Source organism: Salmo salar, chromosome 15 (genome assembly GCF_965601325.2).
Source record: "Salmo salar chromosome 15, fSalSal1, whole genome shotgun sequence".
NCBI lineage: Eukaryota > Metazoa > Chordata > Actinopteri > Salmoniformes > Salmonidae > Salmo > Salmo salar.
In genome coordinates, this window is record NC_138305.1 from 95,764,861 (window position 1) to 95,836,949 (window position 72,089).

Below are 72,089 nucleotides of genomic sequence, written 5' to 3' on the forward strand. Positions count from 1 at the left end.
GTGAGCAAATGAGGTGAGATAAGGGAGGTAAAGGCAAAAAAAGTCCATGGTGGCAAAGTAAATACAATATAGCAAGTAAAACACTGTAATGGTAGATTTGTAGTAGAAGAAAGTGCAAAGTAAAAATTGAGTTAATGGGGTGCAAAGGAGCAAAATAAAATAAATAAATACAGTAGGGGAAGGGGTAGTTGTTTGGGCTAAATTATAGATGGGCTATGTACAGGTGCAGTGATCTGTGAGCTGATCTGACAGCTGGTGCTTAAAGCTAGTGAGGAAGATAAGTGTTTCCAGTTTCAGAGATTTTTGTAGTTCGTTCCAGTCATTGGCAGCAGAGAACTGGAAAGAGAGACGGCCAAAGGAGGAATTGGCTTTGGGGGTGACCAGAGAGATATACCTGCTGGAGCGCGTGCTACAGGTGGGTGCTGCTATGGTGACCAGTGAGCGGAGATAAGGGGGGACTTTACCTAGCAGGGTCTTGTAGATGACCTGGAGCCAGTGGGTTTGGCGACGATTATGAAGCGAAGGCCAGCCAACGAGAGCGTACAGGTCGCAGTGGTGGGTAGTATATGGGGCTTTGGTAACAAAATGGATGGCACTGTGATAGACTGCATCCAGTTTGTTGAGTAGGGTATTGGAGGCTATTTTGTAAATGACATCGCCGAAGTCGAGGATCGGTAGGATGGTCAGTTTTACGAGGGTATGTTTGGCAGCATGAGTGAAGGATGCTTTGTTGCGAAATAGGAAGCCAATTCTTGATTTAACTTTGGATTGGAGATGTTTGATGTGAGTCTGGAAGGAGAGTTTACAGTCTAACCAGACACCTAGGTATTTGTAGTTGTCCACATATTCTAAGTCAGAACCGTCCAGAGTAGTGATGCAGGATGGGCGGGCAGGTGCAGGCAGCGATCGGTTGAAGAGCATGCATTTAGTTTTACTTGTATTTAGGAGCAGTTGGAAGCCACGGAAGGAGAGTTGTATGGCATTGAAGCTCGTCTGGAGGGTTGTTAACACAGTGTCCAAAGAAGGGCCAGAAGTATACAGAATGGTGTCGTCTGATGTGCGTTTGTCTCATTTGTGTGCAGAGTTTAATTTTGAGCAGGGAGTACATGATTTTGATTGCTGTGTTGCATTTTGCAAGATGTCTGTGGGGTTTGGGGAAATTGTTTAACTGTTTTATGTTTTGTGTTCAAAGATTTGAGAACTTGAGATGTAGTTTCAGAAAATGTGTAGTTTCAGCAAACGTGTGTTAACAATTGGTGAAAAACTGTAATGCCCATGATTTTGGAATGAGATGTTTGACGAGCAGGTGTCCACATACTTTAGGTCATGAAGTGTATATGTGTATTGAGTACCAGTCAAACATTTTTCTTAAATTATACTATTTTCGACATTGTAGAATAATAGTGAAGACATAAAACTATGAAATAACACATGGAATCATGTAATAAGCAAAAAAGTGTTAAACAAATGTAAATATATTTTATATTTGAGATTCTTCAAAGTAGCCATCCTTTGCCTTGATAACAGCTTTGCACACTCTTGGCATTCTCTCAACCAGCTTCACCTGGAATGCTTTTCCAACAGTTTTGAAGGAGTTCCCACAAATGCTGAGCACGTGTTGGCTGCTTCTCCTTCACTCTGCGGTCCAATTCATCCCAAACCATCTTAATTGGATTGAGGTCGGGTGATTGTGGAGGCCAGGTCATCTGATGCAGCACTCTATCACTCTCCTTGGTCAAATAGCCCTTACACAAAAACAAATGAGAGTCCCACTAAGTGCAAACCAGATGGGATGGTGTATAGCTGCAGAATGCTGTGGTAGCCATGCTGGTTAAGTGTGCCTTGAATTCTAAATAAATCACAGACAGTGTCACCAGCAAAGCACCACCACACCATCACACACCTCCTCCTCCATGCTTCACGGTGGGAACACAAATTTGGACTCATTAGACCAAAGGACAGATTTCCACCAGTCTAATGTCCATTGCCTGTGTATCTTGGCCCAAGCAAGTCTCTTCTCATTTGTGTCATTTGGTAGTGGTTTCTTTACAGCAATTTGACCATGAAGGCCTGATTCACGCCATCTCCTCTGAACAGTTGATGTTGAGGTGTGTCTTTTACTTGAACTCTGTGAAGCATTAATTTGGGCTGCAATCTGAGGTGCAGTTAATTGCCGATTTCTGAGGCTGGTAACTCTAATTAACTTATCCTCTGCAGCAGAGGTAACTCTGGGTCTTCTTTTTCTGTGGCAGTACTCATGAGAGCCAGTTTCATCATAGCACTTGATGGTTTTTGCGAGGATGCTCTGGGATGCTGTCCTTCTAGGCAGTGTTCCTCTGTGCAGTGTATTTTTTTGTCCATCTTAATCTTTTATTTTTATTGGTCAGACTGAGATATGGCTTTTTCTTTGCAACTCTGTCTAGAAGGCCAGCATCCTGGAGTCGCCTCTTCACTGTTGACGTTGAGACTGGTGTTTTGCGGGTATTATTTAATGAAGCTGCCAGTTGAGGACTTGTGAGGAGTCTGTTTCTCAAACTAGACACTCTAATGTACTTGTCCTCTTGCTCAGTTGTGCACCGGGGTCTCCCACTCCTCTTTCTATTCTGGTTAGAGAACGTTTGCGCTGTTCTGTGAAGGGAGTAGTACACAGCGTTGTACGAGGTGTCATGACGTTGGCCTCTTTGAGTACAGGGAGGACAGTTGACCCCCTCCCCCTTGCACCATCCCGCAACCTACCTCCCCCCACCCAGGCCCTGTGTGAAGGGGTGATAAAATTCCAGGAGAATCTCTTGCCACATGGCCCATAGAGAGACAAAGGAAATTCTTCCAACTCACAGAATTGGGGAGCCAAGCGACATTTGTGTTCTGGAGAAGGTATGGAAGACTGGTGAAGAATCCAGCTACGAACTGGTCCGCTTGGTACAATTTTGTGATACTCAGAAGAGACAATATAGCCATATTACCATAAAACTGTTTATATAATAGCCTCAGCGATGGGACTTGCATCCACATGGTTGTATAAAATGTATTAATAAGGATAAAGCTATTTGTAATACATTGAGATGCTATGTACTGATGTTAATGTGATAGAATTGTATTTCTGTACCAAGCTTAACTCAGTCATCGGCACGCCCCCAGGGACACAGACAGGACCAGGCGTCATGTGACAAGCCTGTTCTATGTTCACTATAAAACCATACCCTGATTTACTTTCTAATAGACCAGGCCTCCACTCCATTGCGAGTTAGCCAATAGGTTTGACCATCCAATCCATCTACTGAAAGTGAACTATACCACGTGGTTAACTTTTAGACTATTGATATCGACAGAATAAGAACAAGTCTTTGATATTAATTAATAGTCTGCAGCTAGAAATTATATCATTGAACGCGAAGACCGACGAAACATCCATTCGATAACGACATTAATGAATGTCGCTTTGAAAGATCCATTCTAACCGAGAGAGAGAGAGAGAGAGAGAGAACGCGGACAAAACTCTCCAACAGAACGACGCTCCAACAAGGATCCCGACGACACACTGAGCGTAAATATATATTGATTGCAATTGTTCCCGAATGAGTGAGCGTTCATGTGCAAAGGTTTAGCATATCAATTGTTAATATTAATGAACTTTGTGTGTCTCCTCAGCTGAACTTTTTATGACCCATTGTTCTACAAGACACCAGCCAGGCCTGTTTAGACCACTAGGGCACATTACTCTACCAATTCTTTGTGATGATAATTACTGTTTGTATGCTTTCTGTGAATTACTTAGTTTAGTAAATAAATTATTTTAAGACAATTGATGTATGGATGACTCTTAGTAAAGACTGGGTTCGTGAAGATACAACAATTTACGGCGTTTGGAATGAGACTGGACGCGAGGTAAAATACACCATTTAAACCAGAAGATAATCGGCCTATACTATAATAGAATATAATATATAATGTTATAATATAGGAAAGTTATATTAGGAAAATTATAACTTTGTAATCTGAATATTTTCCTTGGTGCCCCGATCTCCTAGTTAATTACAATTAAACGATTAATCAGTTTAATCGCGTGATAATAATTACAGGGAGTTAATTGATAAACATGTCTTCAGTTTAATGGTACCCCAAAGACACGACAGAGGTCTTCAGTTTCTTGGCAATTTCTCACATGGAATAGCCTTCATTTGTCAGAACAAGAATAGACTCATGAGTTTTTGAAGAAAGGTCTTTGTTTCTGGCCATTTTGAGCCAGTAATCGAACCCACAAATGCTGATGCTCCAGATACTCAACTAGTCTAAAGAAGGCCAGTTTTATTGCTTCTTAATCAGAACAACAGTTTTCATCTGTGCTCACATAATTGCAAAAGGGTTTTATAATGATCAAATAGCCTTTCAAAATTATAAACTTGGATTCGCTAACACAACTTACCATTGGAACACAGGAGTGATGGTTGCTGATAATGGGCCTCCGTACGGATATATATGATAGTCCATAAAAAATCAGCCATTTACAGCTACAATAGTCATTTACAACAATAACAATGTCTACAGTGTATTTCTGATCAATTTGATGTTATTTTAACAGACAAAAAAATGTGCTTTTCTTTCAAAAACAAGGAAGTGACCCCAAACTTTTGAACGGTAGTGTATACAGGTGAAGTCCGAAGTTTACATACACCTTAGCCAAATACATTTAAACTCAGTTTTTCACAATTCCTGACATTTTATCCTAGTAAAAATTCCCTGTCTTAGGTCAGTTAGGATCACCACTTTATTCTAAGAATGTGAAACGTCAGAATAATAGTAGAGAGGATGATTTATTTCAGCTTTTATTTCTTTCATCACATTCCCAGTTGGTCAGAAGTGAACATACACTCAATTAGTATTTGGTAGCACTGCCTTTAAATTGTTTAACTTGGGTCAAACGTTTCAGGTAGCCTTCCACAAGCTTCCCACAATAAGTTGGGTGAATTTTGGCCCATTCCTCCTGACAGAGCTGGTGTAACTGAGTCAGGTTTGTAGGCCTCCTTGCTCGCACACGCTTTTTCAGTTCTGCCCACAAATTTTCTATGGGTTTGAGGTCAGGGCTTTGTGATGGCCACTCCAATACCTTGACTTTGTTGTCCTTAAGCCATTTTGCCACAACTTTGGAAGAATGCTTGGGGTCATTGTCCATTTGGAAGATCTATTTGCAACCAAGCTTTAACTTCCTGACTGATGTCTTGAGATGTTGCTTCAATATATCCACATAATTGTCCTCCCTCATGATGCCATCTATTTTGTGAAGTGCACCAGTCCCTCCTGCAGCAAAGCACCCCCCACAACATGATTGCTGCCACCCCCGTGCCTCACGGTTGGGATGGTATTCTTCAGCTTGCAAGCATCCCCCTTTTTCCTTCAAACTTAATGATGGTCATTATGGCCAAACAGTTCTATTTTGTTTCATCAGACCAGAGGACATTTCTCCAAAAAGTATGATCTTTGTCCCCATGTGCAGTTGCAAACCGTAGTCTCTCTTTTTTATGGTGGTTTTGGAGCAGTGGCTTCTTCCTGGCTGAGTGGCCTTTCAGGTTATGTCGATATAGGACTCATTTTACTGTGGATATAGATACTTTTGTACCGGTTTCCTCCAGCATCTTCACAAGGTCATTTGCTGTTGTTCTGGGATTGATTTTCACTTTTTGCACCAAAGTACGTTCATCTCTAGGAGACAATGTGTCTCCTTCCTGAGCAGTATGACGGCTGCGTGGTCCCAAGGTGTTTATACTTGCATACTATTGTTTGTACAGATGAACGTGGTACTTTCAGGCATTTGTAAATTGCTCCCAAGGATGAACCAGACTTGTGGAGGTCTGCAATAATTTTTCTGAGGTCTTGGCTAAATTTCTTTTGGTTTTCCCATGATGTCAAGAAAAGAGGCACTGAGTTTGAAGGTTGGCCTTGAAATACATCCACAGGTACACCTCCAATTGACTCAAATTATGTCAAGTAGCCTATCAGAAGCTTCTAACCCCATGACATAATTTTCTGGAATTTTCCAAGCTGTTTAAAGGCACAGTCAACTTAGTGTATGTAAACTTCTGACCCACTGGAATTGTGATACAGTGAATTATATTTGAAATAATCTGTCTGTAAACAATTGTTGGAAGAAATACTTGTGTCATGCACAATGTAGATGTCCTAACCGACTTGCCAAAACTATAGTTTGTTAACAAGAAATTTGTGGAGTGGTTGAAAAATGAGTTTTAATGACTCCAACCTAAGTGTATTTAAACTTCCGACTTCAACTGTATATACAAACAAAACAAAAAGCCTACAGTGGTGCAGAACAGTCTAGTATCCATCTCATACACTGTGACAATTTGCTTGATGGGATAAGTACAGTGAAAGGACACCAGGGGACTGAAAGCCAGTTGTGGTGTTTAATTGATATGCTACTGTTAGAAATCTGCACCACCACAATCCCCTGTGTCTGAGCCTGACAGAACACTTCAGGGAGCACTTCCCTATTTCCCTTTAATTATTGAGTTTACTATTTTGGATGGATCTTTTCTAGAATTGAGACATTGCATTTTGAAGGAATCAAAGCACAGTGGTCTTCACTTTCACTTTTAACAAAAAGTTGCATGTCAGTGACAAAAAAAGGATAAGGTGAATGCTATGTGTCGCTTGTAATAGAGACACAGAGACACCTTCTGGAGAGTTTCTGCAGTTACAATGTAAATCAATAGGGCTCAGTCATTGCAGTGAACAAGCCCAAATTACATGAATCATGACCAATAAAATGAATACAACAAATTGATTTTGTGGACAACTCTGACTAACTCTAGCATCAATTGTAGTCTTTCATAGTGAGGGGAATATGGTAATTAAGTACCAGTAGTTGTTATTCAACTATTGTTGAAACAACTAATAGCCTAAAAATGTGCCATGGGCTTCATGTCATTTAATTTCACCACATGGTTGAATGGAAGTCATATCATTGATGTAAAATTGGCTCACTGCCTGAACACAGCTCAGTGAGTGTTATGAAGATATGCATGGGAATACGTCCCCACTTTACACAGCTAATTATTAAAAGTGCAGAGATGGGGGTAAAGAGAGAGAGTGAGAACGAGGAGAAAGAGTGAGAGACCGAGAAAGAGAGAGAATACACACACAAGGCCGTCTGGGAAATAAGTCCAGTCATTTCCGATTTCCATGTGAGCCAGGGTTTAACAAGCTGTGCATAAAGCCAAGAATGTGTGTGTGTGCGTGTGTGTGTCTGTGTGTTTCTGTTTCTGTGTGTGTGGGCGGTTGTCCTCATAATCTTACCGGTGAATGCCTGAGCAGGAAGCCCGGGGGGGTAGAGGAACTTGTTAATTGAGATCTCGATCCTCCAGAGGTGTCTGCCACAACTTCAAAACACAACTTCAAAACCTACATTTACTTGATTTAGTGATATTTTATTAGCTAAAGCAGGGCACACTTTAATGAGGTCTTTAATGAGGGCACACTTTAATGATGTCTGTGCATTATGTTTTTGCATTATGTATTGGGCTGCAGTACATGGTTTGGATGCATTTCAGAGCTTAGTTTATTCAGACACAACATCAAAATCTGTAGTTTCTGGAAGGATTTCACCTGACTTCACCACTCTGTCCAATTCTGTTTCTGTTAGGAGGATTTTTAAGAACTGTAATTTTACATTTTACACCAAAGGGTTTTGCTTGTGAAGATTCCACCAGATCAGAGATTATATGAGTAGAACAAAACGTAATATTTAAGGCTGAATATTAGAGGGAGCGAGGGAAACACAGACTGTGACACAAAGCGTTCTCCTGGTGCCTCCTTCAGTGGGGTTCATGTAACTACAGTTCCAGCACTGTCACATCCTGTATCTGTCTGACATCCATTATTTACCCATTGTGATATGCACCAGATAATATATACAGTGTTTTTATACTACTTGTGAACCTGCTAAGAGTATAAGTAATGCTTTTACCAGCACTACTGAAGTATGGTGGCTTTGATCTAATCACTGTTTGGTCCATTTTAACTGCCATGATATTCTGGAAATATGAAATGGGGTACATTATAAATTCTGCATTAATAATGATCAGGAAATATCAAGAGTATGAGTTGTCAGATAATTGTGGGAAAATGCTAATACGTGTGGGTAAATAAGAGCTGTATAGAGTGCCTTGCCAAAGTATTCACCCCCTTGGCGTTTTCTATTTTGTTGCATTACAACCTGTAATTTAAATGGATTTTTATTTGGATTTCATGTAATGGATATACACAAAATAGTCCAAATTGGTGAAGTGAAATTAAAAAAATAACTTGTTTCAACAACAAAAAAATTAAAACAAAAACAGAAAAGTTGTGCATGCATATGTATTCACCCCCTTTGCTATGAAGTCCCTAAATAAGATCTGGTGCAACCAATTACCTTCAGAAGTCACATAATTAGTTAAATAAAGTCCACCTGTGTGCAGTCTAGCTGTCACATGATCTGTCACATGATCTCAGTATATATACACCTATTCTGAAAGGCCCCAGAGTCTGCAACACCACTAAGCAAGGGGCACCACCAAGCAAGCGGCACTATGAAGACCAAGGAGCTCTCCAAACAGGTCAGGGACAAAGTTGTGGAGAAGTATAGATCAAGGTTGGGTTATAAGAAAATATCAGAAACTTTGAACATCCCACGGAGCACCATTAAATCCATTATTACAAAATTTGAAGAATATGGCACCACAACAAACAAAGCAAGAGAGGGCCGCCCACCAAAACTCACGGACCAGGCAAAGAGGGCATTAATCAGAGAGGCACCAAAGAGACCAAAGATAACCCCGAAGGAGCTGCAAAGCTCCACAGCGGAGATAGGAGTTTCTGTCCATAGGATCACTTTAAGCTGTACACTCCACAGAGCTGGGCTTTACGGAAGAGTGGCCAGAAAAAAATAAGCAAATGTGTTTGGTGTTCGCCAAAAGGCATGTGGGAGACTCCCCAAACATATGGAAGAAGGTACTCTGGTCAGATGAGACTAAAATTGAACTTTTTGCCCATCAAGGAAAACGCTATGTCTGGCTCAAACACAACACCTCTCATCACCCCGAGAACACCACCCCCACAGTGAAGCATGGTGGTGGCAGCATCATGCTGTGGGGATATTTTTAATCGGCAGGTACTGGGAAACTGGTCAGAATTGAAAGAATGATGGATGGTGCTAAATACAGGGAAATTCTTGAGGGAAACCTGTTTCAGTCTTCCAGAGATTTGAGACTGGGACAGAGGTCATTGTCCCAGATTTGAGATTGGGACAATGACCCTAAGCATACTGCTAAAGCAATACTCGAGTGGTTTAAGGGGAAACATTTAAATGTCTTGGAATGGCCTAGTCAAAGCCCAGACCTCAATCCAATTGAGAATCTGTGGTATGACTTAAATATTGCTGTACATCAGCGGAACCCATCCAACTTGAAGGAGCTGGAGCAGTTTTGCCTTGAAGAAAGGGGCAAAACTCCCAGTGGCTAGATGTGCCAAGCTTATAGAGACATACCCCAAGAGACTTGCAGCTGTAACTGCTGCAAAAGGTGGCTCTACTAAGTATTGAGTTTGGGGGGTGAATAGTTATGCACGCTCAAGTTGACTGTTTTTTTGTTTTATTTCTTGTTCGTTTTACAATAAAAAATATATTGCATCTTCATAGTGGTAGGCATGTTGTGTAAATCAAATGATACAAACCCCCCAAAATAAATGTTAATTCCAGGTTGTAAGGCAACAAAATAGGAAAAATGCCAAGGGGTGAATACTTTCGCAAGCCACTGTAAGTGTCGTAACATAGAAAAGTGTTATTGTGGCCACAGGTTTTCATATTTTATTTCCTTACTTGTATTCTGCCATGAGTAATCTAAAATGCTAATGTTTCCCAAGTCATTAGAAATTGCAGACAGTGTTCCTCATATTTTTCTAGCTCAAAAACACTGCATTATAGATCATAATAGTATTTGCTCATCTTTATATTATTCATGGTTGTGATGTGCTTTGGTTCCATCCTGCAGGATTATCTAACCCATTGTTGATTCTGAGATACTGTTATTATTAACCAGAAAAAACAAGTTCATGTGTAGGTGCATGATTTTAGCTGGTAGCTCCTTTGTTTAAATATTAACATTAAACTATCAAAATAAAGTCACACACTCCAGCAATTTAATGGGTATTTATCAACATTTCGGCATCATTGTGCCTTCCTCAGGGTGACCCCGATGCCGAAACGTTGGTAAATACCCATTAAATTGCTGGGAGTTAATACATGGAGTGTGCGACTTTATTTTGATAGTTTATTCGCTGTTAATATTAACATTGTCAGACACATTGATCTGTTCATCACACATGCTTAATTATTAGAGCTATGTGATACATTCGAGTTATACCAAAAGTGGCAGAGTAAATTTTGTAAAATAACTAAATAATTGCTAATTGATTTCATCAATCCAAAAGCATGTATATTATTTTACAATCAGCAGGATGCCTTTCTATTTCAATCAATTTTGAAACTAACAATCAATCAAAAAAATAACAAAATTCCCACACCTTGTGCAGCAGAATTGTAAGAACTTTCTTTATAGGTTGTCCACACTGGCGAAAAACAAAAACAAACACACAAATAAACCTGGTTCTATTTAAGATGATCAGTGCACCAAAAAAAAAAACTCGTTTTTTTCAGTCCTGCTAGGTATTTTTGACCAGAAATTAAACTACAGATTGCACCTTTAAGATACACTTTGGGATATACACACACAGTAACCTACATGTTTTGGTCTTAAATCAGTTGAATCTGAATACAATAGTATTCATTTCTGTTCCATAACCAAATCGTAAACATAAAAAAAAAAGTTACCCTCTTTACTTTATGAAGACTGGTTTAAGTGGCTTTAATTGTTTAGTACTTGCACAGGGATTCAGTAATATAGGCCCGTGGACTGATTTTTCTCATTATGGTAAAAGGACATGTAGCGGTTCCTGTCAGCAGCATACTTGCTCCCCTGAACTGTTTCACTCCCTGTACCAGTGACATTGGCTGCCTCTGCTCACTTATTTTCTTCAACCACATTAAAGTCCACAGTTTCTCCAAGCACTGCAAAGGTAAAACCTTAGGTTGTTTTCTTTATGGCCATCTGGTGTATAAAGATATCTTCTGTGTCAGTCCATAGGGCCATATATTACTGAGACCCAGTGCAAGTACATAAAAACTAAAAATAACTAAAAAAACAAGTGGTACATTCACTGACATTCATACAAGACTGTACAAAATAATACCATAAATAAGACCATGCACCATTGAAAAAAAATGTGTTGATGCTGAGAAGAAGACAAACATGTTGATTTGGCAAGCATCCTGTCAGCGCTGTGTGGATCAGATAATATGCGAGCTGCTTGAAAACTCCATATGTAAAGATAGTTGCCCACTTAGCCTGATCCCAGATCTGTTTGTGGCATATTATCAATAACTATAATCATTGATTAATTGTCATACTAAGCAGCACAAACAGATCTAGGACCGGGCTAAGCACTCAGCTTTCATCTGCTTCCAGGTTGATGTTGTTCCCAAACTTGGCATAGAGCTGGACCTTCAGATCACCCAACACCTGTTGTATCTTTGACACCTTCCCTTCTAGGTCTTTAATCTCCTGCTGCAGTAGTTCCTGTAGCCACAAACAATGCACGTTAATAGATCTATTTATACTAAGGTTTGACATAGTAATAAATCAGAATTGTTCAAATGATTTAAGTTGCATTCTTAGTAATAGGGTCAAACATAATACCTTGACATCTTGGCCTTCGGGTTCATTATGAAACATTAATTTAAATTTGTTAAATAACCCATCCATGTTTGCCTTAGGAACAGGCATCCTGGTTTCTGAGGTTGCCCCATACCCCTAACTTCTACATGAGTCATATCATAGTAACCAATACCTTTGCAGCTTCCAACATCTCTTGGGTCTCTTCCTGGGTGTGACTGATGAAGACGTCTCCAATCTGATATGGGACGAGCAGAGTGTCATCCTCAGCCATCATCAGGTCATCACTGGCATCCTGCAGATTCTGTAGAGATTTCTGAGAAGAGAAGAAAGCAGATTGCTGGTAGGGCTGGGCGATATGGCCTAAAACTCATATCTCGATTTGCTCAAACTTATGGCCGATTCACAATATGTATTATGAATTAAATTATTTTATCAAAATAGTTGTACCTGCTTTTTTTGTTGTTGCAATAATCACTGATCTAGCTTTCAGGTCTGTCTATAAAAATGCCCTTATTGATACAAATTTAACCAGAACCATGCATAATGCACATTCACGAATTATGTAGCAGGCATTATAGAAAATGAACACCGGTCTCATAAACAATCTCTCAAGCACAAGCCAACATGCTAGTGAGTAGCAAGCTAATATCTATATTTCAAGTTTAGCCAATTTGGATCTAGGCATAATTTCACAAGCTCTGATTTCAGCTAACACCGCAAAACAGTTAAATTGTTATGAACACAACTTTCTGTCTGTCTCAACTGTTTGAACAGCATGCTAGCCTGTCCACTTTGTTCAGATGTTGAACTCAAGTGGCCTACCTTATTTCTCAGAATGAGAACGAGTTGACAATTCCTTATATAATTGTTTTATGCTTATTGCTCATTTATACAACAGACTAAACAGCTAGTATAGAAATCTTTATTTGACTAAAACGCTGCAAGCGATACGTGGTACAGTAATGCACGCGCGAAAAACTGAGCATAACATTTCCAGAATGAATGTTCATTGGTAACGTTACATCCATCGGTTTTAGTAGTGTCTGCTCTGCTCGAAATTTGAGGAGTTATAACATGAACTGGGTATGTTTCGAAATGTTAACTTCTCTATTGAAGTTAAATAATGTCTCCATATGACCGATTCTGTTGGACCAAAATAGCGAGTTGAAACCGTTTGTCAGAAAGGAAGTGATCTCTCATCTTTGTTGTCGTGAGTGGCTTTCAGAAAGAGGCGAAGCGAGAGATTCCACTCTCGCCAAAATAATCCCAAAGCGTTTATGAACGCTTATTTTGAACGTAAACTTGTCACGTGCCTTCCCACCTTTGGGACAACGACTCCCATTGTTTAGGGCGGAGACATGAGCATCTCGTCATTATATACAAATCTCTGGTGTAAATGGGAAGGCGCACAGAAGGTGCGAACGAGACGAGACCAAAGATACAACATGACAAGCGGACATAAATGCTCATGAAAACTAAAAATACAACAACAAAAAATTATTCTGCGATACAGGCATTTGGAATATCGCGCAAAAACAAATTAAAATACATAAGATATATTGTTCAGACCTAATTTATGGTTATAGTTAGACTACTGTATATAATATACCGGTAGTGACATGATGCACTAGAATAAGAAACACGTCTAAAGAAAATCGAATTATTCTGATTTTCATGATCATTACACTAGATTGACCACTTACCTTTTTTGCTTCTATTTCATCTTTAAATTCTGTCATTCGATTTGTGTTTCTGGCAAATGTATTAATCTTCTTCTGGTCTTCAAATGTGACATTGACGTCTTCAACTGCCTGTGAATGAGAAGAAAATACAGCTTGTAGACAATTAGCCTAGCTATATTGATATCTATAGGTAAAGAACAGAACACAATTAATCTTGTTAGATAGCAAATAGGGATAAGAAAAGTGAACAACTAGCAGGATACCTTAAGGGAGGGGATGTAGCTAGCAAGCTAGGCAACATATAGCTGCATAGGATAAACTAGCTGAGCGTTTTTATCCATATGGTACCATCATTAAACTAAAAACCATAACTAAATAAATCAGTGAGTAACCTAAGAAATTGTGGATAGATTGGTCGTTTGTAGATAACCATCTTAGCTAGCTAGTAAAGTAACCTAACGTAAACTGGCAACCGAATCGTTAATGTTACTACTGCTGCTAGCTGTGATCCCAACGCACGAGGAGAGCACGAATATCAATATAGTTTGACAATTATATATATAACCATTATTTAACTAGGCAAATCAGTTAAGAACAAATGTGTATTTACTAGAACGGAACAGTGGGTTAACTGCCTTGTTCAGGGGCAGATCTAGCAACATTTCAGTTACTGGCCCGACGCTCTAAACACTAGGCTACCTGAATTGATTTGTTTACAATCTAAATTGTTTTAGATAATTACTGAACAAATGATATGGGTGATTCATTCAAACAAGTTTCAGCTTACAACTGTCTTCTTCACGGTAGCCGCCATCTTGCTTTTGCTTCAGGAAAAAGTCGACTTCTTTACATACGATACGGTTAGTGACGATTAGTACCAAAGACCCATATCGCCACCTAGTGGATATTCTTCTTCTTTTATGGTATATTGGTGATCGCACAATTTAATGTGCATTCCGCCACCTACTGTGCGGGATGGAAACATGATTCCCAAAAAAGGAACAAGATACCAAAACAACTACCAAACTACCAAAAACTAAATAAAATAAACTAAATCAAACAACTTTTATCTAAAAAAAAATGTATACAACAGATCTCATTCCTACACAGACTCAAGGGGAACCTGGGTCTTCCGGCGCGAGTACCCCTTTCAAGTCTTCAGATGTAAAATCCTTAAGTCCCAAAAACCTTTCTGCCGCAGCCACAATAATGACCAGTTTCTTAAATGTCTTTGAGACTTGTGCCATATAGTTTATAACTGTGGCAATGAATGCCACAAAATCCACCTTTTTAACACACAGGATATCTTTTGCCTTGCAGCAAACATTTACTACAGGCTGTGGTGCGTCCACTACCATATCTTCATTAGCATCACTAGTTTTCTCAATTATTTTAATCACCTCCTCATAGGAGATTCGATTGACTGCTCTAACTTTTGCCACCTCAATCTCCTTCACCCTTACAGGGCACTCCAGGAACTCAGGATAATGATCCCGACAACAATTGCAATACCGTCGTCCTTCTACACACCGTTCTTCAATAAATCAAATCAAATCAAATTGTATTGGTCACATACACATGGTTAGCAGATGTTAATGCGAGTGCAGCGAAATGTGCTTCTAATTCTGACCATGCCGTAATATCTAACAAGTAATCTAACAATTTCACAACAACTACCTTATACACACAAGTGTAAAGGAATGAATAAGAATATGTACATATAAATATATGGATCAGCGATGGCCGAACGGCATAGGCAAGATGAAGTAGATGGTATAGAGTACAGTATATTCATATGAGATGAGTAATGTAGGGTATGTAAACATTATATAAAGTGGCATTGTTTAAAGTGACTAGTGATACATATATTACATCCAATTTTAAATTATTAAGTGGCTAGAGATTTGAGTCAGTATGTTGGCACCAGCCACTCAATGTTAGTGATGGCTGTTTAACAGGCTGATAGCCTTGAGATAGAAGCTGTTTTTCATTCTCTCAGTCCCAGATTTGATGCACCTGTATGGACCTCGACTTCTGGATGATAGCGGGGTGAACAGGCAGTGGTTCGGGTGGTTGTTGTCCTTGATGATCTTTTTGGCCTTCCTGTGACATTGGGTGGTGTAGGTGTCCTGGAGGGCAGGTATACTCTGTTCTCAATATACTCTGTCCGTCTGCACACACTTGAAACATGGCCAAATCCTTTACAATTCTTACACTGCAATGGTTTGGGGACGAAATCTCTTACAGCGTATCTTACATTACCAAGATCCACATGCGTAGGTATTTGCTCTTTATCAAAAAAAACCAGGACTGACAAACATTCTTCTTTTTCTCCATTCACCCAGCGGGTCAGATGCCGGGCACCAATCACACCAGGAATTCTCTTCCGGGATTCAACCTGAACATTTGTCGTCACCCCTGAAATGACTCCTTAGACTGGTGCTCTACTTCGAAGTTTGAAACACAACATTTCTGTTGTCAAGATTCTTTTGAGGCTCACTGCAATCTTCCTCTGTTCTTCAGAAATACAATGCATCAAAATAAGACCACTCTTGGTCACTCTGACAGACTCCACTTTTCCCAGCGCATACTTCACCCTTTTTGACACCTCAAAGGGGGCTCCCACATATGCATCCTTACTCAACAAACACATCCCAACAAGAAGTGATTCATTATCATTCCTACAAGTATCCTCCAGTCCAATTTTAGACAATTTCCTTTTTGTTCAATTTTTTTATAGGACTTTTGTCCATTCAGAACATTCATCTTCACCAACTGCTCGGCGTGCTGATTGATTCAAACTTCTTATCCACTTCCGCTATCTTTCCTCAATTGACACAGTCCCACCATTCTCATGTGCCCATCCACCTGGAGGATCTTGCATGAAATTAGTCATTAAGTCTTTTTTGCAGGCCAAATTGATCATCTAATTTCATGGCCTTGTTTTAAAACCACAAAATGTATTGATAACTGTATTGTCCTGCAAATGATTTCTGAAAGCCAATTGAACTATATCTTCCAAGGGAATTACAAAGACTTATGTGACTAAAGCTCAGATATGGAATGCTTTGCTTATAACAAAGAGTTGCAAAAAGTGGGTTTAAGCATTTCTAAATTTCCACTCATATGCCTACCAGAGTCAATGCATTCCAAAAGTACAATAACTCTACACGTGATTGGAGTAACCGGAACTTCTGCTCTGTAAATAATCAGAACAAACAGAACTGCTCCCAAGTTCAAATATTGGCAGAATGCATGAGTTGTCGAAAGGCAGCTACGGGCAACTTACTCAGATTTATTATAACAAAGATGAACATGGCAAATGTAATTTAGAAAGTTAATTTAAAATACATATATGGTAGGGTTTGTTTAGATAACAAATAGTACAAGATCAATGTTCTATACTATAAACATCCCATTGATGATAAATGCATAGTTCAACTGATGCTCCAGAGCTTTTGTATAATTTCAGCCAGTAGTTTTGAAAGTAGTGCTCACGAGCCAAAACCGGTCCTCAATTCATAAATATGTTACACATTTTTAAGTGCTTGGGATCCCGGACTGCATCTTTAAAGATTCCTTCTTTCATTTGAAATATCTTGGTTAGCTCTTACATTAAGTTTTTTAATAGGGGTTGCATGAGGTCTCCTGTGTGCTGTTCAAAGCATGCCTTGCCGGATGTCAAAAATCATCTTCACAGTGCGACCACAGGGGAATCCAGTATGCAAAGTGCACAAAATAAGAAAGCATCATGGACTAATACAGCATACTCTACATGGGGTAATGTGATTTTTTTCAGACCATAATTATTGTGTTAATTCACAAAGTTCATTCTTGCATGCTTTGGCTACAGTAGTGGGAGTGATTTGGCATGTCTCCAAGGAATTCAATGGAGGAAAGTCTGTCTATTGTTCATGCGACTCACTCACAGCTGAAAGAAAGTTGCTCACAGGCTATTATTTCCTTAAAAAATGTACTATCAGCATCTGAGGACAATATTAGTTAGTTTTGTTTGGTTTCAGGATCCTTCTCCTACTTAATTCACAGTCAGAAAATGATTGGTTACCGTAGTCATTAGTTAGTAATTTTGAACTATAGCCTACAGCCAGCCGTTTCTAGGCAGCTTGGCATCGATAATGAGTATAAGCTGTTCAACTTCAACTTGATTGGGCCACTAAAACACAAGCTAAACTGATACTGATATTAGTTTTGTCTTAAATGTTTAGTATTTCACTCAGTCTGGATCAGTTGCTTTTCCCTGGAGAAGCATCTCTGTTTTGATTGCCTGTTATCAACTTTCAGTTTGCTCTATGAAAGTCAAACAATTGCTTTATTGTGGCAGGTCCATGGATGATGATCCACATTGATTAGATTATAGAACCCTTTGTCTTGATTAACTCTTAGATGTTAAGTCCCTTTATGGGGGACTTTGTGCGGTTCCGGACCAGTTCTGACTGTCATTTTGATCTACAAAGTGCTCTGTGAACGTCATAGGGTCCTGTGCCTTATAGTGCCAGAAAGCCCCATTGGTCTGCTCTCTGCTACCACTCTCTCATAGAGATGACTTGAAGTGTCAGGTTTCAGACCCCATATTTGCATAGGGAGTGACGTGTCAAATTATCTGGCCTATCCAGACAAATATTTTATTTGCTCTTCCTCTGAGTGACATAGCCCAGTCTGGGAGACGGCTTATAAAAGGGGACAGTCTATCGATTCCAATAGCTGTAGTTTCATCTTGCTGTGATATTCAGCTGGATTTAGATCTCTCAACATGAATATATACTAAATCGTGTCATAGAATTGAAAGAAGACCACCTTCTCCTGGTCACTGATGGACAAAATCACTTTCTGCTTAAAGCTGATGTTATAACAAGTCTGCACAAATTTGAATAGCGCCTCTGCATTGCTCAGTGGACATTTAGGAGAAAACTCTCAGTCTTCAGTTATATGACATAGTGCCAATATTGTACGGTTACTTAGTAGGATCGTATTAAATTTACAGTTATAATAAAAGTGGAATCTTATAATAAGTTGCTTATAATTAGATTTTTACTATATTTAGAAAGCATTTATGTCATTTCAGGCTGTCACAACGTCCACAGAAGGTGCCGCCCCTCCCCGGTCGGGCGGCGCTTGGCGGTCGTCGTCGCCGGCCTACTAGCTGCCATCGATCCATGTTTCATGTGTTTGTTAGTTAAGTCTGTTTTGTGCGCATCTGTTTCTTGTTTGTAATTAGTGGGAGGGTATTTAGTTTGTCAGTTTCTTGTTTGGGGTTGTGCGGGATTGTTTCGTGTCTGCTGTTGTAAGTTGGGGAATTTATTTTTCTGTCCATTTTATGTCTTAGCGTTTAGGCGTTAGGGTTGCTGGGCTGCGTCCCGAATTATTTTAGAAGACTGTGTTAGTCTTCCTTTATTGGTATTTGCCCTGCCTTTTCGGCTTGATATTTTTGGACTGATTTTTCCCTTCATTAAATTACTACGTGTTTCACGTACCTGAGTCTCCAGCGCCTGACTTCACCCCTTCCTTCAGAACTATTCTATGACAGAATCCCGCACCACTAATGGAGTCAGCAGGAGCTGAGGCACCAGTCCCATCAGTGTCCTTCATCGCTTGGGGACTGCAATGGATCAAGTGTTGGCACGCCTGCAGAATTGGGAGAGACGTGCTCTTACACCTGCCCCAGCTACTGTCCACCACCCTGTTCCCCCCTCAGCACCAACGGAGTCCAGCCCGAGTGGGATTAAGCTTGCGCTACCGAGGGAGTTTGATGGGACGGCCGCGGGGTGTAAGGGGTTCCTACTCCAACTGGAGCTGTACCTGGCGACCGTTCTCCCCACTCCCTCGGGAGAGGAGAAGGTGAGTGCCCTCATCTCTTGTCTCACGGGTAGAGCCCTGGAATGGGCCAACGCCTTCTGGGAGGGCCCAGATTCAGCCAGGGACGACTACCCGGAGTTCACCCGCCGTTTCTGGGCTGTATTCGATCATCCACCGGAGGGCAAAGCGGCAGGTGAGCGACTGTTCCACCTGAGACAGGAGACGAGGAGCGCACAGGACTTCACGTTGGAGTGCCGGACCCTCACCGCTGGAGCGGGGTGGAACGAGAGGGCCCTTATTGACCATTTTCGTTGTAGCCTGAGGGAGGACGTTCGCCGGGAGCTGGCATGTCGGGACACTACACACACCCTGGACCAGCTTATCGATCTGTCCATCAGACTGGACAACCTGCTGGCTGCTCATGGGCGTTCTCCTCGGGCCCTTTTCGTTCCACCTCCCAGTCTTCCTGATCCCACGCCCATGGAGATAGGGGGGACTGCAGCTAGGAGGACCGGATGGGGGGGTCTCTCCTGTGCCCACTGTGGTCGCAGAGGGCACACTGCCGACCGGTCCTGGAGAGGCTCACCCGGGAGTTCACGGGCAGGCAGAGTACCACGTCGACACCCCAGGTGAGTCAGCACCATTCTCACCCAGAGCCCTCTGTTGGCCACATACATGTCTCAGTATCTTTTCCTAAGTTTTCCCCGCACTCCCAGTATAAGGCACTAGTCGATTCAGGCGCGGCTGGGAGTTTTGTGGACTGTGGGGTTGCCCATAAGTTAGGGTTCCCCCTTATCCAGTTGGACCAACCTTTCCCCGTGCATGCCCTAGACAGTCGACCACTTGGATCGGGCCTGGTTAGGGAGGTTACTGCGCCACTGGTTATGGTGATTCGGGGGGGTCATGAGGAGCGTATCAGCCTCTTCATTATTGACTCCCCAGCATTTCCGGTGGTACTGGGTATTCCCTGGCTTGCCACTCACAATCCCAAAATATCGTGGAAACAGAGGGCTCTTAAGGGGTGGTCGAGTGAGTGCTCGGGCAGGTGTATAGGGATTTCCATCGGCGCTACTACGGTAGAGAGTCCAGACCAAGTCTCTACCGTGCACATTCCCTCAGAGTATGCCGATTTGGCTATCGCCTTCAGTAAAATGAAAGCGACTCAATTACCACCTCATCGACGAAGAGATTGTGCGATAAACCTCCAGGTTAACGCGGCATATCCCAGGAGTCACGTGTATCCTCTGTCTCAGGAGGAGACAGTGGCTATGGAGACATACGTCACTGAGTTCTTGAGGCAGGGATACATTCGGCCATCCAAATCACCTGTCTCCTCGAGCTTCTTTTTTGTGAAGAAGAAGGATGGAGGTTTGCGTCCGTGCATTGATTATAGAGGTCTAAATGCCATCACGGTGGGTTTTAGTTACCCATTACCTCTCATCGCTACTGCGGTGGAGTAATTTCACGGGGCGCGCTTCTTCACAAAGTTGGATCTCAGGAGCGCATACAATTTGGTGCGTATCTGAGATGGGGACGAGTGGAAAACTGCATTTAGTACTACATCTGGCCATTATGAGTACCTCGTCATGCCATATGGGTTAAAGAATGCTCCAGCCGTCTTCCAATCCTTTGTGGATGAGATTCTCCGGGATCTGCTCGGTCAGGGTGTGGTGGTGTACATCGACGACATTCTGATTTATTCCGCCACACGTGCTGAGCATGTGTCCCTGGTGCGTAAAGTGCTTGGGCGACTGGTGGAGCATGACTTGTATGTCAAGGTTGAGAAGTGTGAGTTCTCCAAACGAGCCGTCTCATTTCTGGGGTCACATTCCATCACCACCCCGGATCTGGATTCCAGTTTACTATCTCGTACATCCCGGGTTCCCGGAACACCAAGGCTGACGCACTGTCTCGCCTCCATGACGCCGAGGAGCGGTCCATCGACCCTACTCCCACACTTCCAGCCTCCTGTCTGGTGGCACCGGTGGTCTGGGAGGTGGATGCGGACATCGAGCGGGCATTGCAGTCAGAAACCCCTCCCCCTCAATGTCCAGCAGGGCGGAAGGACGTCCCGCTTGGTGTTCGCGATCGCCTGATTCGGTGGGCACACACGCTACCCTCCTCGGGTCATCCTGGAGTTGAACGGACAGTGCGAGGTCTTAGAGTGGTGGCCCACTTTGGTGAAGGACGTGAGGCTCTATGTCTCCTCCTGTTCGGTGTGCGCCCAATGTAAGGCACCTAGACACCTGCCTAGGGGGAAATTACAGCCCCTCCCCGTTCCACAGCGGCCATGGTCCCACCTGTCGGTAGATTTCCTTACGGATCTCCCGCCTTCTCAGGGGAACACCACGATCCTGGCTGTTGTGGATCGTTTCTCTAAGTCCTGCCGTCTGATCCCTTTGCCCGGTCTTCCTACGGCCCTACAGACCGCTGAGGCCCTGTTTACGCATGTCTTCCGGCACTACGGGGTGCCCGAGGACATCATCTCTGATCGGGGTCCCCAGTTCACGTCCAGAGTGTGGAGTGTGTTTATGGAGAGGCTGGGGGTCTCGGTTAGTTTGACTTCGGGTTTTCACCCCGAGAGTAATGGGCAGGTAAAACGTATTAACCAGGATGTGGGCAGGTTCCTGCGGTCCTATTGCCAGGAGAGTGAGCAAAGTTTTTACCATGGGCGGAGATGGCGCAGAACTCTCTGCGTCATTCCTCCACTAACCTGTCACCCTTCCAGGTGGTATTAGGATACCAGCCGGTCCTGGTGCCTTGGCATCAGAGCCAGATAGATGCTCCTGCGGTGGAGGACTGGGTTCAGCGCTCGAAGGAGACCTGGAGTGCCGTCCAGGAGTGCCTTAAACGAGCTGTAGGACGGCACAAGGAGAGTGCTGACCGCCGCCGCAGTGAGGCCCCCGTGTACAAACCGGGGGACAGAGTCTGGCTCTCGACCCGGAACCTGTCCCTCCGCCTGTCCTGCCGGAAGCTGGGTCCGCGATTTGTGGGGCCATTCAAAGTCCTGAGGAGAATAAACGAGGTGTGTTATAGGTTACAACTTCCGTCATATTACCGTATTAACCCCTCGTTTCATGTGTCTCTCCTCAGGCCGGTGGTAGCTGGTCCGCTACAGGACGCTGAGGTGCGGGAGGTCCCTCAACCCCCCCCTGGACATTGGGGGGGCCCCGGCATACACAGTCAGGTCCATCTTGGACTCCCGACGTCGGGTAGGTGGCCTGCAGTACCTTGTGGACTGGGAGGGGTATGGTCCGGAGGAGAGGTGCTGGGTACCAGTGAGGGATATTCTGGACCCAGCCCTGTTGCAGAGATTTCACAGACTCCGCCCGGATCGCCCTGCTCCTCGTTCCCCGGGTCGTCGCCGTAGTCGGCGCGCTGCGGGAGCCAAGCGTCGGGGGGGATACTGTCACAACGTCCACAGAAGGTGGCGCCTCTCCCCGGTGTGGCGGCGCTCGGCGGTCGTCGTCGCCGGCCTACTAGCTGCCATCGATCCATGTTTCATGTGTTTGTTAGTTATGTCTGTTTTGTGCGCACCTGTTTCTTGTTTGTAATTAGTGGGAGGGTATTTAGTTTGTCAGTTTCTTGTTTGGGGTTGTGCGGGATTGTTTTGTGTCTGCTGTTGTAAGTTGGGGAATTTATTTTTCTGTCCATTTTATGTCTTAGCGTTTAGGCGTTAGGGTTGCTGGGCTGCGTCCCGAATTATTTTAGAAGACTGTGTTAGTCTTCCTTTATTGGTATTTGCCCTGCCTTTTCGGCTTGATATTTTTGGACTGATTTTTCCCTTCATTAAATTACTACGTGTTTCACGTACCTGAGTCTCCAGCGCCTGACTTCACCCCTTCCTTCAGAACTATTCTATGACACAGGCCTTATTACTCAACTTTTGTTGTAATAGGAAAAGCATCTTAAATGATTTTTCATATTTTCCTAAAATTTGTACTATGTACTTGACCTTGTGTCCTCAAAGGTGAGTACACCTCAGAAATGAATAACTTTTTTTTACCAGAAATGTGAGCTCCTGACCTTTCTTAAACTATGCATCATTGCCAGTTATTGTTTATGGCCATCTCATGAAAAATAAATACATTTCGGTATGTCTATTTAGGCAGAAATCTAAATCTTTCCGTTATTCAAAAGGTTAACAGTGATCCACTGTTAGGATCATTATATATAATATTATGTGATGTCATTGATCTAAATGAATCCAGCTTGCCGGCCAAATAAAAAGTTCTACATGATCATAGATTTATTTGGTGATATGCTGTCAATTACAGTTTAGTTCATTTTAAACTTTTGTTAATGATCATATTGGCCATTAAGGCCATTAAGTATTTTTTTCTTCTGTCATATTAAGTAATTTAATCCAGTAGTATAAATAAAATACTGTAAAATAAAGCTGTTTTTCAGCTGTATAACAACTTAATATCAAAGTATGTAGTCAGCATCATGTGTCAGATATTTGGATTACTAGTAACCCACTAAGCAAATAAGCAATGTTTCCAATGGTTCCACATATCCTACATTCACATCCTGTTTCAATCCCAACCACACCTTAGGCATCATGAGTTTACCTCTCGCTGCAATTTCTCATGGGCTCTTTGAGATATACAGTATTGTCATCAAAATCTGTCTGATAAAGCAAAGCTTGTCATGTTCTTATTTGAACTTTTTCAGAGAGAATTCAAGAGATTAGCATGAGTACATCAGAGATGCCCTGACAGTTGACAGAGTGTTTTTGCTGTGGTTGTGTGTTTGGTATTCAAATAGATCCCTTTTTGATGAGTAAGAGAGAGCCCCACCCCTTTAAGAACAGGGCTAAACTCCTATGTGCATATACTTAGTTGAGCAGGTTGCAAAGCAGCAAGTCGATCTCCAACTTGCTCCCACTAATAGCTGGAATACTACAGACAAATTGTAAACACACTACTTTCACAGCAGGGGTGTGCTATTGCTGCTTTTACTTGCCATAGGAGTTGGCACAAGGTAAGACATAGCCTCAAATACTTTTAGCTTTGAAATGCCATTGGTTTAGTATAGTCCATTCCTTCTCTATAGCTGTTTTTTAAAAAGTTGTATCTATTAGCTTTGCTTCAAATGATATTAATTTATATAAGATGAGTATCCTAGTTTATTGATATTTATAATCATCGCATTTGAATTCATCTAACTTTGTTGTTGTATTTGGAGACTATAGTATTGTGATACAAGAATGAAGTATCTCATTACAGCATTGATGTTACGAACATATGTTGCAGTCACACACACACACACAGACACACACACACACATATACACCCACGCACGCACGCACACCCACGCACGCACACACACAGACAAACAGTTTCTTCTGCAGGTTTGAACTGCGATCAAGATGGGCAATGAGCATTCCAAAAACAAGGTATGTTTCATAATAGCCTTATTTGACAGCATGCATGTTTTACTTTGAATGTTGGAATACAGGGGAAAGAAGGCTGGTTGTGGCATTTTACACCCAATGGAAGTGTTTGCTGTCTAATAATAGTAGTTTCAATTACAGGCAGTAATATATTAGAGATAAATTCGTGTGCACATGCATCTAATACTAATTGATGGTCCGTACAAAATGGAGTAACGATGAAAGTGATATGATGAAACAATGATGACAAGAGAAGCTCATGTCAACCATCTTTCTTCTCATAGGCTGAGCAGGCTCCAGAAAAGCCCCTGCATGGAGGTTTGAATGGCCATGCTGTAAGCATCTCATCCAATGGCCTGGAGAATGGTGTGTCTATGACTGATTTGATAGCCATTTATCCTGTTGTCATCTGATTGTTACCCCATGATCAATAAGGCCCAAACTGTGGGCCCAACTGATTGCAACACCTCTGTCTATGATGTCTATCATGGTAACCAAGTTATTTATGTACTACTCCAATGGGATGACATGGCACTGACACTATCCCTTGTAATCAACCTTGAATTGCTGGATTAGTCTGGATCAATTTCCAAGTCTCTCATAATTCTCTGTAAATACAGCCGTCTGTCAGTGCTATTGGGTGGTGTTCAATGTTAACTATAGGCGTAGCCTTCAACATAGAGGATGAACAGATGTTTGATCAGTCCTTGTGTATATTGCCTCACTGGATCAACAGTTTTGTACAAGGATTTGCAGGCCAAGTACATATGTATTTTCTTTAAGGGCGAAAGTATTGATATTGGTCATCTATTCACTAGCAAGTGAGCAGCTAAAGCCACTGTTTCCAGACTGTGTTTGTTTCACATGACTAGCCTGTGTGTCCCCAGTAGCACGTTAGTTTTACATACAGCACAAGGAAAGGTTTTGCTTGCATTTAGCTTAGGGTAATGAGCCTAGCACTGCATTGATTAGTCATAGAGGTAGTATTGTTAGGAAACTCCTTTGGTAAAGTTGCATACCATTTCCTACACCCTCCCATGTTCTACTGAATTACATGTTGGGAACTAAGATTACTAATATGTATCCTCTTAGATGTAAATTCCCCTGTTTTGGGGACCTTATTTTTCAATTTTTTTATTTCACCTTAATTTAAGGTTAAATAAGTCAGTTAAGAATTTGATTTACAATGATGGCCTAACCCGGCCGAAACATAACCCAGACGACGCTGGGTCAATTGTGCGCCGTCCTATGGGACTCCCAATCACAACCAGTGTGGTTCTGGTAACGGTTCCGATCGTCATTTTTCGCTTATAAATCGATCCGTGGACCCAGTAGATCGAAATGGCTTTCATTGAGCGATAGCCCTGGTTCCCACCGACACAGCTGGGATATGCCTCCTACCATTTCATTCGCACTTCCGACTGTCCATCAACTCTTGACTGAACCCTACATCAAAGCACATAAATGCCTGCAATCGTTACGTCGTAGCGCAGCAGGAGAGAGTGATTTATTCACGGTAGCACATTCAGAGATCGATTTATAGCCATTCATCAAAAATCATTTATAGATTTGACAAAAAAACACTTTCTATTTGTCATAGACAGACAAGATTAATGAAAGGCAAGTTCATGAGTGTTCAGGAAGCCAATCTAGAGCTCTGTGAGACATTCACAGTGATGGAGGAAGACGTTTTGATCAAGAGAGACCTATAGAAAATATGCACATTTTCTCTAACATTAAACATACAAATTAGTATTTTTCCAGTTACTTATAAGGAATTTGACATTTTATAGTTAGTCATTTTATAATTAGATTATGCTATATTTAGACAGCATATAAGTAATTTCAAGTGTTATTCATACAGTTTTGTTGAGTAGAAAATCATATCAAATATTTCATATTTGTATTGTGTACTTGAGCAATTTATTAAAATACATACCAGAAAGCTGAGATGTTAACCTTTCTTTGAGCATGCAGCATTACTTGTTATTGTTCATGGCCCTCATGATAAATAATTACTTTTGTGGATTACATAGATTACATTTTCAATTATGTTTAGGTACATTTAACTGGCTAATTTCCATTACCGGACATAAAAGATAATAGTCAGGTATTACATGATGCCTGTGTACAAAGGATGAATCATATCAAATAACTTTCTTTGTCCCACCAACTAATTGACTTATATCTTGCAGTTACCAGTGAAGCAGCTGTGGAGCAGAACAGTATGCCTACCTCACTGCCTCCCTCTGAAGAGTCAGGTATAGTGGAGGCAGATGGCAGTGGTCTTGGGCCTGTGGTGGTGGAACAGAAGTCTGCCGTCAAGAAGGTTCCAGAAGTGGAACCAGAGACACAGAATGCTAAGACTCAAAACACAGCGGAACCGGAACTGGAACCAGCCACCCAAGAGAAGGAGGAGCCCAAGAACAGTACACAAGAAAAAGTGAACATCTTTGAAAATCTGTTCAAGAAGAAAGCTAAGCCTCAACCCACCCCCAACCCGGATCCAGCCCTGGAAAAGGAGGAGCCCATAAGGGAGAAGATTGTGGAGGAGATTGAAAGTTCTGCGGAAGATCAGAAAGTCCCTGTGGCTGTGACCGATGGGATCCAAGCTGTAAGTATCTAATCAGTGATCCCTTCAAATTGGGTTGGCATTAGTTCCATTTCAGTTTCACTCAGTGTACTGATAATTAATTAATGATCATCAGCTCCTTACTTGAGATTTTTACATATCAAAATCTAAATGATTTTGGTTATTCCAATGAAGTTAACTACGGATATAGCCACTGTAATGTGAGGTGTACTGTGAATTGGTAACATTGATTTACAGTAATATTGCATCTGTTGCGAGAAATATTCACAGGTCATTCTTCACTTTCCAATGTATAACAAAGCCTATTACAGATCTAACAAACATCCCTGTTGATTCTTATTATAAAGGAGACAAAGGAAGGCATAATTTCCTTGCAATCATCCATTGAACTGGATTGGAAAATATTGATGGCTGCACATTTGTTTCCAATGCAACTTCCATTACTGTCTGATTTTCTTGTGGCAGACGCCATTAAAATCACCACTGAAACCACTGTAGAGCAGCCAGAAACCACTGAAGCTCACGCAGAAACCACTGAAGAGCAACCTACAGACAAGAGTGTCAGCCCACCTGAAGAAGAGCCTATGGAGGATAGTGTCAGCCCACCTGAAAAGGAGACAACAGGACTGGCCATTGGTGAAGAAGTCACAGAGGATAAAACTTTAGAGGAGATGTTACGATCGTTGTTGGAAGGATTGGACCAAGGTGCAGTGTGGTAGGCGTACATCTTACTTTATTAAATGAACACCAAAAAAATAAAATAAAATACAAACGAAATGTAACGTTTAGTAGGGCTAAACAGCACAGTACCAAAACAAGATCCCACAAACTACAGGTGGGAAAAAGCTGCCTAAGTATGATCCCCAATCAGAGACAATGATAGACAGCTGCCTCTGATTGGGAACCATACCCGGCCAACAAAGAAATAGAACATAGATTGCCCACCCTAGTCACACCCTGACCTAACCAAATAGAGAATTAAAAGGATCTCTAAGGTCAGGACATGACAGGAGAGCACTGCACCTGAAGAAGAGCTGGAAGACATTGCAAGTGTTAATGAAGATACAGCTGCTGTAGAGTCAGCAATGGCTGAAAAACTTGAATCTAGCCCCATAAGTACTGTATAGCCTAAAGTGAAGAGTGTCAGCCAACCGCAACAAGAGCCTGAAATGGCTGAAGAACTAGAAGAGATGAAAGAACTTCTTGAAGATGTAGCTTCTATAGAGTCAGAGGAACCTTAATCCAGCCCACCCAAAGAAGAAAGGTGCCACTATCCTTACTTGGTGTTGCAGAATGATATTACTCTAAGTCATATTACTGTAAGGAATATTCAAATAAAATTAAATATCGTCAGATACGAATGGGGGATTTTCTTACAATATCAACATAACAGAAAACAAAACAAGATATTTGAGTTTGCTGACATTTCTCAGAGCAAAAGAGACAGAAGTCTCAAACATTGCTGAATATCAATGTGTGTGGGTGGAAACAAGCATTAATAAAAGGATGATTGTTGATGGTGCCCCGAGTAGGCAGAGGCATGGTTGGAATTGTGCTTCAGTCTCAATGCTGCGTCTAACAGGCTCATTGCTAGCGTATCAGCTTCACTGCTAAAACACTCACATTTCTGAGGGCTCATTCTTCGCGGTTGTCTATAGGAGCCACTTGCTGAGGTAAAGGAGGATACAGAGACTTCAAAGGAGCGTCCCAACCCTAGTCCAGAGGCAGAGGAGGTCAAAAGCCCCAAAATTGCAGAGGAAAGCAGTCACATTCAGGAAAACCAAGAGGGAGAGAGTCAAACAGAAGATAATCCAGTTATGAACTTCTTCAAAACACTAGTAAGTAAAACATTTCTTAGGATATTATTTGTATTGTTTAAAGAGTTGTTATAACAGTAAGGTACATAAGTGAATAGATATGCACATAATATTTGATCTATTTGCCTCATATTTGTTTTAAAATATGTTTAAAAGTGACACTAACTTATTTTGAGAAATAATTATTTCAAGCCTTTGTAAAAGTCCAACTGTGAAACCACTACAAACACTATTGAAGAACCATCATTTATTTGGTATGGAAAAGAAAGGTTGCCATTCTGTCATAATTCCAAATATGCCTCTGAATAGCAAAACTTTTAGCCTAATGATTGATTATGGTATGGTAATCCTAATCTTCTGTTGTGAAGTAGGGACCACAGAACATTAAATGAGAAAACAGTGTTCCATCAGTGATGTCATTGTATTTTAAGACTATGTAGTGCTGTCAGTGATCATTGTGTGTGAAAACATGTGTAGAGGCAGCATGAGGGCGTCTCTGAGCAAGAGTGAACACGTCTTGAAGGAATGATTACACAGGCAGCTATTGTCATTTCTCTTCATCATGCCTTCTTTTGGAATCATGCCTCCATAAAGAGTTAACATAGCCCCAGTTAATCAAATCCTTTGAACATGCGGGAATGTGGTGGTCTTTTGTTCAGCCTATAGTGTGAGCTCACAAGGGAGGCCTGTGCCATTGGAAGTTGAGATGCATGAAAATATAGCGAGGGAAGGCCTACGCCATCCCCAGAGCACAATGGCCATCCCAGTGAGAGAACATGTACTGTATGTGCTTTGCCAGGGACCTCTTTTTGTACCATCAGTTAGACAACCGTAGATGTCAGTGGCTACAGTGCCTTCTGAAAGTATTCATAACCCTTGTCTGATTCCACATTTTGTTGTTACAGCCTGAATTCAAAATGGATTAAATAGATGTTTGTGTTTCTTCTCACCCATCTACACACAATAGTCTATATTGACAAAGTGAAAACATGTTTTAAGAAATGTTTGCAAATGTATTGCAAATGAAATACAGAAATATCTTATTTACATAAGTATTCGCACCCCTGGGTCAATACATGCATGTTAGAATCACCTTTGGTAGTGATTAAAGCTGTTAGTCTTCTGGGTAAGTCTCTAAGAGCTTTGCACACCTGGATTGTACAATATTTGCCCATTATTCTTTGCAAAATTCTTCAAGCTCTGTCAAATTGGTTGTTAATCATTGCTAGACAACCATTTTCAAGTCTTGACATAGATTTTCAATCAGATTTAAGTCAAAACTGTCCACTCAGGAACATTCACTTTCTTCTTGCTAAGCAACTCCAGTGTAGATTTGGCCTTGTGTTTTAGGTTATTGTCCTGCTGAAAGGAGAATTCATCTCCCTGTGTCTGGTGGAAAGCTGACTGAACCAGGTTTCGTCTAGGATTTTGCCTGTGCTTACCTCCATTCCATTTTTTATCTTGATAAACTCCCCAGTCCTTAACGATTACACACACACCCATAAGATGATGCATCCACCACTATGCTTGAAACTATGGAGTTGTCACGTCCTGATCAGTAAAGGGGTTATTTGTTATTATAGTTTGGTCAGAACGTGGCAGGGGGTATTTGTTTGATATGGTTTTGAGTGTGTGTTTATGTAGAGGGTCGTTTTATTTATGTTTCTGGGGTTTTTGGTTTAGTTCTATGTTGTACAGTTCTATGTCTGTTTCTAGGGTGTTTATTTCTATGTTTAGTATTTGGGATTGGGGCCTTCAATTGGAGGCAGCTGGTTATCGTTGCCTCAGATTGAAGGTCCTATAATTAGGAGTTTGTTTGTTTTGGGGATTGTGGGAGATTGTTCTTTGTACTGCTGTGTGAGCAGACAAGGCTGTGTGTGTGTGTGTGTGTGTGTGTGTGTGTGTGTGTGTGTGTGTGTGTGTGTGTGTGTGTGTGTGTGTGTGTGTGTGTGTGTGTGTGTGTGTGTGTGTGTGTGTGTGTGTGTGTGTGTGTGTGTGTGTGTGTGTGTGTGTGTGTGTGTGTGTGTGTGTGTGTGTGTGTGTGTGTGTGTCAGTCAGTCATTGGTTTCGTGTTGTTTTTTTTTGTGTTAAATAAAATGCGCATTCACATACCTGCTGTGCCTTGGTCCATCCATTACGACGACCGTGACAGGAGTGTGGTACTCAGTAATGTGTTGTATTGGATTTGCCCTAAACATAACACTTTGTATTCAGGACAAAAAGTAAATTTCTTTGCCACATTTTTTGCATTATTACTTTAGTGCCTTGTAGAAAACAGGATGCGTGTTTCGGAATATTTTTCTTCTGTACAGGCTTCCTTCTTTTCACTCTGTCAATTAGGTTAGTATTGTGGAGTAACTACAATGTTGTTGTTCCATCCTCAGTTTTTTCCTATCACAGCCATTAAACTCTGTAACTGTTTTAAAGTCACCATTGGCCTCATGGTGAAATCCCTGAACGGTTTCCTTCTTCTCTAGTAACCGAGTTAGGAAAGACGCCTGTATCTTTGTTGTGACTGGGTGTATGGACACACCATCCGAAGTGTAATTAATAACTTCACCATGCTCAAAGGGATATTCAATGTCTGTTTTTTACCCATCTACCAATAGGTGCCCTTCTTTGCGAGGCATTGGAAAATCTCCCTGGTCTTTGATGTTGAATCTGTGTTTGAAATTCACTGCTCAACTGAGGGACCTTACAGATAATTGTATCTGTGGGGTACAGAGATGAGGTAGTCATTCAAAAATCATGTTAAACACTAGTATTGCACACAGAGTGAGTCCATGCAACTTATGTGACTTGTGAAGTACGTTTTTACTCCTTAAATTATTTAGGCTTGCCATAACAAAGGGGTTGACTACTTATTAACTCAAGACATTTCATCTTTTCATTTTTAATTAATCAAAATGTGTACAAACATAATTCCACATTGACATTATGGGGTATTGTGTGTAAGCCAGTGACAAAGAAATCTCAATGTAATCCATTTTAAATTCAGGCTCTAACACAACAAAATGTGGAAAAATACCAGGGGTGTGAATACCGTCTGAAGGCACTGTATATGACTAACTGAAAGACATCTGTCCTATGAAAATAGTAATTTCACCGTTCCCTGTGACTGTAACTCTCTTAAAATACTTTGATATTGCTGCTATCTACTGTAGGTATTACATTTCATTTGAAATATTTTTATGAAACATCACGATACACTTTAATGCTAGATTTGTTTTATAGGAAACAAAAAGTAGCTAACAATTTTGCCTGCCATCCAAGATTGTACACAGACACTCAATTAACACTGAGTATACAAAACATTAAGAACTTCTCTTTCCATGACACAGACTGACCAGATGAATCCAGGTGAGAGCTATGATCCCTTATTGATGTCACTTGTTAAATCCACTTCAATTAGTGTAGATGAAGGGAAGGAGACAGATTAAATAAGGATTTCTAAGCCTTTAGACAATTGAGACATGGATTGGGTATGTGTGCTGTACAGAGGGTGAATGGGCAAGACAAAATATTTAAGGGCCTTTGAACTCGATATGGTAGGAGGTACCAGGAGCACTGGTTTGTGTCAAAAACTGCAACGCTGCTGGGTTTTTCAAGCTCAACAGTTTCCTGAGTGTATCAAGAATGGTCCACCACCCAAAGGACATCCAGCCAACTTGACACAACTGTAGGAGAGGTGGTATTTGGTATTTTATTAGGATTCCCATTAGCTGTTGCAAAAGCAGCAGCTACTCTGAGGGGAGGGGGTGGGGTTCAACTCAATATTAGGAAGCTGTTCCTAATGTTTGGTATACTCAGTATATGTCTGTGTGTTACCTAGGTGACTCCCATAAAAAAAAACAAGCAAGAAACAGCCACCCCTGATGTTGCAAAAGACCAGGTAAGCATGTATTTTTATTTGAAACATACATTATGCAAAAACACTCAATCCAATTCAATACAGATACAGTTATGCACAGAGTTTATTTAGTATACTGTATAGTCTACAGGTAATGCTATGCAATTATGTGCCTTTGTAAAAGTCATCTAAAATAATAATGAAAGCTTTTCATGACGCAGCCTTACTGTACCTTTACCGTACTGCTTACACCAACAAAGGTGAAAAAGTAACAAGTGAAAGACATCTCACTCTTACCACTCTTACCATCATCTTCATCCCATTGGTAACATAAGGCCTCATTCAACATTGCCGCTGTTAGCATTTACACTTGAATTCTATTCTGTTTCAGTAGCAACATATTAACCTACATTGAGAGACTTTTGGATGACTGTGATTGTGACTGTTATTGAATTCCTCAGGGAAAAAAATATGAATTCAATCATTCAAAATAATTACATTTAATCCCAATTAAGTTAAACAAGTCAATGATTCTTGAATCTAAAACAAGTAGTTAGTAGTGTCAGTAGTCGTAATTGGCATCCATCTTCTGCTGAAGACCAAACGCAGCTGAGAAGACCTGTGCAGGTCAAGGGGCACCGTTCTCAGCTGTGAAGCCTGTTGCAAAAGATGCCATTGCAAGGCCTCTAAGCAAGCTATTGAGACAGAAGATATATGATCTCTTCACGGAACCAGAATGGTGATTGTTCAACTTTTTACCAGCACTAACTATTGTTTGTTGTTACCAAACATTCACAGAAAGAGGCCCAACCAACAACAACTACTGTGAGTACTAACTAAATAAATAAACATAAATAAATAATGATTTGTGAGCTATTAACTAGATGTCGGTGATCAACTATTCCTATTTTCCATTGTGTGTCTCCCTCGAATAGGCTGCACAACTAGTGGATGCAACAGCCAAAGGAGGAATGTTAATCCCACCAGCTGCAGCCCCAGCCCCAGCCCCGGCCCCAGCCCCGGCCCCAGCCCCGGCCGCAGCCCCGGCCGCAGCCCCTGCCCCACCCGCAGCCGCAGCCCCAGCCCCAGCCCCACCTAAGATGGAGGTTAAAGCAGAACTAGCTGCCCAACCTGTGACCAACGCACCAAAAGAAGAACCAAAGGGTGCTGCCAAAGAAGCAGAGGCCGCCAAGCCGAAATCTGACCGCCCGTTCAGCAGACTTTTCAGCAGAAAGGTAAGCCAACTCCTGTAGTACAAGGCACTTAGAAGCATTCTTTGGCAGCAGATAATATTTTGTAAAAATTAACATAAAACATAAATGTGTGTCAGATTGTAACAGTTTGATGTGAATTTGAGGCACTGATAGGCCTCAAGTCTAAAATCAAGGTTAAGTCAACAAGTGGAGCCAGAGCCCCTGCCAAGCCTGCTGCAGCGGTATGATAATACAACATTCAGCCAATTTGAAGCTAACAGAGTTAAGCTCACTGTCCTTCATTTAATTTAATTGTATTAAAATCATTGCATCTTGTGGGTACAAGATCTACTAGCTACATCATACAGACTGCTGCCCTTTCTCTTGAGCAGAGCATCAATACAGATACCAAACATAACAGTCTCTCAGAGCAATCCCTCAGAGCATTCCTGTAAATGTAAATCTATCCTGAAACTTCCAGTGACATATTATGGAGTTTTATTGCTTATGTTTTTCTCAATGTGGAATCAACACACTTTAGATAGTGCTGGACTGATGGCATGACTTGTGGAGAATGGGCTGAGGTCTGCATCTATTCATTCATCATCTGTGAACATAAAAAGCATAACAGCATCCCAAACAACATCAGAAATCCAACAAAATCTAATTCAGTCATTTTAACCCAAAGAAGCAGCAGACCAAGTATTCATTTCATACAGAAACTGAATTACATTTTCATTCTGACTGTGTTTTCATACAGAAATTAAATTGTATTTTCATTCTGACTGTATGTGTTCATATAGAAAGTGAATTACATTTTCATTCTGACTGTATGTGTTCATACTGAATTAGATTTTCATTCTGACTGTATGTGTTCATACAGAAACTGAATTAGATTTTCATTCTGACTGTATATGTGCGACTTTGTGTCTTTATTTGTGTGGTGAACTGTGCTTCTACACACCTATCCGTGCCTTGCCATGCAGCCCATACAGTAGAAGGTGTAGTTATATGGCACATGTTCAGATTAACATCGTTCTGCTCTCCTGTAGACTGTGGAACCAGTGGAGCCACAGCCGGTTGTGGAAGTACAGGTAAAAGGAGAGAACTCTTGGCATATTCCATCCTCACGTGCCATCTGTCTCTTTCTGTTGGGTTGCATGGTGAAAATGGGTGTTTAAGCTATCAGTTCCAGAGGAGGCTGGTGGGAGGAGCTATAAGAGGACAGGCTCATTGTAATGCCTGGAATGGAATCAATGGAATGGAGTCCAACACGTTGTCTCCATGCGTTTGTGTTTGGTACCATTCCAGTGACTCCATTCCATCCATTACAATGAGCACATCCTCCTATGGCTACTTTCACCAGCTTGAATTTGAGGCACTGATAGGCCTCAAGTCTAAAATCAAGGTTAAGTCAACAAGTGGAGCCAGAGCCCCTGCCAAGCCTGCTGCAGCGGTATGATAATACAACATTCAGCCAATTTGAAGCTAACAGAGTTAAGCTCACTGTGACATCCTTCATTTCATTTAACTGTATTCAAATCATTGCATCTTGTGGGTACAAGATCTACTAGCTACATCATACAGACTGCTGCCCTTTCTCTTGAGCAGAGCATCAATACAGATACCAAACATAACAGTCTCTCAGAGCAATCCCTCAGAGCATTCCTGTAAATGTAAATCTATCCTGATACTTCCAGTGACATATTGTGACATTTCATGGAGTTTTTTTGCTTATGTTTTTCTCAATGTGGAATCAACACACTTTAGATAGTGCTGCATTTAGCTGGACTGATGGCATGACTTGTGGAGAATGGGCTGAGGTCTGAATCTATTCATTCATCATCTGTGAACATAAATAGCATAACAGCATCCCAAACAACATCAGAAATTCAACAAAATCTAATTCAGTCATTTTATCCCATTTTCATTCTGACTGTATGTGTTCATACAGAAACTGAATTAGATTTTCATTCTGACTGTATGCGTGCATGTGCGACTTTGTGTCTTTATTTGTGTGGTGAACTGTGCTTCTACACACCTATCCGTGCCTTGCCATGCAGACCATACAGTAGAAGGTGTAGTTATATGGCACATGTTCAGATTAACATCGTTCTGCTCTCCTGTAGACAGTGGAACCAGTGGAGCCACAGCCGGTTGTGGAAGTACAGGTAAAAGGAGAGAACTCTTGGAATACTCCACCCTCACGTGCCATTTTTGTCTCTTTCTGTTGGGTTGCATGGTGAAAATGGGTGTTTACGCTATCAGTTACAGAGGAGGTTGGTGGGAGGAACTATAGGAGGACTGGCTCATTGTAATGCCTGGAATGGAATCAATGGAATGGAGTCCAACACGTTGTCTCCATGTGACTCCATTCCATCCATTACAATGAGCACATCCTCCTATAGCTCCTCTCACCAGCTTCCTCTGATCAGTTACAAGTTGTTTCATTCATCTCAGCAATAAAGTGGCCCTTAGGGGCAAACTACATAATATCTATTTTACAGTACCAGTTTTGGTACCTGAGTAGAGATTTTTATCACCCTCTTATCTCTATCTGTTTTAGTGGGTTATTTTCTGGTTCTTCCAGGTGGCGGACTCTTGTTTCTCATGGGCTCTTACACCTTCCTTAATCCTGACAATGGTTTATAATTAAGTTCTCTCTTTTGCTGTTTCGGTAAAGAATGTAGACTTCTCAAAGACGGCCACTCTGGAGGCCTCTGCCACTCTAGAACCACCACCACCTGCACCAGAGGACGAGAAGACACCTGCTGCCTCCAAAGCCTCTCCTTTCACTTCCTTTTCTCTTTTCAAGACCATGGTAAGGCAGACATTTTACTCACATCTCACTTTGGTTCTCAACGGGAACTACTCATGAAATGTAATTTTGGAAATAGAAGAAAATGTGATAAACAATAACAGAATGGTGTGATAATTTGAGGATCTGCTAAACCAAATGGCCTCAAAAGCCCAGACAGCTTCAACAAGTGGAGTCCGACTCCTCAAGAAACCTTTCAAAGGGGTAAATGACAATACTTGCCAGCCAGTGGGAAATTAACAAGAGTGATCTCACTGAGTTCAGCTTATGCTATGCTGGTACTACCATGTTGAAGTATCCTGCACAAATAATTAAATATCCTCCATAAATAATGAACATTATTTGGTACAGCAATTGATATGTTGCATACACATGATAGCGAAAACAGCTGGTAGTGATACTTTCTAATTTCTCATCATTTTATGATATTTACCAGCCAGAGCAATGTTCCCACTTATGTCGTCATTCCATTATACAGCCACTATTTAATTGCATCAGTTGTGCTCTTGTATTGTGCTAGTCAGTGTGTTAATGTGTGTGCTCAGCTTTTTTAACTGGCGAGAGCAAGGAGGCAACATCATAATGGATGCCCAATGGTTTTAAGAGGAACATTAAATTGTGCAAATTATACTTTGAAATTGATCTCTTGATTATTTGTCATAATTCAATCAGGCAGCTGTGCCGAAAAAGGAAGTCCCTGCCCCAGCTGCAGAAGCGGTAGCTGGCCCAAGTGTAGCCAAGGATGAACCAAAGGCCCCAGAGGACCCTGCTGTGGACAGCAAGCCCGTGTCAGGGCCCTCCGAGGTTATGGAGAATTCCCCCGTCCTCCCTAAGAGACTGGAGAAGAGGAACTCCATCCACTTGTTCTTCAAAAACCTGGTAGGCAGAATTTGCAATCCCTCTCAGTCAAATTTGCAACCACTAGATGGCCTCGGCAACTCCTATGACTGTGAACTATACTTCACTATGAAATGTCATTGAAAGATATTGCTTTCGGCAAAGTAATGTGAGGGAAGCAAATGTAGGTTCTTACATGGAGTTGGAGCTATATTGATAAGTGAAATGACCCTTTCCTTTCCTTGCAGGGCAAACGCCAGTCAGATGCAGGAGTACAAACAGAACCAGAGAAGACCAAATAAAACGGAAACACCCTTTCAAACTTCACATGCCATATCTGGAAATGAACTTTTCATTTGTTAGATACATTATGTTTCTGATCACACTATTGAAGGGATGATGGTAAGAGCAAGTGGTTTGAGGGAGAGGGGTGGACTGTGGACTGGTCTGTTCTAGTCTAATCTAATCTGTGTGGATGATTTCAGAGAATTGTTCTTTGTGGAGGAGGTAAAATATATTTTCTGGTTTAAAGGCTTGATAGGTAGAGAAAAGTGGTTTTGTTACATGTACTGAGAGCAAAATCCATTTCTATACAGTATTTACCCTTCTTTTAACATGTCACTTATTCCACGGAGGGCTGAGTGTCTGCGGGTTTTTGCTCCTCCCTTGATTGATTAATTAAGGTCACTAATTAGTAAAGAACTCCCCTCACCTGGTTGTCTAAGTCTAAAAACAAAACACCCGCAGACACTAAGCCCTTCATGGAATGTGTTTGACACCACTGCTTTAACATATTAATATGTGTAAGGATCTAATGCAAATATTACGTTTAGCATATTTTTTTTTCCTCTTCATATACACATTTTACTAGTCTGAAAAGAACTTGTGGAGTGCATACAATGGTTTCAGATACGTTCATAGGACGTCTTGGAGAAGAGATGCATAAAGCTTAGCTTGAGATAGAAATTGAATATACTCAAAATTTAATGGAGGAGTTGGCGAAATGGTTGATATTCCTGCCAAGATGTTTTTATTTAGGCTAGACACATGCAATTTACAATGTAAGCTTTAAACTTTGCAGGAACTGTACACGGATGCAAATATATGCCAAACACTAAATTACAATTTATGATTATAATCATACACAGGGGGCGCTCCCAATCATTACTTTTTTGGGGAACTACACAGATCTGGTTGTCTATATAGCTAACTGCACAGTCATGCATCATATTTGATTAATGTTTCACTGAAGTATAAAGGTTTGTTCTAATTTGGGTGCACTGCTTTACGTGTGTGCCTGTTTGAATGCAGATGTTATAATCTTGGGGATCTTGTCTGTTAATTTCTGCATCTATAATTTGATAAACTGCATCTGGAAGTAGAATGTTTATTGTGACAGCAAATTCCAAATCATGAAAACCTGCAATGGGGTATTGGGGGGGGGGGGGGGGGGAGTTCTACTGAGCTAACATATGGAATTTTTTTAAGATCATACCATGGATCCTTTAGCTATTTAATTTTTCATTTAGGTAAAATATTGAATTTGGCTTTTAATGCTATAGCCTATAGAAATGCAATGAATAACACATTCATAAATGGCAAAACGGAGAGTACAAAAAGAAATAATATATAACGTTTTTGAAGTGTCTGTCCTACATCTAGGAGATGTAATAATGTTCAGGATTTACACATATTTAACCCATTTTTTGGGGGTGTCACAAAACTACTTCTATATATTTTTTATTATGTTAATTAAATTGACGCACGGGTGCGTTGATGGACTTTAGGGGGTATTTAAAGCTATTTTCCTGTAACTGTTTAAAGAGAATAAATGTGTACAATTATTTGTTTTCTTGTTTTCTATCTCACAATTTAGGCCAAAAGTTATCAGTATAGGGAAATATGAAAACATATTTAGAGTGAAATTAAATGTCCCTGTAATATAGTGATTTAATGTTATCAAACAGTACTATCAAGTGCTGCAATAACTGAAAAAGACATGACCCAACAAGTTTATCAACACATCTTGTATTCCCAAAGTAGGGAGCCAAGCTGTTTTCAGCTATGTTAGAAGTATGGAGCCAAGCTGTCTCAGCGATGTTAGAAGACCACACCTCGTTAAATACAAACACTAAACAGCGCCCTTTCTAATTACCCAAGCAACTTGGCTTTGATTGTTATGCCAATGGTCAGGCATTCATGTTAGATGAGAAGAAATGAGAGCCTTAAATGGTATGAAAAATCCACACAGGCAAATTATTTTACCAGCTGATCTGAGGGATTGTAAGCCTGCCTGTGATAAAGGAGTGACTCTAATCTATTTATAGTATCCTTATATTAATTTGTGGGGTGATTCATAGCAGAGTTTGCATCATGGAGTCCTCTGTCTGTGGAGGAATGTGTTTTGATGGATGTGTCTAAGATCATACACCTTTAAGTGATGAGTCGATGTGCCTGAAGGTGGAACTCATACTGCTCCTTTGTTAACTGAAGCACTGTTATACTTGCATTGCCCCCTGTAATCACTGTGATCAGTTCAAATTGTGCGTCAAAGTCATTTCCCAAGAAGTGGCCGGGAAAAAGACAGGAAGGAAGGGAGCGATGCTACGGGTATGGTAGTAACAGAGGGTTATTTGGTCCATTGTCTGTCCTTTTCCCTTTGCGGATCATTTCAATTTAAGATGCAATATCACATTTTGCTCTGACAGTAACCATATAATACTAATGTGTCTGAGAGAAGTGAGTTAAATTGTATTATATTCAGAAGAGCTGAAGTAAATGGTAGCACATGATGGACCAGGAGTAAAACAGCAGCTGGGTTGTTCCACCACTTCTGTGTCTTTTGAGAAGTGTAACTTGATAAAAAAAAACAAAAAAAACATTTGATTTCACCTAATGTTTACATTTTCATAAAGAGCACATGTTCAATTCAATAAAAACACATTCTCCCATCTCAAGAGGTTTAATAAAACAATTACTATAGTAATTGCCAAATAAAGAAATAGGGTTGACCGTAACAGGGTTGATGATTAAGTGAGAATGTGCTGCTCAGTTTTCCACCACAAAACACCAGCAAATGGTCAAAAAGAGTACACCAGCTCACCTGATTTTACACTATGATTTGACTTTTAGATGTTCTATGTTTCTTTTGAAAAACAACTCTGAAACCAGAGTTCAGTTCAGGTAACAAGGTTGTCCTTAAAATGAGGGACAGACATAAATTAATCTCTAATCACATTAAATAAATAAGCATTTGTTAAAGCAACAAAATAACTCGGTCTTTACAATGATGGTCAAAACTTGGAGAAATGTAGGGGTTAAGTAGATTAAAATCATCCTAAAAGTCACAGAGGGTGCATGGAGGGACATGTCAAAATGTGGATATTTTGGCACTTGCAATCCTTTATTCATATAAGAAATCTGAATGATTGAATTATCCATGTGGTCTATATTAAAGGGTACTTCATTTAATATAACATGCTTTTAAACTTCTATATTGCCCCACAATTTCTACTTCAAATATCAAAGGGATGCAAAAGACCCTCATTTTGTAGAGGGCCTTTTTCAAAAAATGTGCTTTGACTAATGAGTTCAAACCAGACAGAGAGTTATAAAGAGTGGTAGACTTTATGATAATGCATTCACTGACTGATACATCTGAACTTACTTTGACTTCACTTTTGTGGCAGTATAAACACTCTGGAATATGTCTAATGCCAGATGTTTCATAGTTATATTCATAGTGAATCATTATGCCACTACAACAGGTAGAATGTTCCTACACTCCATAATTGTTGAGGTGCTTCTGGAGAAGACAAGAAGGGTGCAGCACAGCAACATGGCCAGAAACCTCAGTTTGAACGTTGTGCAATAGGAAGATTTAACCATAATATCTCCTAGTTAAGAAACTGTCATCCTCCTCCAGAGGCGATGATCTATGACCATGCTGGTTCAGTTGATCACAGGACAGTAAGTGTCAGTGTGTGAATGAATGCAGACCACACAGCGTGGAGTACCAAGAGGGGGTAGGAGAGCCAAGGGACCAGTGGGCTGCTTGAGAGGCCTATGGGGACTGGGGAGGGCTGCTGTCAGCACTAATGTGTGTCAAGGCTATGCAATGCTGTGCTGCTCTGCTCTCCAGCACCATGCACACAGGGAGGCATGGGGGATCACGTTACAAGGACCAATGAAGACACAACATATTCCCAGGCCTCCCAATAACAGTTTAATGGCAATATCCAACCACCAGATGATGTTAAACTAACTGATATACTATATTGTCAAGTCTTCATCAGCAGGCAATTGAGCATAATGTGGATGTATAGTATTCAGTATTCAGATGTATTCAGATGAACATAGGCACTCTTTAGAGGTGTTGCACCAGAGGGTGTTTTTGTCATGTATTATGTGAAATTCTTTTGAGTTGAGTTGCTGATCTTGTTGGTTTGAGGGGCTGGGTAGACATGGCTAACAACCTTGTCTAGATTGTTGTTGACCTTAAAGCTCATGAAGTGTAATAACTTTCCCAGTACTTAGTAGTGTAAATCTATGGGACGCATCCTCTTATAATGTCACGACTTCCACCGAAGTCGGCTCCTCTCCTTGTTCGGGCGGTACTTGGACGACTGTTGGAGCATGACCTGTACGTCAAGGCTGACATCAGGGGTGGAGATGGAGAGTGACCGCATTTTAGCCGTGCGTAATTGGCCGACTCCCACCACGGTAAAGGAGGTGCAGCGATTTTTTGGGTTTGCCAATTACTACCGGAGATTTATCCGGGGTTTTGGCCAGGTGGCTGCTCCCATTACCTCACTGCTGAAGGGGGGTACTGTACGTCTGCAGTGGTCGGTTGAGGCGGACAGGGCTTTTGGGCAGCTAAGAGCTCTGTTAACCTCGGCTCCCGTGCTGGCCCATCCAGATCCATCTTTGGCATTCATAGTGGAGGTGGATGCGTCCGAGGCTGGGATCGGAGCCGTGCTCTCTCAGCGCTCCAGCACGCCACCAAAGCTCCGCCTTGAAGAAGCTCAGCCCGGCGGAGCGGAACTATGATGTGAGGGACCGGGAGCTGTTGGCTGTGGTTAAGGCTTTGAAGGCATGGAGACATTGGCTTGAGGGGGCTATACACTCTTTCCTCATCTGGACTGACCACCGCAACCTGGAGTACATCCGGGCAGCTACGAGACTGAATCCTCATCAGGCAAGGTGGGCAAAGTTCTTTACCCGTTTTGTGTTTACCCTGTCCTACAGTCCAGGTTCCCAGAATGTGAAGGCAGACGCACTGTCCCGGCTGTATGACACAGAGGAGCGGCCCATGGATCAGACTCCCATTCTCCCGGCCTCCTGCCTGGTAGCGCCGGTCGTGTGGGAGCTGGACGCGGACATTGAGCAGGCGTTGCGTACAGAGCCCGCTTCACTCCAGTGTCCCGTCGGGCGTCAGTACGTTCCGTCTGCTGTCCGTGACCAGTTGATCTATTGGGCCCACACATCTCCCTCCTCTGGTCATCCGGGGATCGGTCAGATGGTGCGTTGTCTGACTGGGAAGTACTGGTGGCCCACCTTGGCTCGGGACGTGAGGGTTTATGTTTCCTCCTGCTCGGTGTGCGCCCAGTGTAAGGCTCCTAGACACCTGCCCAGAGGTAAGCTACATCCCTTACCTGTTCCACAATGGCCTTGGTCACACCTGTCGGTGGATTTTCTAACGGATATTCCTCCCTCACAGGGAAACACCACGATCCTGGTCATTGTGGATAGTTTCTCTAAGTCCTGTCGTCTCCTCCCTCTGCCCGGTCTCCCTACGGCCCTACAAACTGTGGAGGCCCTGTTTACACATGTCTTCCGGCACTATATTGTCTGATCGAGGTCCCCAGTTCACTTCGAGAGTCTGGAGGGCGTTCATGGAATGTTTGGGGGTCTCGATCAGCCTCACCTCGGGTTTCCACCCCGAGAGTTTGGGGGGGGGGGGGTACTGTCACGACTTCCGCCGAAGTCGGCTCCTCTCCATGTTCGGGCGGCGTTCGGTGGTCGACGTCACTGGCTTTCTAGCCATCGCCGCTCCATTTTTCATGTATCCATTTGTTTTGTCTTGTTCCCTGCACACCTGGTTTTCATTCCCCAATCAATCTACATGTATTTATTCCTCTGTTCCCCATCATGTCTTTGTGTAAGATTGTTTGTGTTATGTGTTTGTTGTTGACGCGCCAGACTGGTTTGTTTTTTCCATGGTATTTCTCGAAGATGTTTATTGTTAAACATAATTCTTGTGACTGTTTTGCACGTTTTGCACTTTTGCCTCAATAAAGTGTGTGCCTGCTCACAAATCTCTGCTCTCCTGCACCTGACTTCGCTACCAGTACGCACACACCTGACATATAATATCAAGTCCTTTCTGGCTTTGCAGATTAAAGTGATCAATCGAAGGTCCATATTCCCATGAATACAATACATGACATTCATAAGGAAATGTGTTTTGGGTGTATACCGCAATACAGGAAAGAATAACTGTATTTCCGAGCAGCCAATGCGTTAGAAGACGACAGTCAACACAAAATAAATATTTCTCTATCAAGCAGATGTAGAATATAACAAATCTTGATCTTGACCAGTTTAGAATATTACAACTATAAGAAATGTTGTACCTTAGGCTGTAAGAATGTTTATCCTTCTTAAATGCCTACAATTGATGATGAAAAGGTCTTTCAGACGGAGCAGCAGTATGGTTATAAAGGAAGCTGATCCATGAATCTGGAAGGGAACAATGCAGTCAGCTGTTGCTGACACATCCAGACAAGATCAAGTCTACTTGCATAGTCTGTGAGGAGGACCTGACTCATGCATCCATCCTCATCCTCCATCACATACCAGAGCTGCGGGTTGAATACAAAATAATTATTTGTTTTGCTAATATGCTAAAAGGTTATATGCACACTTTTTTCACCAACTCTATAATACAAATTGTTCTGTTTTCTTATTTTGAAGAATAGAGGCTGATATTAGCTTTAATAATATACCAATGACCTGAAATATAACAATTAATTGAAGTTAACTTTTGGGAAAAATGTTAGTTATTCTTTTTTCTTTGATTCTATTCTATTCTAAATGTCTGTTAATACAAACAATAGTGTATTGTACTTATTTTGTGTTACCAATACGATGTATTCTTGGCATATGTTCTTTTGTGTCTTCTTGCAACTCAAATCAGAGGCAGACGTGTGCTTTATTGCTCCATGAATTATTGACTGAACAGAGCAACTTCTTTGCTCTGTTAGGATCATCGGACAATACAAGATGTAAGCAACAAGTTATGCACCAGGACAAGCTATGGAATTTCATGTTTAGATAGTTTCATCAGTATCAGACATTATACTGCCATTCCAGATTGCTAGCTTTTCACAAAGCTTTTGTGGCCAGGGAACAATGGGAAATGAGCGGGAGGCCACCGTGTGTGTCACATGTGGTGCCTTTGATTAACATTCTAGACTTGTTTGTATGACAGGAACTCAGGATAAAGAAAAGACATAAAAAGCCTACAAATAACCACATTTTGTTTTTTACACTTAAAGTAAAATAGGTACAGTATTGCTTCTTCATTCAACAATAAGCAATATGTTGGTGAAGAATAGAATCCCCTCCTTGGCCATATGTTCAGTTCAAGACATTTACATAGGTCAAATAAATAAAGCAATGATCACATGAAACTATGATCAAAACTTCATTTGAATATAAACATGACACTGGAAATCTATTTGGCTGTCAACACAATATTAATATATCTATTATGCCAGAAATTTATGACTGCTCTGTGAGTTTGTTTTTCCCATAACAGGTTTTATTTCTGACATTGTATTATGTAGCCTAAATTCATGTTTCTGACACAAGCCTGGTGGGTTATTGAGACATCAAAATTGTGTCACTCAGAGACCAGAATACCTCCTGGGGCCATTTTCTTGGTGTTTGCCATAACATGCTCTGTAGACCACAGAGGGAGTTGGACATGTCCCAAATGGCTGTGGTGGTGCTCCACACGATTGCCTGTGTGTTCTGGGTTTTTTCTGGGTTTAACATGCAGGCTGGGTGGAGCTCCATGGCAACGTTTCAGCCAGTTGCTGGAGATGTTTTGGCAAATGCCTGCTGACAGCAGTCGATGTGGATTTGTTCACTGTTCTTCACCCTCAACAGCTGGGGATGGGTTTCATTGAGAACATTACTTTTTTTTAAAGAATGGTTCAGTCTGGTGTGATGAATGCCTTCTTCATTGAAATTATTCATCTCAATGTCTATTTTGTTGACTATCATGCCAATGAAAAACAAGGAGATCCTATAATTCTTATGTGTTCTATTCTATATAATTATGTGATCTAATATTTGTTTTAAGTCTAACCAGCAATGCAAGTAAAACTATCTAGATCTCTTTGTTCATTAATCATCAAGTCTCTAAATTAACTAAAACAAACAAAACTGTAACATAGAACCTTTATCACTCAAGAGTTGTTTATCTAAGCTAGTAGAAAGAGGAGGGTTAGGGTGGGGTTAACATCCAACATCCAGAGACAGTGTGATTGTGTTTAGGTTTCCTGACTATCTTGAGCCATCACAAAATCAAGAAGGGTGAGTATTCATGAGGTAAAGTAGTACTAATACATACTTTCTGTGAAAAAGCACATTATGAATAGAGTAGTCAATGGCATAATAATTGAAAGTGGAACCACAATGAGATCTATGCTATTGCCAGCTGTCAGAGGAGCTGGGGTGGGGGAGGGGTGAAGCAGTTGTTTTGACATGCATGTACTCTGATGAAAAGAGGAGGAAAGGTGATCAATTGTACCAAGAAAGAATAAAGTATTGGTCTTAACTTTACATTGATTATTAGTAAATACATGTAGCAATCACGTTTTTTTCTAGCTCACCTTGAATAGAATGTATGTTAGTTCACTTCATAGATTTTTCATTTCCCATTCAGTAAATCCCTGTATTTCATGGTTGCATTGTAGGCTATGGTATGTTATGGATTGAATTATCATGGTTATTTCTGAACATTTTGGTGTCTTACAATAGGACAAGTATTCAAAATCATAATTTGAATACTTTTTGAGTTTCAATAGTTTACATCTGACCAAAACTAAAATATAACCTGATTTTTTAAAAACATTCAAATGTATGTCTCAAATAAGAAAAAAGGGAAAAGGTTAAATAGCCAAATTACTTTTGCAGTGATAATTTGATATAAATACAAATCTATAAGGCTGTCATTCAATGCTGGAAACACAGTGACCTGTTGCTGCATAGCACATCATCCCACATGTTGTAGGTCCCCATCCCCCCTCTCCACATGGTGCTCTGATCTGTTGCAATGGGAAGTGGAGTGAGAGACATCTAAAAGTCAACTCTTTGTCTGAACAACATGGCGTTGAGACTTTTGCTTAGAACAAAGTTCATAAAACATTGCTATTTTATTTAGGCCAATTTGCTAACGAACTAACTAAATGGGAAATGATTTAGGATACAACCAAATTTGTACCATCCCATATACAGAATAGAATCACACTGTTATCTTTCAACAAATAGCCAATAATCTTATCTAGGCCTATCCTCTAACTTTCAGACCAACTCAATAGCTGACTAACCATCCACATGACACAACCGCCATTACAATGATTACATTTGGGCAGTCCACCTTGTTCTTGTGTTTTGTAATTGATCTACAGACGTTCTGTTACCTTGCTTTCATAAGAGATAAATATGTGTGTGCAATAGCTACATATGTGTGTGCCCCACTATTGTTTATTATGTAATTATGGTACATTGTATTATACATTTTAATTTATAGAATTATTTACTTCGTCAAAAGTTGCGACCACGTGACTGTTGTCCCTGTTTCGCTTTTGGGGCTGTAGTGCACGCGCTACTTCTGTCCCCGATTCGCTGAGAGCGCGCCTCACAATTCAACAGCTGCACATAGCGACTTGCAAACATTGAATAAGAACAATATGACCGACAATTGTAGGAAGGTGAACAAATTTGGCTAGCTGCTATTATTCATGAATTTGCTAGTTTAGCGACAGGATGTAACACGCAGTTTATTTCACTTAGATATATAATTTCGATGAATTGAAAGTTTACCTGGAAAGCCTGAATTGGTAGGTATTGGTGAGTTATATAAAACGAGCGTTTTGATTGATTGCTAGCTAACTAAATTAGCTAATGTTATTAAACTATTTCGCAAGATGAACTCAAATGATGTTTTATTTCCTACCTTTCAACCATTAACTATGTCTGAGTCCAGAAATTGTTGGCGATGTCTTTGTGCCTGTTAAATTGGGAATTTCCGTGCTTGGCTAGCTAGAAAGCTAATTTGCTGAATTTCGCAATGTTTGATAGGAAGTTACTGTCCCCGTGTCTATCAGTGGTTAACTAGCTAACGTTAGTAGGATGTAGCAGAATGAGTTACAGAAGTGACTGTATTGAATTCTAACTATATTGAAATTAATCAAATAGAAAATCACGATTTATTTTTGTGTTGGACATTAATAACTAGCTAGCTATGTAACTTTAAGACTTCACATATTAGCCATCTAATTTGGCATGCATTACAGATTCATAACCTTGGGATTAACTCGACGAGTTGCTCATTTGTCTTTTATCACGTTGCATGTGTTGGATAACAAATTGGAGACCTGTTTGCATAGCTGATTAAACCTCAGTCAAATAACGTAGTTACTTTACTATCTAGTTTTATGACTATCAGAAATATCTTATATCAAAATAGGTGGCTGACTGGGATGGGTCACAGAGAAGCCTAATATTTTAAGACTATATTATTTTCTCATCATGGTTGATGACACTTCCTTAGTCGACAACTTCCACTGATTGCCAACACAGGTCATCTTGTCTTGGCTTGTTGAACAAAGAATGAACACATTCTGCTAGGTCAATATGGAAACCAAAATAGTTAAACAAATATTTAATGATTTCATTTAAATTACAAGCTGTTTGTTGAGACTATCAAACTGTTTATGAAATGCCATAATTTTAATTAGGATGTATTCATGTATCAACTAGTATGTCCATTTATTCCACATTTTATCCAACTGCTAAAAATATAACCACAAGCCAAGGCTTTGCATTAATGGCAAACTGTCAAAGGATGTGTTAAATATGTAGCCATGTGCAATAAAATGATGCATTCTTCACAGTACTTCATACTAAGAGGAAATGAATCTCATATTCAGTTTCAATTTGAGAACTCAATTTCCTTGTTATTTGAGGTAGCTTGGTCCCTTTTAGCATTCATAGGCCTCACCTTGCCATAATGATAGGTCTGTGCTCTCTGGGATCCTTAGGATGTCCCTACTCCATTGAAGTTGAAATGTAAAATGGTTAAGGGTAGGGGTTAGGATTTAGGGTAGGGATGTCCCAAGGATCCCCGGATAGCACTGATCCATGATGATACTACATTAGCCTAATTTTTTCCTTGTTATTTTGTGTTTTACAGGAATCTACTTACTAAGACCTAACTCCCCTGGATGAATCACTGACAATCTTCCACATTGATATTCAGAAATGTCATACAGTAACTCCTTAATACTTAAGTATATAGATCAATTGCACAACTTTTGAGGAAATGCCAACTCACCTGTTGTTGCCATATGTGGAAAGTCCAGATGGACTTGGACAAGACGTTCTAAATATTAGTAGTGCTAGCATGCCAGGGTCTGGCTCCAGCATGACTCCTCACAGTGCCACCATCACTAACAAAGCTGAGGCTCAGCCTGAGGGAAGCCTGCTGGAAGCCCTGGACTGTATGTTTTGTGACCAGACCTTCACACACCAAGATGACCTGGGCCCACACGTCCTGACCCAGCACCCCACAACACTGTTCGAAACGGCAGTTCTGCGTGTGGAGGCAGAGTTCTTGATCCCAGGTGAGAGAGCCCGGTCCAAACCCAGGTTGCCATCTGTGAAGGAGGTGGTATTTAGCTGCGTTGTGTGTGATCAGGCCACAGAGGGTGCCAGCGAGCTGGAGAGCCACATGAGGACACACAAGGACTGTTTCACTTTTCACTGTAACCTTTGTGGCCGGCGGTTCAAGGAACCCTGGTTTCTCAGGAACCATATGAGGTTCCATAAGGCTAAGGCCCAGCAGAACCTGGATGGTCCAGTTATTATCAATGAAGTCATCCAAGACCAAGGCCCAGAGCCCGTAATCACCCATTACAAAATGTGCTTTACATGTGGCTTCTTCTTCCCCGATAAAGACCATTTGGTGGAACACAGCAAAGTACATAGTAAAGAATTAGAGGCTGATGAAAACAGAGAAAAGGATAGACAGGAAGATCCCCTCAGTCAACAAGGTTTTTTACAGGTACTCAACCTTCGCCCCCTCTCTGAGGAAAGAAGTATACCAGAGAGATCTTCTAGGTGGATTGCCCAACTAGACCCTTTCAACACCTACCAGGCCTGGCAACTTGCCACCAAGGGAAAGATAGCAGTTTGTCCAAGTGTGGCTAAAGATGTAGGCCTAATCCAAGACCACAGCTCTAACAACGAGGACTCTGGCTCAGATAAAGAACTAACAAACATCTGGTCAGAAGGCCAAGAAGGTGACAACAATGGTGTTAAAGACAACTTGGGTAGAGAACTGAGATCCAGACAGACTGCTGGAGAGACCCCATCACCAGAACCTGATCAGAAGTCAAGTCGAAATGACAAGCCGACGCACTGTGAGGACTGTGGGAGGACGTTCAGGACGTACCACCAGCTTGTTCTCCACTCCAGGGTGCACAAGAGGGAGAGCCCCACCGCCTTCATTGATGGCAAGCTCTCCAGAGCAGGGTCCCCCAAAGAAGAGGGGTCTGAAGGCTGGTCAGAGGATGGAGTACCGGGAGATGCCTTCTATTCAGGTAAATACAGCAACTTAATGTTTAAGAAACATTTGTTTTCTATTGAGGAAAGGTGGATTTACAGTTTTGGGGTAACATCTCACAGCAAGAACTGGCAACTCTGGTGCAGTTCATGAGGAGGAGATGCACTGCAGTACTTAATGCAGCTGGTGGCCACACCAAATACTGACTGTTACTTTTGATTTTGACCCCCCCCCCTTTGTTCAGGGACATGTTAGTCACATGTCTATGGAACTTGTTCAATTTGTCTCAGTTGTTGAATCTTGTTATGTTCATACAAATATTTACACATGTTAAGTTTGCTGAAAATAAACGCAGTTGACAGTGAGAGGACGTTTCTTTTTTTGCTGAGTTTATGTACTGGAGACATTGGACCTATTCTCATTTTGGAACGTCCAGATAATGGATGCTACGGTGAAGCGGCTCAGATTGGCCTGCACTCTCTGCCCACTCTCTCCCAAGGTCAAACCACAGTTGCCTGAATTACCTCTATACCTACCTCTACCTGTGACGTGTGAAAGTGATCAATTGGTAATTGAGCTTAGCTTGTTGAACAGTGTTGCTTTTCACTTGCACATGAGATTTTAGTTGTGAAGGTTGTGCCAAAGGTAGATAATTGTGTGTTGTTTTGCCAAATGTTTGTAAAATTGCAATCTCAGTGTAAAGCAAAACATGTGCCAGTAGTATTGCAATTTGGTGTTGCTTCTGGTAAATGAGTTACAGGTTTGGTTATTGTGCCTCATGGGCCAGTTTTAGTGTGTAAATAATTGGGAAAAACCTGTAAATGGCCATTTTGTTTTCAACGGTTCCCTCTACTGGTCATTTACAGGTTATGCAAATCCACTTGCTTCACACACGTTTTTGTAGGTAGACTATTTGATTTCTTCACATGACCAATCTCCTGTTTTTGTTTTCTCTACAGATAAAAGTGAAGATGGATTTGATCAAATGAAGGTGAAACATCTTGTGTCCTCCAGGGAGTGTAGTTACTGTGGCAAGACATTCCGTTCCAGCTATTACCTCAACATTCACCTAAGGACCCATACAGGTAAACCTTATGTAATGCTGGGAAGCCTGATTTATGTTATTTTTAGTGCTACATGGATATTGGTTACTGCATTGTTGGGTTTAGAGCTTGCAAGAATGGCATTTCACTGTACCTGTGCATGTGACATTGGAACTTGAAATAGGCTGCACCGTTGGGGAATGTAAGTTGAGATTTATAGCTGATATTTGGCTCTAAGGTTTAACATGAAGTTGGATTGGGCTTACTCTGAGTGCTATAGGTGTAACTGTACTGAACCGTTCGGTAATGGGACCTCGATTTGGTCCGCAGTGTGAACCCGAATGAATGCATTAAAAATGTAATAAACACTAGGCTTATAGGCTATTCCGATGCTGCGTTGTATGCCTGTTGAGTAAATCGCGTTGTAATAAAAATGACAATCTTAATTGCTGTATTTCAGGCTGTCCTTTTGAGGCACAACAGGGAACTAGTTCTGTTCTTTTGTAAGAAAAAACAGCATAGGCCGATACAATTTCTGAGCCATGTTTACATATTGATTTCATACACGTTGCACTTTATTTTTGTGTTGTTGATGAGTAATCATTTAAGAAAATACTAAATGAGATGTTGGTATTCCTGCTTGTGCTCTCATCAGGCATTACATGATCAAAGATGGAATCAGGAATAAACAGAAATGAACTACAGTAACTGTTGGCGTTTCATTTTCCCGTTAACCGAACTGTGACCCCAAAACCGCAATACATACCAAACCGTTACACCCCTGTGTTCTGTATGTAGTACTTTCAGCATTTAATTCATCTGAAGACTGTATTTGCTGTTAGGATCATATTATGCTTATGCAATTCTATTTTTGTCTTTCAGGTGAAAAACCATACAAATGTATATACTGTGACTATGCTGCGGCCCAGAAAACCTCACTGAGATATCACTTAGATAGACGTCACAAGGACAAACCTTATACTGACATCCCTAATAAGCCTGTGATATCTGTGCCATCTCCCAGTGAGAAAGAATTCACGAGAAACAGAGAAGACAAACCGGTCCCCAACCGATCCAAACTGTGGCCAACTCCCAATGTCAGCCCTGCAACCAAACCTTGTGCAATTATGAAACCAGAGGATAGATTTAATAGCATCGGTGTCAAGATTGCCAGCCCACTTGCTCAAGTGAATGCTGAGTATGGGAAATTGCTTTCTACGGCTGCTTACTCTTCTTCTGCAGACATAAAATGCCCCGTACCTGTTAACCTGAAGATGGAAGGACAGGAGACAAATCACACTTTACCTGTTAACTTGAAGATGGAAGGACTGGAGACAAATCACACTTTACCTGTTAACTTGAAGATGGAAGTACTGGAGACAAATCACCCCGTACCTGTTAACCTGAAGATGGAAGGAAAGGAAATAAATGACGAGGGCTTCAGCGCCCCATTAAATTTGTCCTTAAAAGTGTCACTTTCCATCTCCGCCACCCTAATACCAAGGAATGTGTTGATTTCCAACACCTGTTTGTCCTGTGCCTTCAGCACTCTGTACCCAGAGGTCCTGCTCATGCACAAGAAGCTGCTTCACAAGGAGAAGTCTGACATAACTAAGAACAGAAGTCTAAAACTGAAGCGTTATACTGGCTGCCCCCCTGCCCTTGAGGGCAAAGATGTCACCCCGCTGCCTCCTGTAGATCGGAGACACCCTCGCCGGACCAAATCCCCAACCCCTCAGCCTCCTGGAAAACCTACAGGAAAGACTCACCCCTCCAACCCTCCTCATGGGTGTAAATGGTCTCTCACCAATGACCCCCGGAAGGAGATGGGAGCCCCGGGCCTGGACAATCAGCGGTACAGGATGATGATGATGCCACCAACCACCAGCCAGGGCCAATCCAGGTTTACAGAGCCAGCAGAACAATCCAACACCAACGGTAGAAAATATAGCAGACCTGTAATGGAGAGACCGACGCAGAACCCATCGGACAGCAGAGTGGCAAGCGGCTTAAGAAGCGGCCCTGTGAGGAGCGGTAGTGTTGTAATCAGGCCCTCAGATGCTGCCAGGCTATGCCTCTCCAGCCGGTTTGGTAGTCTGCCCCCAATGGACTTTGGTGAACCTTCCAGTAAGAGGCAGAGATTCTCTGGGCTCCCCGGAAGGGAAACGGACACTGTTGATACTGGCTTTATGATGGAGGACAGGTACAACAGACTGCTGCCCTCAGGAAGGAATGGAGCCTCTCCCTCTCACAGGCCGCGGGCCTATGCCCCAGTCAAAGCGTCCAACCCTCCAGCCTCTGCCAGCAGCAGCAGTATGGAGACTGACTGGAATATGATCAACATCCTCCGTTCCTACAGCCCCAGTGACCTGGCCTCCCTCTACCATCCCATGGCTAACCCCAGTCATGGTGTGCAGACAAACCCAAGAGGTATGAACTAAAAGCTTTATCTTATATATTTTCTACACATTTGAAATTAATTCATCCCATTTTCATGATGTTAGTGTAGTTGTAAATGTCGTGGGGTTCCATATTAGAGTTGGACAGATATATCATATTGCCATTATTACGGTTTGTATCAAACATACTTTGGGGTTACTCCTAAGATTGTCCTTCTCCTCTTCCTAGGGAGTAGGCCATTACTCTACCCAGCTAGTATGCTACAGAGGAGAGCCTATTCCAGACCCATCAGTAATGAATGCAGTGGACCCACTGACGAAAGGGCTTAACTGTTCTAATGGTAGGCTATTGTTCTGGTTGACTTCACCGGCCATGTTGTAAGTAACTTTGGCTGTCTTAAGTTTTGTGTTGAGATAAATAGTATACATTTGATAGCCTTCGGTAGGTTTGAAATACACGGAGAAGTTCATGCTACAAGCCATCTTTTGAGAGCTTACCTGGAGGACAGGCCTGACCCATAGATGACCTATCCCCACTGATCTATACACATCTATCTAATACAACAGAGTTGAGGTTGTATGCATTGACAAATGACTGTTTGAATATCATATTGTTATGGTTGCACTAGATAAAACATGTATAAATGAGAAAAGTCGCTCTAAAAAGAGGACGTTACCTTTTGTTTGTTAATACGCTGTTCTGTCTAATATGACATACAGTCAGCAATCAAAGGACCATGTTTTTGTCAAAGCACTGATGTTGGGTAGGGTTTTATCCGACCTACAGCTTGAGTTCTTAGTTTACAAAACAAAAGCTGTATGTTGACGTATCTTGCCTCAAACTCAATTTATAGACTGTTGACGCTCATAGTAGGCAGTTATTTTTGTCATGATATGAAGCTGCTGTAGCTATCATGTCTACTATTGAGCCAGTGCATTTTGGAGAGTTGGGAGCAACATGTCTGTGCCTATAAGTAGTAGTTATTCACTGGCTAAACATGATCAGAGCCTGAAGCCAGGGATTCCTGCTTCTGGGTATTATGTGAAATGTGCATAGAAAAGGCTGCTGGTTCTGTTCTGCATATGGATTCCTCACAACCGACTATGCTGCAACAGTGGCAAAACATGGACTAAATATCAAGAGAATATCTGAGGGATTCTAGTTTTTGTGTGCACAAATACTGTTCAGATGTTTCTTTTTTTAGATCGACTGTTTTTCCATACTGTATTCAGGACTCTGTTCATGTTATGCAGGATCTTAAGATAGTCTTTTGCCTCAAGTTGGATTGTGTTAACTTGTCTGTCTGCTTTGTCACTGGTTTTTCTGAAGCTGTGGTCTACTACTTATTGATTCTGTATATGAAAAAACAATTGTCTCAGGTTTCAGAATTCAATTTGAGCTCTGATATGATTCTACTTCATTTATGCATTAACTGTTACAAATTAATGCACATGGTGTAGGAAGCGTTCTGATATTTTCAAGCAATTTGGGCACACCAGACTTATGTTATTTCATATTTTTGCTGTTATAATTTTTAAGGTGTTATTTATTTCTGTACAGTTTTGTTTTCTACGTGTGTGCAATGTAAAAAGTGAAATATCGTTCAAGAGTTGTATGACTATCACCATGAGTCAATGACATTTGGGGCATAGATGAGTAGTGTTATAATATTTGTTTGTGCGGTTTTTAAAATGTCTACAGGTATCTTACCAAGTCTTACTATAGGCATACCACCTTCCTGTTTATATAACCTTGAAACAACTTTTGAGACTTTTTTTTGTCACTGGAAATGAACAATTTCATATTTCTCCTTTCCTGCTTTCATAAGCATGGGGTTATTAAGTTATCATTTAAATCTAAGTTTGGTTTATGTATTAGCCTAGGTAATTATTGTGACGGATACTGGAATTTACTCCGATTTGCGATGCTATGTCTGCCTATGCTGCTCTACAGTACTTTATACAGTGATTTCACCCAGTGTGGTTTACGTTCGCCTAATAAATGATAGCCATGTCAATACATGCATTCATTTTTTTCTTCAGTTTTCACTTTTCTATGTTGTGATCTCATTGTTTGGTATTTTGACTTAGATCAAGTGTAATTGTTGTCTTGAGTAGAGGGACCCAATAAACATTCACACTCAGACCTTCAGTCTGCAGAAATGAAAAATGTTACTGCAATTTGATGTAAAAATCATTTGACATTTTTGAAAATGTGTATCATTTTTGTAATTGTTTACATGAGCATAGTGTTTTAATTTGTCGTTAATTTTACACATTGTGTACAGTGTTGAGAAATTGCCATATCTTCTGTTACATCTTAGTCCATGTACAGGTAACTGCCAAAACAATGGAAACACTTGAGTAAACGAGGGATACAAAGTATATTGAAAGTGAGTGCTTCCACATAGGTGTTGCTTCTGAGTTAAGTACTCAATTAACATACTATGGTTAGTGTAATTATTTTTGCTACCATGCCTATGCCCTCATAGGATGAAAATGCCCCCATCCACAGGGGAAGAGTGGTCACTAAAGGGTTTGAGCATAACAACTATGTAAACCATATACCATGGCTCTCTGTCACCAGATCTCAACCTAAATGAACACTTAGGGGACAGGAGCAATGCCTGAGACTGCGTTTTCCACCACCCTCAACAAAACACCAAATTATGGAATGGTGTTACATCCTGACAGAGTTGTAGACACTTGTAGAATTTATTCCAAGGTGCATTGAAGCTGTTCTGGCTCGTGGTGGCCCAATGCCCTGTTAAGGCATGCGCAGACCAGTTGGCTGGTGTGTTTGCGGACTTATTCAATCGCTCCCTATCCCAGACTGCTGTCCCCACATGCTTCAAGATGGCCACCATTGTTCCTGTACCCAAGAAGGCAAAGATAACAACTAAATGTCTACCGCCCTGTAGCGCTCACTTCTGTCATCATGAAGTGCTTTGAGAAACTAGTCAAGGATCATATCACCACCTTACCGGCCACCCTAGACCCACTTCAGTTTGCATTCCGCCCCAACAGGTCCACAGACGATGGAATTGCCATCACACTGCACTCTGCCCTATCCCATCTGGACAAGAGGAATACCTATGTAAGAATGCTGTTCATTGACTACAGATCAGCATTCAACACCATAGTACCCTCCAAGCTCATCATCAAGCTGGAGGCCCTGGGTCTCAACCCCACCCTGTGCAATTGGGTCCTGGACTTTCTGACGGGCCGCCCCCAGGTGGTGAAGGTAGGAAACAACATCTTCGCTGACCCTCAACACTGGGGCCCCACAAGGGTGCATGCTCAGCCCCCTCCTGTACTCCCTGTTCACCCATGACTACGTGGCCATGCACGCCTCCAACTCAATCATCAAGTTTGCAGACGACACAACTGTAGTGGGCTTGATTACCAACAACGACGAGACAGCCTACAGGGAGGTGGTGAGGGCACTCGGGAGTGTGGTGCCAGGAAAACGACCTCTCACTCACTGTCAACAAAACAAAGGAGAAGATCGTGAACTTCAGGAAACAGCAGAGGGAGCACCCCCCCCCCCCCCTATCCATATCGAAGGGACAGCAGTGGAGAAGGTGGAATGTTTTAAGTTCCTCGGCGTACACGTCACAGACAAACTGAAATGGTCCACTCACACAGACAGTGTGGAGGCAAAAGAAATGTATATTTATATGTACATATTCTCATTCACCCCTTTAGATTTGTGTGTATTAGGTAGTTGTTGGGGAATTGTTAGATTACTTGTAAGATATTACTGCACTGTCGGGACTAGAAGCACAAGCATTTCACTACACTCGCATTAACATCTGCTACCCATGTGTATATGACCAATAAAATATGATTTGATTGTATGTTGGTGTTTTCTTTATTTTGGCAGTTACCTGTACTTTGGTTCGTTCATTGTCTGGATAATGTCTTAACTGCAAGTAAACGCCAGAGGGCAGTGTATACAAACTAAAGAGTGCAGCAACACGGAGGTAGGTGGTGTTTCGGTGCTGTGTGGATGCTGTACATTCTCATTCTCAATCAATGATTCTGATAGACTGGTGCAGGAATGCTTAGCTGCACATCTTTGATTTCTGTCTGTTGATGCAGGGTGGCATGTTTTGGGTAATAAAAGGATCATGAAGTATTTTGGCCATCAGTAAATGTAAACAGTGTATACAATTGTGTAGATTGGTGGTGTATTCCTATGTTAAGATGGTTGTACATTGTATACCGTCAATGGGTTGTGTCCTTTAGATTGAGAAACCATACAATAGCACACCATTGTTGACTGTCCCTGGCCTAGCATCAGAATCATGAGAGAAAAGGAAGAGAGACTGACAAAGCGTATCAAAATTGTGCATTCTGTCAACACTAAATTACAAGGGACAGTCTCCACCACATTGAACACTTTAAACAGATTTATTTTATTTTTGAGTACACCACATCTGTTTGCTGTTTGTTCCCCAGAGCCAGTGCGCTGTAATCTATTGCATTAGTTCACATTAGTGCATAATATCGCCCATGGGCCTTGGTAATCATAAACGCAAAATGAGCATTTCACTAAGCATCACCCTCAGATCCCTCACACTGTGGAGAACCGAGTGCAGAGAGAGGAAGAGGACGGAAAAAGACTTCATCTGATGACACGCTTCCTGTTCCGAATCCTCCAACTCCACACTGATACTCTTGTAAATATGTTTCACTTTTCAAAACTCGCTTAAGGGTATCATGTAAAAAGAAAATGGAAAGTCACAGTAACAAGCAAATATATAGGACCGCTTTGTATTTTTCTGTCTGTTTGCGGCCATTATATTGTTTCCTCATAGTTCAAGGGCGTTCAAGAAGCATGTTAATTTTGTTGATTTAAAATATATATATATACTTTTACATACACAGTTACACAGTTAACATTCAACAAAACTACCACATCACCTTGTTTGAGCTTGTTTATGTAGCCAGAAAGCAGGTGACCCTCCTGACCGTTTGACATATCATCAGATCATTGTCATTCAATTTATGACATTGCTACATCATTTTGATCTCTAAAAGCCATTGCCTGTTCTATGATGGATTTTAGATATACCCCTTTTCCTAACAAGGTCTGATAACTGTGAGACTGGAGACTACTGTGTGCCAGGGCTGGTTCCCCTGAGATTGTTAGACCAATATCTACTGGGGCTGTCATATTCACAAGAGCCCTTTCTTTTGCTGATACAGGGATCTGGTGCAGAGCTTCCTATGTAACCTACCACATAATGGATGGTATACCGAGTACTATAGTGAAAGCGGTAACACTAGCATCTGTATGTGGCGTGGCTCAGTTGGTAGAGCATGGTGTTTGCAACGCCAGGATTGTGGGTTTGATTCCCACGGGGGACCAGTATGGAGAAAAAAATGTATGCATTCACTACTGTAAGTCGCTCTGGATAAGAGCGTCTGCTAAATGACTAAAATGTAAATGTAAATCTGTATGTTCAACAACATTTGGTTTACAAGCTATTGTTAGAAAGCTGCATGATTTCATTGACAATACAAAACTGCATTGCTCTAAAATAGCTACATTTATTGTACAATTGAGTGTTGTTTAACCACCTCAATCTAATTTCCATTTTATGATTATATTCATCCATATAGAAAGCATTTCGGATTCAATATCCATGAGTTGGCTACTGCATCTAGTAAGCCCATTTTGGAAGTTTCGATGCCTCTTTTGTGTCAACTTCTATTTGTTTTTCATGATGATTTCATCATGTTTGCTTTTCTTACAAGGAGTTTCAGTTAGCAGCCAGTTTAGTGCACAATTTAATACCCAATGTTCTTTCTCGCCGACGTTAACTGTCATTCATCTTTACATTGAGTTTTGGAAGAAAAATATTGTTGGTGGAATTTCTCTGTTTCATACTCAGGCCAAATTCTTCTCAACCAAAGAAGAACAGCAGACAGGCAGACAGACAGATACAGTAACGCAAATGGTGCTTAGTACAGTAGCCTATGCATTACAGTTATAGTGGTATCATCAGCTTCTTTGTGCTGCAATGGATTTCTTCTACTCACTCAAAATGTAAACCTCGCATTAGTCTCTCTCTGTGTAAGTGCTCTTTCCTCTTTATTTTCACTATCGTTGTCACTCAATTGTCCTCTCCAGATTGTCAACTTGCGTGAATTAGCAATTGGGCCAGCCGAGCAGACGCACACTGTCAATTGTTGCCTATCTATCCTGTCAGAGTTTGAGGCAGAGAGTCTGCACTTGTGTCTGTGATTGCTTATCATCGTCATCCCATCCCTCTGAGGAAGAGGAACAATGTAATGGTTCCCACACCAAAAGCCCCTGGCCTCAGGAAAGGGATTTGGGTGTCTGGAGAGAACGGGGGCCATATGGAGCAAACGGGAGCAATATGGCGAGAACGGGGGCCATATGGCGAGAACTGGGGCAAGATAGCCGAATAATGGATGACGTGTTATGTTTCAAGTTTATTTGATGTTGGTTTGATTTAGTCATTGTGGATAAAAGAAATGAGGATGAGTTTAAATTACTTAGTAGCAACACACAGATAATGTTTATCTTGCACTCATAGTAAAGTTGTATGCAGTGCCTTCTATTTTAATTCACTGTGTATATTTAAGCAATAAGGCCAAAGGAGGATTGGTATATGGCAAATATACCACGACTAAGGACTGTTCTTACGCACGACGCAACGCGGAGTGCCTGGACACAGCCCTTAGCCTTGGTAATGTATATTGGCCATATATCACAAACCCCGAGGTGCCTTTATTGCTATTATAGACTGGTTAGCAACATAATTAGAGCAGTAAAAATAAATGTTTTGTCATACCCGTGGTATACGATCTGATATACCACGGCTATCAGCCAATCAGTACTCGACCCACCCAGTTTATAAAGACAATTTAACCCCAGGTACAGTAAGGTTTTATATATATATAAAACAGGACAGGAAACAGGACAGGAAAAGACAGGTGGACTGGGACAAGAATTCGGCCCTGGCATTTTATCCACACCAGCCCACATCAATGCGTGCACTGCAAATCCCCCAGTTACTGGCGAGACATGGTTCTCCTCCTCTTTTTTTAACCAGCTCCTGTTCAAAACAAATACAATATGTAGAAACACCACTGGAGATACAACTCACCACTATAACTGTTCCTCTGTCTGGAGATACAACTCACCACTATAACTGTTCCTCTGTCCGGAGATACAACTCACCACTATAACTGTTCCTTTGCTCTAGCCATTTTGTTTGCCATCCCTGTTGAGCTGTATATCTGCCACAGCATCTTCTCTGCTGTCAGTCTGTGCTTCTATGCCCTTGTCTGCCTGTCTGCTTAAGCCTTATCGTTGTCAAAGCCAAACTAACGACTAAGGCTATATTGCAAATTAGTGCCTGTCATATGTGTTCCCCTAAATCAACACCTACCCTAAGTGTTAATTACTATTCCAGACTAACATTTTCCCTGGTGTCACTTGTGCCAGGAACGTATACAGTTGGTGGCACCAGCCCATGATTTGGTCGGACCCAAATCATGAGTAATCGTCTTATAAATTAATTCATAGTGATTTATTAAAAAGTCTAACAAATAGACTACTGAGGTACTCAGGAAATGTGTTGTTTCTTCTAACGTCCAAGCAGGAATGCATCATTCAAGATATTTTGATGTGCAACCTTGTCATGAATTATGAGATGACAATTAGACGACAGTTGCTATTTTAGTGTCAAAACAGGAATTTCACCCCAAAAATGTTTAAATGGATTTTAATTACATACATCGTAATGTGCAATAATTAATATCATAGACTAATTCATTTGTGGTTCACACCTGAGGAAGTGGAAACTCAAAATACAACTAGATCGCTAACTCTAAATATAATACCCACTGTTAGTAGCCATGTATTCAGTAAATGTAATATCCATTTTTTTGTTGCAATTGTAGGATACTAGCCATTAAACCTATAAGCCTATGCTCTCAAAATGACCAGTGCACATTTTGCCTGCGCGCAGCTCCGTAACTCAAAGCTATATCAAATACCTTAGTTTAGTGCTGGGCGATATGGCCAAAATATCATATCACAATATTTTTCCAATTTTGAAGGTACTTGACGGTATTTTATATTTTCTTAATGATAAAAGTTCTAAATATGCTTCATGAGAAGTTCATGACTGTAGCTTGGCAAAACATTCATTATAACTGCTTTCAATGGGGCTTTCTCCATTCAGATTGTTTTACACTGTTCCAAATCATTTTCATCATTTTCATCAATTTCTGCATTTCCTCCACATTTTTTGTTATCATTTCTACACTTTGCCACGCAGGGCTGCATGATATTGGAAAACATCTAGGCCTAGTTATGGAAAAAGTAATGGAAAAATAATGATTATTCTAATTCTACAGTTGGAATATAGTGGGCAGCACCTTGACTACATTGTTGTTTGAAATGGCATCGAATGAATAAGCCAGGGAGGAATTATTGACAGGACAGGAACCAAAGTGTCGGTCAGTGTTTCCAGGTGACCCTAATGAGACGTTTCATTACATGTTTTCTTACCTCATGTACACTATATATACAGAAGTATGTGGACACCCCTTCAAATTAGTGGATTTGGCTATTTTAGCCACACCCGTTGCTGACAGGTGTATAAAATTGAGCACAGAAAACATTTGCAGTAGAATGGCCTTACTGAAGAGCTCAGCGATCCTCAATGTGGCACCTTTCCAACAAGTCAGTTTGTCAAATTTCTGCCCTGCTAGAGCAACCCCGGTCAACTGTAAGTCCTGTTATTGTGAAGTGGAAATGTCTAGGAGCAACAACGGCTCAGCCGCGAAGTGGTAGGTTACACAAGCTCACAGAACGGGACTGCCGAGTGCTGAAGCGCGTAAAAATCGTCTGTCCTCGGTTGCAACACTCACTACCGAGTTCCAAACTGCCTCTGGAAGCAGCGTCAGCACAAGAGCTGTTTGTCGAGAGCTTCATGAAATGGGTTTCCATGGCCGAGCAGCCACACACAAGCCTAAGATCACCATGCACAATGCCAAGCGTCGTCTGGAGTGGTGTAAAGCTCTCCGCCATTGGACTCTGGAGAAGTGGAAATACTTTCTCTGGAGTGATGAATCACGCTTCACCATCTGGCAGTCCGACGGACGAATCTGGGTTTGGTGGATGCCAGGAGAACACTACCTGCCCCAATGCATAGTGCCAACTGTAAAGTTTGGAGGAGCGAGGTCCATACAGAAATGGTTTGTTGAGATCGGTATGGAAGAACTTGACTGGCATGCACAGAGCCTTGACCTCAACCCCATCGAACACATTTGGGATGAATTGGAACGCTGACTGCGAGCGAGGCCTAATCGCACAACATCAGTGCCCGACCTCACAAGTCCCCACAACATGTTCATGCCTTGCCTATTCCTCTCTGATTTAGAAGATACCGTTGCACAAGCAACATGCGTATCTCGGCCTACACCAGCACTGGTACCAGGCTAAATTACACCTAAAAGGGTTCTGCGGCTGACCCCATAGGATAACCCTTTGCAGGTAGAACCCTTTTGGTTCCAGGTAGAACATTTCTGGGTACCATGTAGAACCCTTTCCACAGAGGTTCTCTATGGAACCCAAAATGGTTCTCCCTGGAACCAGAAAGGGTTCTCCTATGGGGACAACCGAAGAACCCTTTAGGATTTTTTTCTTCTTCTAAGGTTGTAGATAGCTACGTTTGCTCTGACTCTTAGTACATTTAGCAAGCTAGCTAGCCAGCTAACTAGCGATTAACATTAGCGACTAACAATATTTATTTTAACCACAACTTGCCAAGAAAAAACAAACTAGCAGACAGTACTTTGCAGACAGTAAGAGTTGTGTGTCACATTAACCCCTCTAGAGTCGAAGCCCTGTCTAAGCCGGGGTATAAAAAAAATAATGTATCAAAAAAATATATTACAAAATTATTGGATGAAACATTGAATTTGGCGTTACTGCTATTAGCCAATAGAAATGCATTGATTAACAGATTCACTACATGGAACAACAGATCGTCCCCCCAAAAAATTGAAAGGAAGTTTGTCCTGAAGTGTCTGTCCTATATCTGAGAGATCAAACATTTGTTTTTGTTTTTTACATGTATTCATCCCCTTATTTTAGGCACTAAACTATCTCCATATACTTCCATCATTTTTTTAAACTTCAGACGAGTCTTGTGAGGCTTGTGGGTGTCCTAAAGCAAAACACCATCGTGCTCGCGAGAGTCTCATCTTTCAATAGAGTGTAGGCCAAACCGTTTCTGACGCTACATACAACATTGTGAGAAGACCAGTGTCACAGCAGATGCAGAAGGGCGATATCGGCGGATGCGGTGGATTGAGACACAGCCAATATCTCTAGCTTAAGCAGACAAATTTTGATGGGGATTGTTTTATTATGTTCATTCGATTTCCACGGGGGTGCAAACCATGTAGGTTAAGGGTTAACAAACCAAACATTGAAAAACCCAACCGGTCCGTGCATCAATACCGGTATATAGTAAAATAGTGTATACCGTCCAGCCCTATTTTGGTTGTAAAATAGATGCTATTGAGCAGAAAGCTAAGACCCTCCTCTATTTGACTGGGACAAGGAAACGAAGCTTCCAAAGCTTCCAAATTTGTAATGTTATACTATTTGAATGCATTTTTACGCTTGAGCGAATGGGGGGAGAGGAGAGTGGCTTGCTCATCACAGCAGCAGGCCCCAGTGAGGACACTTTCCTTACAGGAATCATGAGGATAATGCACAAATCATGGTTTTAGCCGCTCCTCACAAATAGGACTTTTTGAGTGAGGTGACAATGTACAATGTGCTCTTTCTACATTTATAGGCACCCTTTCCATTTTTTATAATCCATGATCTTGTCTGTCTAACTGATGACAGAGTCGAGCAGGTCTCTTTGCTGATGCCGCGTTCGACTTTGAATGTCAGTTTGCATGACCTCAGCTCAGAAAACCAGGCCGGCCCATCTTGGTAGGACCAGGGCTGGCCGTTGCCCACTGATCAGCAAAAGGCTCACTATAGATTATTAGCTGCTGGCCATGTCACCTTTTTTTTTTTTTTCTCTCTCTCTCTCTCTGTCTCTCTCTGTCTCTCTCTCTCTCTGTCTCTCTCTCTCTCTCTCTGTCTCTCTGTCTCTCTCTCTCTCTCTCTCTCTCTCTCTCTCTCTCTCTCTCTCTCTCTCTCTCTCCTCTCTCTCTCTCTCTCTCTCTCTCTATATATATATATATATATATATACTGCTAAAAAAAATAAAGGGAACACTTAAACAACACATCCTAGATCTGAATGAAAGAAATAATCTTATTAAATACTTTTTTCTTTACATAGTTGAATGTGCTGACAACAAAATCACACAAAAATAATCAATGGAAATCCAATTTATCAACCCATGGAGGTCTGGATTTGGAGTCACACTCAAAAGGAATAGGATAAAGTAATCCTTCTAACCCCCCCCCCCCCCCTTAAAAGATTTAGATGCACTATTGTAAAGTGGTTGTTCCACTGGATATCATAAGGTGAATGCACCAATTTGTAAGTCGCTCTGGATAAGAGTGTCTGCTAAATGACTTAAATGTAAATGTAAAATTAAAGTGGAAAACCACACTACAGGCTGATCCAACTTTGATGTAATGTCCTTAAAACAAGTCAAAATGAGGCTCAGTAGTGTGTGGCCTCCATGTGCCTGTATGACCTCCCTACAACACCTGGGCATGCTCCTGATGAGGTGGTGGATGGTCTCCTGAGGGTTCTCCTCCCAGACCTGGACTAAAGCATCCGCCAACTCCTGGACAGTCTGTGGTGCAACGTGGCGTTGGTGGATGGAGCGAGACATGATGTCCCAGATGTGCTCAATTGGATTCAGGTCTGGGGAACGGGCGGGCCAGTCCATAGCATCAATGCCTTCCTCTTGCAGGAACTGCTGACACACTCCAGCCACATGAGGTCTAGCATTGTCTTGCATTAGGAGGAACCCAGAGCCAACCGCACCAGCATATGGTCTCACAAGGGGTCTGAGGATCTCATCTCGGTACCTAATGGCAGTCAGGCTACCTCTGGCGAGCACATGGAGGGCTGTGCGGCCCCCCAAAGAAATGCCACCCTACACCATGACTGACCCACCGCCAAACCGGTCATGCTGGAGGATGTTGCAGGCAGCAGAACGTTCTCCACGGCGTCTCCAGACTCTGTCACGTGCTCAGTGTGAACCTGCTTTCATCTGTGAAGAGCACAGGGCGCCAGTGGCGAATTTGCCAATCTTGGTGTTCTCTGGCAAATGTCAAACGTCCTGCACGGTGTTGGGCTGTAAGCACAACCCCCACCTGTGGACGTCGGGCACTCATACCACCCTCATGGAGTCTGTTTCTGACCGTTTGAGCAGACACATGCACATTTGTGGCCTGCTGGAGGTCATTTTGCAGGGCTCTGGCAGTGCTCCTCCTGCTCCTCCTTGCACAAAGGTGGAGGTAGCGGTACTGCTGCTGGGTTGTTGCCCTCCTATGGCCTCCTTCACGTCTCCTGATGTACTGGCCTGTCTCCTGGTAGCGCCTCCATGCTCTGGACACTACGCTGACAGACACAGCAAACCTTCTTGCCACAGCTCGCATTGATGTGCCATCCTGGATGAGCTGCACTACCTGAGCCACTTGTGTGGGTTGTAGACTCCGTCTCATGCTACCACTAGAGTGAAAGCACCGCCAGCATTCAAAAGTGACCAAAACATCAGCCAGGAAGCATAGGAAATGAGAAGTGGTCTGTGGTCCCCACCTGCAGAACCACTCCTTTATTGGGGGTGTCTTGCTAATTGCCTATAATTTCCACCTGTTGTCTATTCCATTTGCACAACAGCATGTGAAATTTATTGTCAATCAGTGTTGCTTCCTAAGTGGACAGTTTGATTTCACAGAAGTGTGATTGACTTGGAGTTACATTGTGTTGTTTAAGTGTTCCCTTTATTTTTTTGAGCAGTGTATGTATATAAAAAAAAAAAAAAAAAATATGTGTCAATTTCGACCTGCCCACCCAACAAAAAAAATGGTTCAGCCCAATTGCCAGATGGCCAACCTGCCACTGGGCAAAGAGTACAATATTTCTCTACGTTCCAAATCTTTCTTTTTGCCAGGGGGGCACTGACTGTCTATTTACTCCCCCCACCCACCACTCTTTTCCTTATGTACTCTACCTGCATGTGAAATAAGCCTGGCACCTCACCTCAGTTATTCTCTCTCCCTGCCTGTGTCAGAACTACACTTAAGTGCTGTTTCTGATACCCATGAGTAAACCCCATAAAAGCCGCCCCATCGCCGCAGCATTATTGTTTCTTGATTGATGGATGAGGGCTGACACTTCAATGAAGCCATTTCCACTGGCATCTGTATCAGATGATGTGCAGCGTATATTTTCCATCCACGCCTCATTTCTCGCCTGTGTCATTCTTGGAACTTCATTTACACCCTGTTCCCTGAAGGACCTTTTTTTCCCATCTCCCTTTTCTCTCTCTCTCTATTTTTTTCTCTCTCTCTCGTTCTGTTTTTCCCCCTCAGTGCTATGAAATAATGCTATTTCTTGTCGGCTCCGAAGGGGCCTGGGGTAATTTGCAGAGCCATGATAAAACAAAAGACACGGAGGGGTTATTTACAGGAAGTGTACTGCTGACAGGGTCCCACTGTTGTGTTTTTTTTCACTTGTCATCAGATGCCAGATCCATGGCTGTCCAGGCCTAGGACTGAGCTATGATATCCAAACCCTACAACATAGGCACAATGTCTGGCCAATATGTTGATCATTATCTCTCATGTTTTGAGTCAAAAAAGGTCTTTCTTTACTGCAGAATCCAATGCATTGACCTAATTATGCTGAATACGTCTTATATCCGTGCAATGACAGTGTGATTGAGGTGGCTTTTCTGAGAAATGTTTGCTCATATGGAGAACAGATGGCTACGAAGCATCATTGTGGCTTTCTGGGATGACAGCCATGAGATTCCCCCTCAGGTGCCGTTGGAGCCCCTTTAGAAGGGGAGGGTGATTGGTGGGACATGGCACTTCCTAAATAACTACTATCTATTATCTGCCTGAGTTTGCCACCTCGAAGCACTCACTAACAGGACACACACGCGCTGCTATAGAATGTGTGGCCTAAATAACATACAGTTGCTCAGATTTAGCTCTTACAGTGTTGTATATAGCTTGTCATTGGGGTTTCCTGATGTGGCTGTATCATTCTATAAACAGGTATTTATGTATATATTTTTTAAGTTATGCATTTCCCACCCAACAAGAGATACAATATATAATTTTACATACAAGATATGTCAAAGTAATAGATTCTGCCTAGTGTCTCAACACCTTTGGATTCATAGGGATTGATACACGGTCTTTGGTCACAAGGGGAAAAGTGTAATGGAACCACATTCTCATTTCCATTATGTATTCATCATCGTAGCACTGCATTTGGGCTTAATGAACTTGACCTTGCCGGTCATCTGACATTTCAATGCAGCAGCAAACTATGATTGTTTCCCTTCAATGATATTAGGGAGCTGTGTGTTTACTGTTACTATGACGACAGAGGCATTTTCTCTTCACAAACAGACATGGCCTCCTGCATTCCTGATGGTTCCTCCCTCTTCTATTTTCTTCACAGGACTCCAGTCCACAAATCAAATCAAATGTATTTATAAAGCCCTTCTTACATCAGCTACATCAGCTGATGTAACCAAGTGCTGTACAGAAACCCAGCCTAAAACCCCAAACAGCAAGCAATGCAGGTGTAGAAGCACGGTGGCTTGGATAAACTCCCTAGAAAGGCCAGAACTTAGGAAGAAACCTAGAGAGGAAACAGGCTATGAGGGGTGGCCAAACCTCTTCTGGCTGTGCCGGGTGGAGATTATAACAGAACATGGCCAAGATGTTCAAATGTTCATAGATGACCAGCAGGGTCAAATAATAATAATCACAGTGGTGTAGAGGGTGCAACAGGTCAGCACCTCAGGAGTTAATGTCAGTTGGCTTTTCATAGCCGATTATTCTACTGCTCCTGCTGTCTCTAGAGAGTTGAAAACAGCAGGTCTGGGACAGGTAGCACGTCTGGTGAACAGGTCAGGGTTCCATAGCCGCAGGCAGAACAGTTGAATCTGGAGCAGCAGCATGACCAGGTGCACTGGGGACAGCAAGGAGTCATCAGGCCAGGTAGTCCTGAGGCATGGTTCTATGGCTCAGGTCCTCCGTGAGAAAGAATTAGAGAGCATACTTAAATTCACACAGGACACCAGAAAAGACAGGAGAAATACTTCAGATATAACAGATTGACCCTAGCCCCCCGACACAAACTATTGCAGCATAAATACTGGAGGCTGAGACAGGAGGGGTCGGGAGGGAATAGTGGTCCCCTCCTTTATGTGTACATTAGACTGGTTTCCACCCTGAGAAGGCAGCAGAAAAGGAGAAGTGATTGGCCCCAAGAGTGTATTTCCCCTGTGTCCGCATTGCCGTGCCATTCTTTATCAATAATCACCCTGAAGGGGAGCGCTGCCCTTGTTTGGGATTGATTGACCTCTCTGGTGATGGGGCTACACGGACAGGGGTCATCTGTAACACAATGTCCTCCATATAGGCCTACAAAGGTCCTGCTGCATAATGTGGCGGAGAAAGGCAGAGAGAGAGAGAGAGAGAGAGAGAGAGAGAGGGTGCAACCAGGAAGGAAGGAGTGAAGGGAGAAATGGCACCTCAACTGTCCATCCTGGGACGAGAGGAGAGGAGAATGTAACCGCATAAGAGCCCTTCCAGCCCTGTCACCACTCCAGCGGCCTCATCTCAAATCTGTCACTTCCAGTGCATGATGGGCATGCTGGGAAAGGCAGAAAACAGTGTTTTTATCCCAGTGCTAGAAGTGGGATGTGTTGTGCTCATGATTATAGTGGATAGAGCTGAAAGAGAGCCAGTAGCACGTATTTCACAAAGCAGTATCCTCTCTCCTCTAATGCGATGTGACACTGAATACTACACACAGAGAAACAAGTAACCTCAAATTGGGTTATGTTTCCTACCTGCCAGTAATCCAGTTGATAAACACTATACATGGAGATTTCTTGAGAGCAGGAGAAATCAGATTACTGTGGGCTGATCTGGGAGTTTCAGTGTCTAAATTGGCTTCTACACTGATCAAAAATATAAATGCAACATGTATAGTGTTGGTCCCATGTATCATGAGCTGAAATAAAAGATCCCAGAAGTGTTCCATACGCACAAAAAGTTTATTTCTCTAAAATTGTGTGCACAAGTTTGTTTGCATCCCTGTTAGTGAGCATTTCTGCTTTGCCAAAATAATTCATCCACCTGACAGGTATGGCATATCAAGAAGCTGATTAAACATCATTACACAGGTGCACCTTGTGCTGGGGACAATAAAAGGCCGCTAAAATGCAGTTTTTTCACACAACACAATGCCACAGATGTCTCAAGTTTTGAGGGAGCGTGCAATTCGTATGCTGATTGCAGAAATGTCCACCAGAGCTGTTGCCAGAGAATTTAATGCTAATTACTCTACCATAAGCCGCCTCCAACGTCATTTTAGAGAATTTGGCAGTATGTCCAACCGGCTTCACAACCACAGACCACATGTATGGCGTTGTGTGGGCGAGCTTTTTGCTGATGTCAATGTTGTGCCCCATGGTGAACAGAGTGCCCCATGGTGGTGTTTGGATTATGGCATGAGCAGGTATAAGCTACCTACATTGAACACAATTGCATTTTATTGATGGCAATTTGAATGCACAGAGATACCCTGACGAGATCCTGAGGCCCATTATTGTGCCATTCATCCGCCGCCATCATCTCATGTTTCAGCATGATAATACACGGCCCCTTGTCGCAAGGATCTGTACACAATTCCTGGAAGCTGAAAATGTCCCAGTTCTTCCTTGGCCTGCATATTCATCAGACATGTCACCCATTGAGAATTTTTGGGATGCTCTGGATCGATGTGTACGGCAGCGTGTTCCAGTTCCCTCCAAAATCCAGCAACTTCGCACAGCCTTTGAAGAGGAGTGGGACAACATTCCAAATCAAATCAAATTGTCTTTGTCACATACACATGGTTAGCAGATGTTAATTCGAGTGTAGCGAAATGCTTGTACTTCTAGTTCCGACAGTGCAGTAATATCTAACAAGTAATCTAACAATTCCCCAACCACTACCTAATACACACAAATCTAAAGGGGTGAATGAGAATATGTACATGTAAGTATATGGATGAGCGATGGCCGTGCGGCATAGGCAAGGTGCAATAGATGGTATAAAATACAGTATATACAGATTTGTAAACATTATTAAAGTGGCATTATTTAGAGTGCATTGTTTAAAGTGACTAGTGATTCATTTATTAAAGTGGCCAGTGACTGGGTCTCAGTGTAGGCAGCAGCCTCTCTGCGTTAGTGATTACTGTTTAGCAGTCTGATGGCCTTGAGATATAAGCTGTTTTTCAGTCTCTCGGTCCCAGCTTTGATGCACGTGTACTGACCTAGCCTTCTGGATGGTAACGGTGTGAACAGGCAGTGGCTCGGGTGGTTGTTGTCCTTGATGATCTTTTGGCCTTCCTGTGACATCGGGTGCTGTAGGTGTCACGGAGGGCAGGTAGTTTGCCCCGGTGCAGACCGCACCACCCTCTGGAGAGCCTTGCGGTTGAGGGCGGCGCAGTTGCCGTACCAGGCTGTGATACAGCCCGACAGGATGCTCTTGATTGTGCATCTGTAAAAGTTCGTCAGGGTTTTGGGTGACATGCCAAATTTCTACAGCCTCTTCTTCACCACACAGCTGTTGCACCTTCTTCACCACACTGTCTTTGTGAGTGGACCATTTCAGTTTGTCTGTGATGTGTATGCCAAGGAACTTAAAACTTTCCACTTTCTCCACTGCTGTCCCTTCGATGTGGGTAGGGGGGGGGGTGCTCCCTCTGCTGTTTCCTGAAGTCCACAA

The 72,089-nt window shown here is 41.8% G+C and overlaps 3 protein-coding genes across 6 annotated transcripts; 2 read left to right on the forward strand and 1 right to left on the reverse strand.

Moving 5' to 3' along the window:
- Positions 1–10,586: 10,586 nt before the first annotated feature.
- Positions 10,587–14,348, reverse strand: pfdn4 (prefoldin subunit 4). The gene is made up of 4 exons (XM_014146999.3): positions 14,253–14,348; positions 13,487–13,594; positions 11,956–12,096; positions 10,587–11,684 (listed from the first exon to the last, which is right to left on the reverse strand). Exons 1-4 carry the CDS (start codon positions 14,277–14,279, stop codon positions 11,553–11,555), a joined length of 408 nt encoding a protein of 135 aa, XP_014002474.1. The 5' UTR covers positions 14,280–14,348; the 3' UTR covers positions 10,587–11,552.
- Positions 14,349–24,015: 9,667 nt separating this feature from the next.
- On the forward strand, positions 24,016–39,629 carry LOC106572634 (uncharacterized). Of its 4 annotated transcripts, XM_014146991.3 has the most exons (14): positions 24,016–24,265; positions 24,538–24,680; positions 24,962–25,043; positions 26,873–27,291; positions 28,929–29,108; positions 32,920–32,979; positions 33,736–33,762; positions 33,873–34,172; positions 34,295–34,372; positions 35,183–35,224; positions 36,260–36,301; positions 36,814–36,951; positions 37,621–37,827; positions 38,034–39,629. In XM_014146991.3, exons 2-14 carry the CDS (start codon positions 24,654–24,656, stop codon positions 38,085–38,087), a joined length of 1,656 nt encoding a protein of 551 aa, XP_014002466.2. In that variant the 5' UTR covers positions 24,016–24,265; positions 24,538–24,653; the 3' UTR covers positions 38,088–39,629. The 4 variants fall into 4 exon arrangements, with proteins under 4 accessions (XP_014002466.2, XP_014002469.2, XP_014002471.2 ...); XM_014146994.3 differs by lacking the exon at positions 34,295–34,372; XM_014146996.3 differs by lacking the exons at positions 34,295–34,372; positions 35,183–35,224.
- Positions 39,630–47,699: 8,070 nt separating this feature from the next.
- On the forward strand, positions 47,700–56,104 carry LOC106572633 (zinc finger protein 217). The gene is made up of 5 exons (XM_045696282.2): positions 47,700–47,918; positions 49,274–50,681; positions 51,604–51,729; positions 52,570–54,117; positions 54,316–56,104. The coding sequence occupies exons 2-5, from the start codon at positions 49,403–49,405 to the stop codon at positions 54,414–54,416; spliced, it is 3,054 nt and encodes a 1,017-aa protein (XP_045552238.1). The 5' UTR covers positions 47,700–47,918; positions 49,274–49,402; the 3' UTR covers positions 54,417–56,104.
- Positions 56,105–72,089: the final 15,985 nt, after the last annotated feature.

Bases quoted from the DNA above. Each gene is read 5' to 3' on its own strand.
- pfdn4 (XM_014146999.3), bottom strand. From the start codon at position 14,279: ATGGCGGCTACCGTGAAGAAGACAGTT. The intron at 13,595-14,252 runs GTAAGCTGAAAC...TCTCATTCACAG, and splicing joins CTACCGTGAAGAAGACAGTT to GCAGTTGAAGACGTCAATGT. The intron at 12,097-13,486 runs GTAAGTGGTCAA...TTCTCTTCTCAG, and splicing joins ATGAAATAGAAGCAAAAAAG to AAATCTCTACAGAATCTGCA.
- LOC106572634 (XM_014146991.3), top strand. From the start codon at position 24,654: ATGGGCAATGAGCATTCCAAAAACAAG. The intron at 32,980-33,735 runs GTAAGCATGTAT...AAACATTCACAG, and splicing joins CTGATGTTGCAAAAGACCAG to AAAGAGGCCCAACCAACAAC. The intron at 33,763-33,872 runs GTGAGTACTAAC...TCCCTCGAATAG, and splicing joins CCCAACCAACAACAACTACT to GCTGCACAACTAGTGGATGC.
- LOC106572633 (XM_045696282.2), top strand. From the start codon at position 49,403: ATGCCAACTCACCTGTTGTTGCCATATGTGGAAAGTCCAGATGGACTT. The intron at 50,682-51,603 runs GTAAATACAGCA...TTTTCTCTACAG, and splicing joins GGGAGATGCCTTCTATTCAG to ATAAAAGTGAAGATGGATTT. The intron at 51,730-52,569 runs GTAAACCTTATG...TTTGTCTTTCAG, and splicing joins TCACCTAAGGACCCATACAG to GTGAAAAACCATACAAATGT.